Raw genomic sequence first — 62896 nt, 5'->3', positions numbered from 1 at the left:
TTGGGAGGTCTTCTACCCCACACAGCTGGTAGTCTGGGATCTTACGTGTATCTTACGATGGTTTGGGAGGTCTTCTACCCCACACAGGTGAGGGTCTGGGATCTTACGTGTATCTTACGATGGTTTGGGAGGTCTTCTACCCCACACAGCTGGTGGTCTGGGATCTTACGTCTACCTTACGATGGTTTGGGAGGTCTTCTACCCCCACACAGGTGAGGGTCTGGGATCTTACGTGTATCTTACGATGGTTTGGGAGGTCTTCTACCCCACACAGCTGGTGGTCTGGGATCTTACGTGTACCTTACGATGGTTTGGGAGGTCTTCTACCCCACACAGCTGGTGGTCTGGGATCTTACGTGTACCTTACGATGGTTTGGGAGGTCTTCTACCCCACACAGGTGGGGTCTTACCTTACCTTACCTTACCTTACGATGGTTTGGGAGGTCTTCTACCCCACACAGGTGAGGGTCTGGGACCTTACCTTACCTTACGATGGTTTGGGAGGTCTTCTACCCTGCCCACAGCTGGGGTCTTACCTTACCTTACCTTACGATGGTTTGGGAGGTCTTCTACCCTGCCCACAGCTGGGGTCTTACCTTACCTTACCTTACGATGGTTTGGGAGGTCTTCTACCCCACACAGCTGGTGGTCTGGGATCTTACGTGTATCTTACGATGGTTTGGGAGGTCTTCTACCCTGCCCACAGCTGGGGTCTTACCTTACCTTACGATGGTTTGGGAGGTCTTCTACCCTGCCCACAGCTGGGGTCTTACCTTACCTTACCTTACGATGGTTTGGGAGGTCTTCTACCCTGCCCACAGCTGGGGTCTTACCTTACCTTACCTATTACTCCCTTGATCTAGCTGGCTGTTGGGCGTGTCGTCCCGCCAAACACGACATGCCAGGTCGTGGGCGGACAACCCACCAACCTCGCTCATGGAGGACGGGGGACCAGGGGGGTTCGAACCCGTCTCTTTTTGCCCTCACCAGCGGGTTCCCTCCACCCTGTGTCACCAAGATTGACGGTGACGTCCAATTGGTTGTTAGAGAGGGGGGGGAGGGTGGTAAACAGGGGGGGGGGGGGCGAGGCTAATTGGGATGTGGTTGCCACTGATAAAAGAGAACGGGAAAGGGGGGGGTGGGTGTGTAGGGGGGGCTCATAGTTGCTGGAGATAAACAACGACAGAAAATGGGGACGACGGTTGTTTGCATATATGCACAATATATCCATCATTTTCAGACCATCAGGTAAATAGATACAATTTATCTATCATTTTCAAACCATCAGGTAAATAGATATAATTTATCTATCATTCTCAAACCATCAGGTAAATAGATATAATTTATCTATCATTCTCAAACCATCAGGTAAATAGATATAATTTATCTATCATTCTCAAACCATCAGGTAAATAGATATAATTTATCTATCATTCTCAAACCATCAGGTAAATAGATATAATTTATCTATCATTCTCAAACCATCAGGTAAATAGATATAATTTATCTATCATTCTCAAACCATCAGGTAAATAGATATAATTTATCTATCATTCCCACATAACAGCGATCAACCCACTCCCTTTCCTCTAAGCCATCCACATCCATCATCAACGAATCTCAAAAGGTAACGTTGGGAAATAGATAATGTGTATAGGAATAGATAATGTATATAGTCAATAATACACGAGCTTGTCTGTTTTAGGGAATGTGTATAGGAATAGATAATGTATATAGTCAATAATACACGAGCTTGTCTGTTTTAGGGAATGTGTATAGGAATAGATAATGTATATAGTATATAGTGTGTGTTTTTGGGGTCAAAATGAATAAGATTACCCCCGGGTCATCTGGGGGGGCGGGGGGGGGGGAGACAGGCCAAGGCCCCCCCCCCCCCCCCCCCCGGTACGCGTGAAAGCTAAAGCTTGGTCGGGTGGTCGGCCCGCCCGACCAGCTGGCTGGTCGGGTGGTCGGCCGCCCGGCCAGCTGGCTGGTCGGGTGGTTGGTCGCTTGACCACTTTGAGGGGGAGGGGGGGGGGAGGGGGGAGGGTAGGCCACTGGAACGCCCACACCACACAGGCAGTGTGTGTGTGTGTGTGTGTGTGTGTGTGTGTGTGGGCGACTCTGTGGGCGTACACTGTGGGCGTACAGTGCGCGGGGCACGGGGGGGGGGGAGGGGAGGGGGCGGCTCTGGGCACGGGGGGGGGGGAGAATTCAAAATAATACCCCCCCAAACCCCCCCCACTTCCATTCATCTTCTCTATTCCTTCTTTTGGAAAATTTGAAAAAAAAAAACGAGAGGGGAGGATTTCCAGCCCCCCTCAGCTCCCTCTCCTTTTTAGTCGCCTTCTACGACACGCAGGGAATACGTGGCAAGTGTTCTTTCTCCCCTCCCTAACCCCAGGGATATATTATGCTAATTTATATATATACATACATATATACATCCACCCATCGGCTACCACTACAACTATCAAAACCCAAAAATGTGCAGAAATGTGCTATAATATTTTGCCAAATACGACAGCGAGAGAGAGAGAGACCGGGTGTGTGTGTGTGTGTGTGTGTGTGTATGTGTGTATGTATGTGTGTGTGTGTGTGTGTGTGTGTGTTCCAAGCACACCCACCCCTCCCCCCCCCCAAAAAAAAAAAATACACATATACATTTTATCGTGTGTTGCAATATCGTGGGTTCCCCACTGGGCCTTCCATACTTGGCCAACACCACATCTGCCAACACCGAACACCTGTCCAGGGGGGGGGGGGGGGGCACACGCACGCCGTGACGTCATGGGTGGATTCGAACCCACACTCAATTCCAATCGAAACCAAAATCCATCTCTTAAAGACACCATCTTCTTCCACCCTTTACCATTCGAATTAAAATTAAACGCCATTTTTAACGACACCATCTACACCCCCCCCCCCCACACCCCAACCTTTAACCACTGAACGACATCGTTAAAGTCTGTGGTTGTTGGAAAACACGACTCAATTCACTATGTCGTTAACGACGACAATTCGATAGTAAAGCTCTTGCTGGTAACCAGCTAATGAAAATGATGATGTGGGTTGCCCCAGTTAAATATAAACGACATCAGTTGGTAACCAGCTAATGAAAATGATAATGTGGGTTGCCCAGTTAAATACACATCATTTTCGTATCGTCTTTGAACCCAATTTATATATATAAATTCCATCCAAATGAGATCAGAAAACCCAAAATCTACTTCAAAATGTAATTATTTTAACAGTTTTAAAAACCTCTTTCTCTCCTAAGATATTTTCACTTGAATCTACAATCAAATTCGTCATACATCAAACGACCATTAACCCCTCAATTGCGCACTGAGGTAGGTACGAGGGTTAGGTCATTCGACCCCACACTGTAACAAGGGGGGGGGGGTCACACAGGTTAAAAGGGGGGGGGGGTCACGCCCTTGGATCTCAGGGTCGCCCTAGCTAACTTAGAGAGAGAGAGAGAGAGAGAGAGAGAGAGAGAGAGAGAGAGAGAGAGAGAGAGAGAGAACGATCGTTAACGGAGTAACCAGATGGTTTCGCGACACAACATCAGTGTCATTGCCAGCTGGCTACATGTCGTTCACACACACACACACACACACACACACATATATGTGTGTGTGTGTGTGTGTGTGTGTGTGTTTGGACAATCGCATGTTTACCCAAAATGGCGTCGTAGCTTCGTCTCTTCGTTGTATATCAACTGACTGTTATATTTCTCTCTTGTGTCTCCCCTGATGATGTGATTATGACACGAAAGTGCACTTGGCAACTTATCGTGTTTCATTTTCCCCCTAAGTGGACTCATTGGAATATATATATATATATATATATATATATATATATATATACATCAAGCGAAACAAGGCTTGAAAAAAAAAGTATATATTAATATATACATATATAAAGTAATTAACCACAGCTCGACTGGTTCTGATCTCCTAACAGGCCAACGACACCACCAGGTCGTTAAGCCTTCGGGATGTGGGATGGGGGGGGGGGGGGTTGTACACGTCAACCAGGTGGCCAATACCAAACCTCCTTAACTATCCAATGACCACGCTAACATGGCAACCCACTCCCTCCTTCTCCTCCTCCTTCCACGGACACATTACAATGCCCCCCCCCCCACACACACGCCTGCTCGTGTCTACTGATGGCGTCCATTTAACAAAAAAATATGGTGGGTAAGGGGGTGGTGGTGTCTTTTTAAAAGTCATCTACCCTCCATGGCAGGTGGGCTAAAGAGGGAGGCGGCCCCCATCCCCCCCTTTTTTTTTTTGCTGTGGCGAGGCGACCCAACCAGGTGTGGGCGAGGCTGGGCGTTGGCCCCCCACCACAAGTTTGGACCAACCCACACGCGCATGGGGTCGCCCCGCCCTCATATGCCACGGCTCTGTGTGTGTGTGTGTGTGTGTGTGTGTGTGTGTGTGTGTGTGTGTGTCTGTGTGTGTGTGTGTCTCACACGCCTACAGTGGGTCGTGGTGGGTCAGCCGTGGGTGGAAATTAGACTCGATATTGCGAGGCACACGGTAGATATACAAGAAGGCAACCTACCTCCATCTTTAAACGCCCAGACTGTTGTACTTGAAAGGGGTCATTAAATCCATTTAAACGCCTAGACTGTTGTATTTGGATGGGGTCATTAAATCCATTTAAACGCCCAGACTGCTGTACCTGGATGGGGTCATTAAATCCATCTTTAAACGCCAGACTGTTGTACCTGGATGGGGTCATTAAATCCATTTAAACGCCCAGATTGTTGGACCTGGATGGGGTCATTAAATCCATTTAAACGCCCAGACTGTTGGACCTGGATGGGGTCATTAAATCCATTTAAACGCCCACACTGTTGTACCTGGATGGGGTCATTAAATCCATTTAAACGCCCACTGTTGTACTTGGAAGGGGTCATTAAATCCATTTAAACGCCTAGACTGTTGTACCTGGATGGGGTCATTAAATCCATCTTTAAACGCCCAGACTGTTGTACTTGGAAGGGGTCATTCAATCCATTTAAACGCCCAGACTGTTGTACATGGATGGGGTCGTTAAATCCATCCCCCTCCTCCAACCCCCCCCCCCCCCGTGCGCGTGCGCGAAAGTCATTACTGTAGGCCATTAAACCTACATCAAACTACTTCTTTTAATTCAATAAAGAGGACGTTTTCTAATCAATAAAATAATGCCTGATATTCAAACGCCTTTGTTAAATTCAAGGACAATATTGTAGGACAGAACTATGCAATTCAATGAAGAAACTATCAATACATCCAAATTGGTAGTTTAACAATGTCTAACGAGTTAAAGAGCCAAATCCAACGACATTGTAGGACACAGACTATACAATGATACAATTATAAACACATCAAATTGGTAGTTTAACACAATTATAAACATACCAAAATGGTATTGTAACAATGTCTAACGAGTTAAACACCCAAACACAACGACATTGTAGGACACAGACTATACAATGATACAATTATAAACACATCCAATTGGTAGTTTAACAATGTCTAACGAGTTTAAGACCCCAAACGCAGAAAATGCTAACAGGTAGTTGTAAGTACATTTCCAACAGTCATCTTTCGGTCAACACATCTCCAGTTTGCGTATATTTTACCCACCGAAATACGACACATTATTGGAACTGTCGATTTTAAAAAGCAAGCAACCCCCAAACCCCTTTCTTCAAAAGACGCCATCAAACCGTTTTCTTTCTTCAACGAAAGAGGAGGCATCCCAGGTCGCCTCCTTCTCCCTACTTGCTAAAACATCAAATACAACAGCAGGAACTCGTGTATAAACACAAACAAAAACACATATATACATCTACTACAGCACATATGGAAGTTGATGTAAACAAAAGAAAGTAGTGGAGGATATATGGCAAGGACAGGGCGTGTGTGGGCATATCTATCTATCTATCTATCTACCTACATAGCTTCGCTACGCCCACGGACGTCCTCATCCCAGGGACGTCTCTCGCCTACACAGGATCGAATACCACTGCTTTTATATATCTATCTATCTATCTCCCCGACACCCACCCATAGAATACCACTGCTTTTATATATCTATCTATCTATCTATCTCTCTCTCTCCGACACCCACCCATAGAATACCATCGCTTATATATCTATCTATCTATCTATCTCTCTCCGAACCCACCCATAGAATACCATCGCTTATATATCTATCTATCTCTCTCCGAACCCACCCATAGAATACCACTGCTTATATATCTATCTATCTATCCCCGAACCCATAAAAAAGTAGATATGGTTCGGTTATTATCAATTCTGGTCCAACTCGTGTGCATTTGATGAGTTTCCCCTTCAAGTTTCCCCAAGACCGGTTATGCGATAGATAGATAGATAGATGCTTCTGGACTGTCTACTAACAGTTTTAAGGGTTAGATAGATAGATACTTCTGGACTACTAACAGTTTTAAGGGTTAGATAGATAGATACTTCTGGACTATGAACAGTTTTAAGGGTTAGATAGATAGATACTTCTGGACTACTAACAGTTTTAAGGGTTAGATAGATAGATACTTCTGGACTATGAACAGTTTTAAGGGTTAGATAGATAGATGCTTCTGGACTGTCTACTAACAGTTTTAAGGGTTAGATAGATAGATAGTACTAGTAGTATCAGTAATAGTAGTAGTAGTAGTAATAATAGTAGTAGCAGTAGTAGTAATAGCAGTACTAGTAACAGAAGTAGTAGTAGTAGTAATAATAGTAGTAGTAGTAGTAATAGTAGTAGTAGTAGTAGTAATAATAGTAGTAGCAGTAGTAGTAATAGCAGTACTAGTAACAGAAGTAGTAGTAGTAGTAATAATAGTAGTAGTAGTAGTAATAGTAGTAGTAGTAGTAGTAATAATAGTAGTAGCAGTAGTAGTAATAGCAGTACTAGTAACAGAAGTAGTAGTAGTAGTAATAATAGTAGTAGTAGTAGTAATAGTAGTAGTAGTAGTAGTAATAATAGTAGTAGCAGTAGTAGTAATAGCAGTACTAGTAACAGAAGTAGTAGTAGTAGTAATAATAGTAGTAGTAGTAGTAATAGTAGTAGTAGTAGTAGTAATAATAGTAGTAGCAGTAGTAGTAATAGCAGTACTAGTAACAGAAGTAGTAGTAGTAGTAATAATAGTAGTAGTAGTAGTAATAGTAGTAGTAGTAGTAGTAATAATAGTAGTAGCAGTAGTAGTAATAGCAGTACTAGTAACAGAAGTAGTAGTAGTAGTAATAATAGTAGTAGTAGTAGTAATAGTAGTAGTAGTAGTAGTAATAATAGTAGTAGCAGTAGTAGTAATAGCAGTACTAGTAACAGAAGTAGTAGTAGTAGTAATAATAGTAGTAGTAGTAGTAATAGTAGTAGTAATAGTAGTAGTAGTAATAGTAGTAGTAATAGTAGTAGTAATAGTAGTATTAAATCGTAGTATTAACGCAAAAATAAAATAATCAACATTGGAAAACATGAATCAGAGAAACAGGTTGAATGACAACATTGCTGGCGTTCACTTCTCCCAGCGTTCGTTGTCACCCATGATGACGAAGACAACAACATTGCTGGCGTTCACTTCTCCCAGCGTTCGTTGTCACCCATGATGATGAAGACGACCACATTGCTGGCGTTCACTTCTCCCAGCGTTCGTTGTCAGCCATGATGACGAAGACGACAACATTGCTGGCGTTCACTTCTCCCAGCGTTCGCTGTCACCCATGATGACGAAGACGACCACATTGCTGGCGTTCACTTCTCCCAGCGTTCGCTGTCACCCATGATGACGAAGACGACCACCAGCGCCACCATCTGTTGGCGGCGGCGGGGGGAAACACAACCGTTGCCAAACAACCCCCCCGTTGTTGTTACCGTTAACAACGGGCGTCGTCGCAAACGGTAACACACAAAACGGGGATGATGACGTAGCCCAGATGTGACTGACTGACTCATGACACGAGACTGTGGGACGTAAACAACGCTCATGATGAGTAACGTAAACAAAAAAAAAAACATCCAGCCACCTGGGCCGCATGACGTCACGGCGTCGCGTCAGTGGGGTACCCGCGACCGCCATAAACAGCGTCGTTAGCGAGGCCCGTAGAGCAGTACACACACACACACACACTCTGGGCCAATGACGTAATGGGGTTAAGTCATAGGAAGGCGTGACGTCACAACCGCCCTTCTGGCTTCTCGAACGTTCATTTGACTGTGTGTGTGTGTGTGTGTGTACATGGGACGTTCACTTGACTGTGTGTGTGTGTGTGTGTGTACATGGGACGCTCATTTGACTGTGTGTGTGTGTGTACATGGGACGCTCATTTGACTGTGTGTGTGTGTACATGGGACGCTCATTTGACTGTGTGTGTGTGTGTACATGGGACGCTCATTTGACTGTGTGCGTGTGTGTACATGGGACGCTCATTTGACTGTGTGTGTGTGTACATGGGACGCTCATTTGACTGTGTATGTGTACATGGGACGCTCATTTGACTGTGTGTGTGTGTGTGTGTGTGTGTGTGTGTGTGTACATGGGACGTTCATTTGACTGTGTGTGTGTGTGTGTGTACATGGGACGCTCATTTGACTGTGTGTGTGTGTGTGTGTGTGTGTGTGTGTGTGTGTGTGTGTGTGTGTGTGTGTGTGTGTGTACATGGGACGCTCATTTGACTGTGTGTGTGTGTACATGGGACGTTCATTTGACTGTGTGTGTGTGTGTGTGTGTGTGTGTGTGTGTGTGTGTGTGTGTACATGGGACGTTCATTTGACTGTGTGTGTGTGTGTACATGGGACGCTCATTTGACTGTATGTGTGTGTGTGTACATGGGACGTTCATTTGACTGTGTGTGTGTGTTATTACGTCCTGCTGCTAATTAGACTTTAATTACATTTAAATTAACAACTTATGGACTGAAATTGAATTAAGTTTATGGACTGAAATTACTGAACTACTGAAGACCAGGTAAATGGTCATATTTCTTTTTTTTTTGGACTCGGGAGCAATACATGATGAACACGTAGGCGTGACTGTGGGCGTCACTACAGTGGGTGGGGGGAAACGCCCAACAGACCACTGGGTTCGAGAAGACGAGGAGGGAACTGACCAGCAGATGATAAATGGGAAGGGCGTAGTTAGAATGGAGCAGATGCCATTAACACGAAATTACCACAAACCATGACATAGAAAGCTGTTTAAAAAAATATCTCTGTGGCCTTTAAATTTATTTAAATGTTTATGTGGCCTTTAAATTTATAAAGAAAAATATCTATGTGGCCTTTAAATTTATTAAGAAAAATATCTATGTGGCCTTTAAATTTATTAAGAAAAATATCTATGTGGCCTTTAAATTTAAGAAAAATATCTCTATGGCCTGTAAATTTATTAAGAAAAATGTCTCTGTGGCCTTCACATTAAGAAAAATATCTATGTGGCCTGTAAATTTATTAAGAAAAATGTCTCTGTGGCCTTCAGATTAAGAAAAATATCTATGTGGCCTTTAAATTTATCAAGAAAAATATCTATGTGGCCTATAAATCTATTAAGAAAAATATCTCGATGTGGCCTTTAAATTTATCAAGAAAAATATCTGTGGCCTTTAAATTATTAAGAAAAATATCTGTGGCCTTTAAATTAAGAAAAATATATCTATGTGGCCTTTAAATTTAAGAAAAATATCTCTATTGGCCTTTAAATTTAAGAAAAATGTCTCTATGTGGCCTTTAAATTTAAGAAAAATGTCTATGTGGCCTTTAAATTTAAGAAAAATGTCTCTATGTGGCCTTTAAATTTAAACGGAGGAGCGTTATATGTTCCCCCCACCTAAAAAAAAAGGCCTGTTTCACCATTTCCCTCAGTAAGGAAATGGTGACACAAAACAACGCCTTGTTTGCTACAGCGGAAACCATCTGAGAACATTTTTTTTTTTGGGGTGAGGCTGTGTACGTATGTAACAAGTATAACAATGACCAATTGGTGCCTAAGTGATTAACGACCCATCTGGTAGTTTGGATACTTTAACGACCCGTTTGGTTAGTCTGGTTACTTTAACGACCCGTCTGGTAGTTTGGTTACTTTAACGACCCGTTTGGTTAGTTTGGTTACTTTAACGACCCGTCTGGTAGTTAACGACCCATCTGCTAGTTTGGTTACTTTAACGACCCGTCTGGTGGTTTGGTTACTTTGACGATCCGTCTGGTAGTTTGCTTACTTGCAACGACCCGTCTGGTAGTTTGGTTACTTTAACGACCCATCTGGTAGTTTGGTTACTTTAACGACCCGTTTGGTTAGTTTGGTTACTTGTTACGACCCGTCTGGTAGTTTGGTTACTTTGACCTGTCTGGTAGTCTGCTTACTTTAACGACCCGTCTGGTAGTTTGGTTACTTGTAACGACCTGTCTGGTAGTTTGGTTACTTTGACCTGTCTGGTAGTCTGCTTACTTTAACGACCCGTCTGGTAGTTTGGTTACTTGTAACGACCTGTCTGGTAGTTTGGTTACTTTAACGACCCGTCTGGTAGTCTGGTTACTTTAACGACCCTTTAGTAGCCGGAGGACTAACGACCCGTTTGGTAGTTTCGGGTACAAACGACCAAGGACTTTTCATACCCCTTAGGGGTCGTACCGTGGTCGTCTAGGGCACGGGGGAGGAGGGAGGGGGGGGGTCTTTCAAAAGTCGTGCTCAATGGGGGTCGTACCTTATGACTTAAATGGGGGTCGTATCTTATGACTTAAATGGGGGTCGTACCTTATGACTTAAATGGGGGTCGTACCTTGTGACTTAAAAAGGTGTGTGTGTGTGTGTGTGTGTGTGTGTGTGTGTGTGTGTGTGTGTGTGTGTGGAGAGAGAGAGAGAGAGAGAGAGAGAGAGAGAGAGAGAGAGAGAGAGAGAGAGAGAGAATGAGAGAGAGAATGAGAGAGAGAATGAGAGAGAGAGAGAGAGAGAGAGAGAGAGAGAGAGAGAGAGAGAGAGAGAGAGAGAGAGAGAGAGAGAATGAGAGAGAAAGAGAGAAAGAGAGAGAGAGACTTAAGAATATTCAAAGGAGCGAGGCTGGCCCACCCACCCACCCACCATGATGGTGGGTGGGTGGGTGGGTTGGGGTGGGAGGAGGAGGAGGGGGTATATTACGTCACTACCTGGAGCGCGCGCGCGCGGTAGGGGAGGTTAAGTCAAGCTGGACGACAGTCATTTATTTTGTCTTCGGTCGCACGTGACGCAGGCGTGGCGGCGGGCGGTCCGACGACACGTAGGCGTGGCGGCAGACGGTCCGACGTAACGCAGGCGTGGCTCAGACGCTCCAACGTAACGCAGGCGTAGCTCAGACGCTCCGACGTGACGCAGGCGTGGCGGCGGCCGGTCCGACGCGACGCAGGCGTGGCGGCGGCCGGTCCGACGTGACGCAGGCGTGGCTCAGTCGCTCCAACGTAACGCAGGCGTAGCTCAGACGGTCCGACGTGACGCAGGCGTGGCTCAGACGCTCCGACGTGACGGCAGACGGTCCGACGTGACGCAGGCGTGGCGGACGGGCTCCCTTGATCCCAGTCGTTGGCGTGCGTCGGGCGCGCGGACTGGCTCCGTGGGCGACGGCTGACGTCACACACACACGCAGTGACTCACTCACTCCAGTGTTGACAACCTCTTTTCTTTTTTATATAAACCCTATTTCCCCTCCCCCATTAACTAAACCCTTCTTTCCCCCTCACGACATAAACCATTAAAACAGAATAATAATCACCAGCTGAAGAATCCAGTCGTATTGACGTAGATAAATGAATAAAAAATCGTATATAAATTAATCGATTAAAAATCCCCGCACGATATCGTTGCCCAACACAGTAAGGCGGGGGAGAGACAAGGGCGTATCCCACACGACGCCTCGCCTCCCCCATTTTGGGTCTTACGCCCTACGCGCATCCACTGATTAACATCATATGTTAAATTCATTCAACATCAGAGGCTGATGGATGGTAGAAACTTCTCCCCTTATCGACTAATTAACTTCGTGGGGTAGAAACCTCTCCTCTAATCGACTAATTAACATCATGGGTTGAATTCAACATAAGGTAGAAACCTCCCCTTATCTACTAATTAACATCATGGGTTGATTAATTCAACATCAGAGGCTAACGGAAGGTAGAAACCTCTCCCTTTATCTATTAACATCATGGGTTGATTAATTCAACTACACAGGTTAACGGAAGGTAGAAACCTCTTCTCTTATCGACTAATTAACATCATGGGTTGATGAATTCAACATCGGAAGGTAGAAACCTCCCCTTATCTACTTATTAACATCATGGGTTGATTAATTCAACATCACAGGTTAACGGAAGGTAGAAACCTCTTCTTATCTACTAATTAACATCATGATTCAACATCACAGGTTAACGGAAGGTAGAAACCTCAATGTACCAGTTAACATCATAGGTTAATTCAACATCAAGAGGTTAACGGAAGGATAGATCATCTCATCTCATCTGCTAATTAACATCGTAGGTTAAATAATTCAACATCAGAAGCTAACGGGAAGGTAGAAACCTCAATCTACGAGTTAACATCACAGGTTAACATCAAAAGGTTAACGGAAAGTTAGATCCGTTAATGGTTAACGTAAAGATAGATCCGTTAACATCACAGGTTAATTTAACATCAGGAGGTTAACGGAAGGATAGATCACCTCATCTCATCTATTTAACATCGTAGGTTAAATAATTCAACATCAGAAGCTCACGGGAAGGTAGAAACCTCAATCTACGAGTTAACATCACAGGTTAACATCAAAAGGTTAACGGAAAGTTAGATCCGTTAATGGTTAACGTAAAGATAGATCCGTTAACATCACAGGTTAATTTAACATCAGGAGGTTAACGGAAGGATAGATCACCTCATCTCATCTATTTAACATCGTAGGTTAAATAATTCAACATCAGAAGCTCACGGGAAGGTAGAAACCTCAATCTACTAGTTAACATCACAGGTTAATTTAACATCAAGAGGTTAACGGAAGGATAGATCCTAATCTCATCTACTAATTAACATCGTAGGTTAAATAATTCAACATCAGAAGCTAACGGGAAGGTAGAAACCTCAATCTACGAGTTAACATCACAGGTTAATTTAACATTAGGAGGTTAACGGAAAGTTAAATCCGTTAATGGTTAACGTAAAGATAGATCCGTTAACATCACAGGTTAATTTAACATCAGGTGGTTAACGGAAGGATAGATCACCTCATCTCATCTATTTAACATCGTAGGTTAAATAATTCAACATCAGAAGCTAACGGGAAGGTAGAAACCTCAATCTACGAGTTAACATAACAGGTTAATTTAACATCAAGAGGTTAACGGAAAGTTAGATCCGTTAATGGTTAACGTAAAGATAGATCCGTTAACATCACAGGTTAATTTAACATCAGGAGGTTAACGGAAGGATAGATCACCTTATCTCATCTATTTAACATCGTAGGTTAAATAATTCAACATCAGAAGCTAACGGGAAGGTAGAAACCTCAATCTACGAGTTAACATAACAGGTTAATTTAACATCAAGAGGTTAACGGAAAGTTAGATCCGTTAATGGTTAACGTAAAGATAGATCCGTTAACATCACAGGTTAATTTAACATCAAGAGGTTAACGGAAAGATAGATCCGTTAATGGTTAACGTAAAGATAGATCCGTTAACATCACAGGTTAATTTAACATCAGGAGGTTAACGGAAGGATAGATCACCTCATCTATTTAACATCGTAGATTAAATAATTCAACATCAGAAGCTAACGGGAAGGTAGAAACCTCAATCTACGAGTTAACATCACAGGTTAATCTAACATCAGGAGGTTAACGGAAGGATAGATCACCTCATCTCATCTATTTAACATCGTAGGTTAAATAATTCAACATCAGAAGCTAACGGGGGAGGTAGATGAGCCGCATTCCACGTTTCAAAATGCCTCGCGCGTTATTTTAAATTACGTCATCACGAAATTAAGAAATAGCGCGTTTAAATGCGATATAAACTTATAGATAAATATATATAAATAGTTACATGTAGATAACATAGATAACAGAAGTTATCGTCAGTAGAGAGTTTATATAAAGATATATATAGAAAATAACGAGAATTTAAATGGCTCAGCGAACATGAAGTGAAGATCAACACAGCGAGAAATTTACCCCCAGACTGGCAACCGCTCCTACCGGTTTCAGCGCGCCACCGTTCTCTAAGTTGAACGAACGGGGGTTTTCTAACTTCGAAACCATGTGGTTTCGACACCCTGGAATGTGAGGAAAATTGGCTATAACAGATGGACAATGCAAAATGGGTTTCGAAAACCCATATATGATGGTTTCTCAAAAACACATGACCTTACTCCTACAAAACTGGTCTCTAATCCTCCAGAAGTAACGAATAGACGGTTTTTATCTATCGTTAACTTAATCTAACGACATTAAAAAGTGCTGGCGTCTAACCTAACCAATGGTTTCTCATTCTACAACTGGGAGGTTCTGATACCAAGAGGAGATTTCTAACGTCCCACATCTGATGGTTTCTAACGCCACAAATAACATCAGATGGTTTCTAACGCCACAAATAACATCAGATGGTTTCTAACGCCACAAATAACATCTGATGGTTTCAAACGCCACAAATAACATCAGATGGTTTCTAACGCCACAAATAACATCAGATGGTTTCTAACGCCACAAATAGATGGTTTCTAACACCACAAATAAGATGGTTTCTAACGCCACAAACAGCGTCAGATGGTTTCTAACATCATAATTAACAGATGGTTTCTAACGCCACCAATAACAGCATCAGATGGTTTCTAACGCCACAAATAACATCTGGTTTCTAACGCCAACAATAACATCAGATGGTTTCTAACGCCACAAATAACATCAGATGGTTTCTAACGCCACAAATAACATCAGATGGTTTCTAACGCCACAAATAACATCTGGTATCTAACGCCACGGTTTCTAAAACGACAAATAACATCTGATGATTGTTAAATCCCCTAAAACTGGTTTCTGGACTGGAGTGGTTTCAAGACAGTAATTAGTGGGTCACCCGTAATAATGATGGTTTTATATAAACCAAGTAACTGATTACTTTTTACCATCATTACTGTATTCACTTCACGACCTCCTGAGCCTTTTCACTAATGGCCTAGTTAAATGCCAGGGTATTCTAAGACTTTAAACGCCAGGCTGCTATTTTACTACTTTAAACGCCAGGGTAAATTTCTTTAAACGCCGGGCTGCTATATTACGACTTTAAATGTCAGGCTATTTCAAGACTTTAAACGCCATCCTATTTTACTACTTTAAACGTCAGGCTATTTTACTTTAAACGCTGGGCTGCTATATTACGAACTTTCAATGTCAGGCTATTTCAAGACTTTAAACGCCATCCTAGTTTACTAATTTAAACGCCAGGCTGTTTTACTTTAAACGTCGGGCTGCCGTGTCACTACTTTAAATGTCAGGATATTTAGACTTTAAACGCTAGCTGGGCTGCTATATCCAAGACTTTAATCGCCAGGTTGCTATTCCAAGACTTTAAACGCTAGGTCATTTTGATAGCTTGTTTCCTTTCTTCCATATATATATATATATATATATATATATATATATATATATATATATATATATATATATATATATATATGTTTTTTAATTTTCCAAAAGAAGGAACAGAGAAGGGGGCCAGGTGAGGATATTCCCTCAGAGGCCCAGTCCTCTTATCTTCACAGGATACAATATACATTCCTCATCTCAATATACATTCCTCTTTATCTTCATAGGATACAATATACATTCCTCTTTATCTTCATATAATAACTTCGGGTTCATCACCATTACCCTAATATAAACACTTCAACTCCCTATACCTTTCCTCATCATCCAATAACTGACAATGTAAACAATCAAGTTTGTTTATATTTACCTGGATGACATATATAAACAAACAAAATTCCCTCTCCCTTCATCTACATCGAAAAAAGGCACACATACACCCAGAATTGATGGCGAAATTCCTTTCGTTCACCTCTCATACAAACACATATAAACCAGAGATGAGGCCCACATATAAATTATAAATTCCTCGTCATACAAACTATGCAAATTATGTCACAGAGAGCATGAGAATTACGTCACAGTGGAAGTTATGACACACAGAATGCCACTCCTTGCTGTAAACACACATAGTCCCTTCTTGCTTGCAACACACACACCAGCCACTCACGATGTCGACTGCCAAAAATTATATATGTTCTTATATTTATCTTCACTACACATGCTTAAACTACTAAGAAATGGGTGGTAGATCTACGCCCATCTGGTAGAAATGTACATCTACCACACCCCGCACGACATCCGGCCTTTAAAAAAAAAGGGAGGGGAAATCTATTTTAATCGCCACGGCATTTAAAATAATGGCATCTCTGCCTCTCAGTACGCACGAACACACACACACACACACGTCCAATATGGCGCCATTGTTATGAGTCCACAGAGACACCTGTTGCGGGAACACTCCTCTTCTCGTTTTCTTTATCGATAAATGACACATTATTAACGCCCAGCGCAAGCTGCCGACACCATGAACAACCCTGGGGTAATTTAGGAAACCTCGAAATTACTTGCCCGTTTTCTGTCGGTAATTGGATGAGTGACGTCATGCCAAATCAGGTCCGAGGGAAAAAAAAAATGGGGTTTGTAATGTACCCCTAAAAATAATTAATGGCCATAATTACCTTCTAAATTAACAGTAGCAAAAAAAAAAAGGACATATAGAATGTAGCTAACACTGACGGAGCTGACGTACGCGAGAAATTGGCGTGGGTGTTCGGCGTTGTTAAATTGGTAATTTAAACGCGTACGTTGAATACGATTCCCCAGTGGCCATGTTAACGTGTATTGGACCAAACACCAAATGCGCTCTCGGGATCTCACAAATTCCCCCCAGCGTTAATTAATACCAGGTAAATTCCCCCCCAGCGTTAATTAATACCAGTCAAATTCCCCCAGCGTTAATTAATACCAAGTAAATTCCCCCCAGCGTTAATTAATACCAGGTAATACCAGTCAAAGTCCCCCAGCGTTAATTAATACCAGTCAAATTCCCCCCCAAGCGTTAGTTAATACCAGTCAAATTCCCCCAGCGTTAATTAATACCAGTCAAATTCCCCCCAAGCGTTAATTAATACCAGTCAAATTCCCACCCAGCGTTAATTAATACCAGTCAAATTCCCCCAGCGTTAATTAATACCAAGTAAATTCCCCCCAGCGTTAATTAATACCAGGTAAATTCCCAAGCGTTAATTAATACCAGGTAAATTCCCCCCAAGCGTTAATTAATACCAAGCAAATTCCCCCAGCGTTAATTAATACCAGTCAAAGTCCCCCAGCGTTAATTAATACCAGTCAAATTCCCCCCCAAGCGTTAGTTAATACCAGTCAAATTCCCCCAGCGTTAATTAATACCAGTCAAATTCCCCCCAAGCGTTAATTAATACCAGTCAAATTCCCACCCAGCGTTAATTAATACCAGTCAAATTCCCCCAGCGTTAATTAATACCAAGTAAATTCCCCCCAAGCGTTAATTAATACCAGTCAAATTCCCCCCAAGCGTTAATTAATACCAGGTAAATTCCCAAGCGTTAATTAATACCAGGTAAATTCCCCCCAAGCGTTAATTAATACCAAGCAAATTCCCCCAGCGTTAATTAATACCAGGCAAATTCCCCCAGCGTTAATTAATACTAGTCAAATTCCCCCCAAGCGTTAATTAATACCAAGCAAATTCCCCCCAGCGTTAATTAATACTAATCAAATTCCCCCGAAGCGTTAATCAATACCAGGCAAGTTCCCCCAGCGTTAATTAATACCAAACAAATCATCAACTAATTCTCATTAAACATCTTTTTTAAAACCGCAATCAAAAAATTCCGACCCCAGAAGTAGCAGAGCCAAGACTGACGGCGCCAACTTCATTAAGCAGGAGATGGGAGACGCAATTAACATTTTTTATTATTCAATTAAATGAAGATACGATGGTAAACAGATCATCTTGTCAATATGCGCAAGTGTACAGGATCTGTTGGTGAGCAAGGCACTCGAATAGCGAGCCAGGATATACCTAAATCCTAAATGTTTCTTTGCTAGGCCTCGCCCGTTTAAATCAACGCGTGCAAGGCTTCGCTCGTTTAAATCAACGCGTGCAAGGCTTCGTCCGTTTAAATAAACGTGTGCTAGGCTTCGTCCGTTTAAATAAACGTGTGCTAGGCTTCGTCCGTTTAAATAAACGCGTGCTAGGCTTCGTCCGTTTAAATAAACGGGCGCTAGGCTTCGTCCGTTTAAATAAACGCGTGCAAGGCTTCGCTCGTTTAAATCAACGCGTGCAAGGCTTCGCTCGTTTAAATCAAAGTGTGCAAGGCTTCGCTTGTTTAAATCAATGCGTGCTAGGCTTCGTTCGTTTAAATAAACGCGTGCTAGGCTTCGTTCGTTTAAATAAACGTGTGCTAGGCTTCGTCCGTTTAAATAAGCGCGCTAGGCTTCGTCCGTTTAAATCAACGCGTGCAAGGCTTCGCTCCTTTAAATCAACGCGTGCTAGGCTTCAAATAAACGCTCGCTAGGTTCGTTCGTTTAAACAAACGCGCGCTAGGCTTCGTTCGTTTAAATCAAACGCCCAAAGTACTCTTTAACCTATAATCCGATGTTTTTTTTTTAATTTAACGAGTCGCTGTGGCTGGGCGATAACGAGCTTGTTGGAGTGGGAGCTGGTCGTTAGCCAAGTCCAAACCCAACCGTAAACCATTCGTTCCTTGCGCGTCTTTCGGTGGGCCATATTGACCCTACTAAACTGCTGTATATGTCTCATGCCACAATCAATTAACGCTCTGGTGTGTCAGGTCACCTACACACCCCTTGAATACACCCACCTACTGTTACCCACACACACACACTCTTAATACACCCACTTGAACCCCCCACGTAAATTCAAATGTACCCGCACACCTCTAAGTCCTGTACCCATCTTAATACACACACAACAACTGCAATACACTGAGTACAGTACACTAACTACACCCATACCACAACTACCATGCAGTGCCATTTCACACACTCACCTGTATGTACATCCATAAATGTACACATTACATAATCTATCAATTTCATAATCTAATTCAGTTACAGTGCGACTACATAACTTGTACCCTGGCTGTACTAAGAGAAACGTATGTGTGTGTGTGTAAGGATTCGCCAACGTCCAAAAATGGCACTAGTTCATGTCAGCCACAGCTTTTGTATGACATTAATGCCATAAACAGTGTCCTTGTTTCTAAGTGTCTATGTTTCTTTGTCCGCGAGCCATTTTTTTGCTTTTTTGTGTGCTTGTGGGGATACTAAGTGTGTGTGTGTGTGTGGGATCATATTGCACGGGGGCCGAACCATGTACTTGGGTCGCTGGTCAGGTCGTCTCCATCTGTACAAATTAATCAAAGATCTATTTGCATTTACTCTAATATTTTTATAACTAAATCAAGACGACACAGCTTACACAATCTCCTTTCTTTAACAACCCCAGACTTTCGTAACACATCTTGTGAAATATGAGGATAAGTATTTTATATATATATATATATATATATATATATATATATATATATATATATATATATATTAGTATCTTCCTGGACCATTCAAGCCAGATACCGAGTCATAAGAACGAACTTTATTACTAAATTAGCTGTCTCAGTTCTAAACTATTTCAGATAAATACATAAACTGGGCATTTTTTTTTTTTAACTCGTTTTCTATGTCATAAGTGTCATTGCTCCAAGGTGGCGTCCATAACAGGAAATTGTTGTCTCTGTCCACAGTGGCAACATGCCGTCAACCTACACCACACCCTCCCGCATTGTGTATTCCAGCTGGATATACAGATGGTACTACTTCCCACAGGTCCTTGGGAAAGTCCTACCCTCGGAATTCCTCCTCACTCTCTCTCTCTCTTTGGCAGTTAGGCAAAACTGTACTCAGTCAGTCAGGCAAAACTGTACTCAGTCAGTCAGGGCAAAACTGTACTCAGTCAGTCAGGCAAAACTGTACTCAAGGTGGTCGGGCCACAGCAACGATGAAGGAGTCCATTGAGCATGAATGTGGGTGTGTTAATGTCAACAACCTCGCCTTCTGAATCTTGTAACCTGGTATTTGACCGTTCTCCAGGCGCACCCCCCCAACCCCCTTAAATATCTATGGATACAACTCAAGTACTTTGATTATTCAAGAATTCCATAACTCATCTGGTTATTCTTGAACACTCCCTGGCTGGTGCAATAGCCTAGGGGTACTAAATATTAGTCTCCCTCCATAACCCTTTTGACCCAACCCTTTCTTCCCTAACTTCCTCTCTCTTTCTCATACCAATGACTCAACTTTTTGGTCTCACAAAAGGTAGGTGGGTATCATTTCCTTGGTGCTTTAAACATCACTTGTCATACGGTACGGATAACGCCACCAGGATATTCTTCCGTAAGCTAACAATACCAAACCTAACGGTAACCAACAACTAGTTTCACCAAAATGGTACAACATAAACACATCCCACCCACCTGTTTCTTTAGCACACTTTTTCTTTCCAGACTAGACAATTTCTAGGCCTGTTTTAACACCCTCCTGGGTATCTCTCTCTCTCTCTAGCATGATACAAAATTTCATTTCAGAAAAGAAGTCTACAGATTTTACAGAACTAGTACTACATCTATCAACCTACCTTTAATGCTGTTGTCATATATGTATATATATACTTACTCGACAAAAAAAAGTGTAGATCTAAGGTTTACTACCACCTTGAAAATGCCCTTTTACCAACTTGCAATGACCATTTGGAGATTTCTAGGAATGGAATACAACAAAAGTCAGTTTCTAATTTGCAAGTGAGAACATTAAAATCTAGCGTACGATTAGTGTTAAGTTGTCAAAATCTGAATATCTCAGATTCAATCTCTCCTACATCTCGTCAAATACTACTCACTGAACTCTTTGAATTTTACCTTTAAGTTCGTCTCAAATTTATACCCAGTCACAATACTTGTTACAGTACTAATGGTGATCACTGCTGCTGAACTTCATAACCTGGGTAAAGAGAAAACAAAGAATAATGACTTATGAAATATGCAGTCACAGAAAGTCAATGTCGACAAACTATAGGTGGTAACATCACATGAGAGGACGAGAATGAGAATTAGGATGCAAAGAAAACTAGTGTAAGAAAAGTAGAATACATCAGCACGAAGGGACAGCAAAATGTTAAAAACAAAACAATGGGGAAGAAGAAAGAACATAAAGAAGATATAAAGGATGCACCTAATTTCTTATTTTACCTGATCTAACCACAACAGCACACCATTAAATACCTTCAAACGAGAAACATAACGCACTACAACCCACCAAACTGTCTAACCAACCAAACTAAATGGCCATCAGCAACTCAGGGTGGACCTTTTTGACAACTGCTTTTTTCCCCTACACGTCAAGGCTTAGGAACACTACCTTTCCAAATAAGTATGACCTGGCACATTTCAAAGGACAGATTTTTCACTTTCTCAAAAATTCATAAATACTTTCCCGTCTTTTCTTTTTTCCATTTAATCATGCTCTATTTCAATTTGGGCCCTGCCTTAATGTAGACTTTTGATTGACTGGAGCCTTAAAAAAAAAAAAATCAGCACTCCATTTCCTTCCAAGCTACTATTAGCAGAGTCCCTCAAAAGCTCATCCTCAATAAATCAATCCATGCTGCTCCACTACCACGTCTACCACAGTTCTCACAAAATTCAAGAGACAATAACAGCTTCAACTTTCCTAAACTTCATCCCAGTTCATACTGACTACCTCAACCAAATACTAACAGCCGTGAATTCACGCTCACGCAGTAAATCTTATTTCAATCTGGGATGGAAAAAAATATATAAAACACTCTGCACTGAAAGTGTTAAAACATGACAAACCCATCTTCACTGATACCCGTAAACTCTCCTCCATTCCTCCTGACACACATCCATAAGTATCATTCTATTTACAGTACCCCATACTTTCATTACACCTTCAACAAGGATTCCCTGTAACCCTACCGTACAGTTTCTCAAAATACATGCCACACATAATTCTCTCTGCAACTTTTCCTCACACGTCTTCAATGCAAGCAAGTCCACATTTCCTTTATATCTCCCAGAGCCACGCTGCTTCTTCCCAATGAAATGATCTGTGCATGTCACCATTAACAAAATACACCAAAAGAAAGAACACGATGGCGGTAAACGAAAGGTATGAAATGAATGCCATATTCAAAAGAACTCAAAGCCAATCTGTTATTTCAGTGTTACCAGTCCAGATTGTGAACAATCACATACATGATTAAATCATTTCCCAATTAAACACCTGTGAACAGTATTCATGTAATAACATAAATAATCATGATTTATCACCTCACCTCTAATCCTTATCTGCCAGTATCGATATATCCACCATAAGGTATACCATCATTTCCACCATCCCCATTTCATTTTAAAAATAATTCAAGGATAATCAATCTCACATAAACATCACCGTTTATTTAAACAGATGACAGTGACATAAATATATTATTTACAATGAGAAACTCTCTCTCTCCCTGACTGGATGGGTTATACATCGATAGTTGTAAGACGCTCGGTCTAATCCCGGACCATTCCTTATTCTTAACCTGTGCCTCATCAATGATGTTCTAAGGACTGCTTCTGCCAAATGTGCCAAGTCAGGGAGATAGAATGAGGATCAGCTGGGATGATAAGGCTTGGCATGCAATCTTTCTGATGTTTCTGAGGCAGCCAGTGCGAGAAAGGACAAAGTAACAGAACGGATATCACTCCTTCAGTATCTTGGATGGGTCTGGGGGATGATGAATTATGTTGCGCTGATTGCATAATGGGACTGTTTTGGTAATGAACAACTAGGTTCATTTAAAATATAAAGAGCTTGTATGAAAAAAGGAAAGATTGATTTTGAACATGGTCATCTGCATAACTATAAGTAAATAAATAATCCAGTCGATACTACTCAGCGCTGACCTAAAGTATTTATTTCCAATCACCCTTGGTATAATCCCACTGTGATCCGATGCCTTCAATAGGGTTAATACGCAAGTCAATCATCCTCTTAAGCTGGGCCTCTTGTCTTTCTGGTTTCATGCTTTCAGGCATTGGAGAATATACTGAAAGAGAATTAGGAACATAATGTATTCATGAGCAGTTTTCATATTATGATAACATTCTCCTAACATTCCACCATCAACCTACAAAACCTCTACCACATTACTTTTCTGGTGTTATCTACCATAAGCAACTACACATAAATCCTTGTAATTCAAGTACAATAATTCATTCATACTTGTTTGCCACTTCCTGCGTTAGTTAGGTACCGCCAGGAACCAGTGGAGGCCACATCTGCTCACATCCATTCTCTGGCTGTCATAGGCAATGCACCAATATCACAGCCCCCTTTCCACAACCAGGCCCCACAGAACTTTCCATCGTTTCTGCTGGCCACATCACACACCCGGTTCAGTCCACTGACAGAATAGCACCACGTGTCCATATACAACATTGCTCCAGTTCATTCCATCCCATGCACACCTTTCACCTCCTTACATGTTCGTGCCCCTTTCGCTCAAAATCTCTTCCACTTCATCCTCTTAACAGTATCAGGCAAAATTCTTAAGTCATGTTTTGCAAATTACACACACAAAACAGCCCATACTCTAACAATTATGGCCTTATTTCCATTTCTTCATTATTTGCTATGTTTAGGTACAAGAATCATACTTTTGGGCTCATTTCCATGTTACTGACTGTTTTTGGTATGGATGCATCTCCAACTCTTAAGTGCAAGATACAACATACACAACACAAAATACATATATAAGCTAACTCTACACTTCAAGCCTATGAAAGATACAATAACTGCAAGTCATCATAATGCCTACAATTACTCTACAAATCAAAATCATTCCTCATTTAATTTCAGGTTTTAATACATGTGTTTGCTCTGTGAAAGAAATCACACACTTGCAATTCACTGCTTCACGTAAAATTCAATCCACATGAAATTTCCTTGTTTTTTTCATTCTATTCGCCATTTCCCGCATTAGCGAGGTAGCGTTAACAACAGAGGATTGAGCCTTTAAGGGAATATCCTCACTTGGCTCCCTTCTCTGTTCCTTCTTTTGGAAAATTAAAAACAAGAGGAGAGGATTTCCACTCCCCGCTCCCTCCCCTTTTAGTCGCCTTCTACGACACACAGGGAATAAATGGGAAGTATTCTTTTTCCCCTATCCCAGCGATAATTTCCTTTATACAATACTATATACAGTTTAATTAAGATTTCCTTTATACAATACTATGTACAGTTTTCTCAATTTCCTTTATGCAATACTATATACAGTTTTCTTAAAGTCTTAACATTGCTTAATCCAGTCATTAAGTGTAAACACAGTTATTCCTACATCCAATTACAATGCTTAAATTTAAGGAGACTAGTACTTAAAATTCTGAACTCCATCCTATATCTAATCCCCTTCTTTGTTTACCATCAAACTGTCAAAACCCCACCCACAACCCCCAACATGAAATGTCAATTCCCATATTGAGAATAACTTTTTAACATGTTCACTACTATTTTACCTTACTTTCAAATATACTTTCCTTAGTATATACAATTAAACTTTTATGCATTATAAAAACTTTTACAAGATAAAACAGAGGTCCAGCAAGTTTCTCTTAATCACCAGGATATTATAATGCAAACTAATAAAGAATAATTTTTCCCGCTAGGTTAAGCTCTAAGAACAATGTCTTCTTGAGCTAAATCCAGAATCTATAGCATCGCATTAGATCACATTTAATCACATTTAATAGTGTATTCGTCCCTAAATAAAAATTTTATTCAAAAGAGAAACATCTCATGTATATTAAGGGTGAAAGGAAATCGCCTTATTGCATGAAACTCTAGAATGAGAACTATGTAGTCTTCATTGGATTAACACCAAGAAAACTCTAAAGACAACTCATCTGCTTTTAAATGCAGTGCCTGCCAAGCTAATTCCAGTACGCATTTCTAAAGTGGCCACACTAAAATTTTAACATGCTAACAAAAATAAGAGGCTGTTTTCAACAATTTGATCCCCTGGACAAATATTACAACACGCCATAAACTGGACTGACCTTCCTCTTTTACAAGTTTAATAAAAAAAAAAAAAATCATCAAAACTCATATCAAAATAGTAGCATTCGATCAGATTATGAACTATCAAAAGCCCAACGTGCTGAGCTAGTCACTTATTCTACAATAACCAAAGTGTATCACCTCATTCTGAATATACAAGTGATGAAAGCCATCTGATACACAAGATATTATGGGGATGGAAGTGCCAAAAAGTATGCTAAAAAGATTTGGGATGGAGCATCTGTACAGAGATCAACCCTATGTGACTCATGACAGCAGAAATTTGATGCATGACGTTTTATCAATTGTACATCCCCATCTCAGTGAAAGCACTCATGTTAGGTATCATCTTTCTATCGCCACATCATCCAATTCTCAACTGTAAACTTCTAGGTATTTTCATACCTGTATCATTATGTTCCACTACTTGTGTCTGTTGTTTTTCTACTTATTTCTCATTTCTTAGTCATTAGTCCACATCCATTCTGTCATGCACAATGCACCAAAACCAGAGAGACCTATCCACAGCCAAGCCCCACAGACCTCTCAATGATTTCCCCAGAGCAATTCACATACTGTGCCACAGTTCAACCCAGGTATAGCACATCCCCCCCACTCACAGTATACCACACTGCTCCAATTTTATCTACTTTGTGCATACTTCACACCCTCTTCTATGTTCAGGCCCTGAACACTCAAGAACTTTTTCACTCCATCCTCCCAATTCCAGTTTGGTTTCCTACTTCTCAGTGTTCACTCCACTTCTGACACATATACCTCATTATTCATCCGCTTCATATGTCCAAACCATTTCAGCAAACACACTTCCACTCTCAAATTCTCATTATCACACATTTCACCTATCATTTCTTACACGACCAACCCTCGTCACACCTCAATGTCCTTGAACACTTGAATGCCATCACATAAACCCTCTTCTGTACCTTTTCACCTATGGTCTAAATCTTGGAACCATACAGTACTTTCTGGATGACTAGACTTCCAGGCATATCCATCTTTGCCTTCACTGACAGCTACCTCTCTTTCCATACATTCCATAATGCATCCAACCTTAGCCTCCTCATGCACAAAATGACTTACTTGAGCTTTTGCAATTCCATCTGCTACCATGACCACTCCTACATATCAAAAACACTCCACTTCTTCCATGTTCTTTCCAATCACTCATACTCCAACCAACCTCTCTCTCTACCCAGCTTAACTTTATAGCATTACTCATATTCACCTTTATTTTCATTTTTCTTTTTTCACACTCTCCCAAACTCCTGCAACAGCTCCTGCAGTTTCTCACTCATCTGCCACCAGTCTCATTAGCAGACAGCCATTCAGCTCTCCACTCCCATGAGAATGAAAACACATCAAACTCTCCACTACCCTTTAAATTTCCCTATGATCACCCCTTCCAAAAGCAGATTTAACAGCCATGGTGAAATCACAAACCAGACTCGCCTGAAACCACTTTTCTTTCTACCACCTCTTAAACAAGCGTTACTTGCATTTTCATACATATATACAAAATGTATCACTACAATGGGAAAGAAAAGGAAAAGAAAATGAGCTTACGAAGAGCCTCCCAGATTCTCCACTCCCCACTTGAGCAACAGCTAATTACACCAAATCACAATTTTTCTTAAGAGATGCATGATCAGAAAGCAGCTAAAAAAGTGTAATAAATATATTCTTTCATACTTAATCCCTCTTCCCACACGAGTGATACAAGTCCACAATAGATCACTGAGCCCTTGACAAGAAGAGATCCTATCTGGCTCTTTCCTCTGTTTTCCAGGCCCCCACTCTCGCTGCGGTACATCACCTTCTACAACAAACCTTGGCAATATTTTTTCTCCCCTATCTATAACTCGCATACCTGTTCCCTTCAGGAATTCCCTTAAGATGATGGCCACGGCAATAGTGTCTCCACAACTTGTGAGCTCTAGTGGCACTTTCAAGCCAATTTTCAAAAAAAATCTAAAATGGTGACTAACATCAATATACTAAATATGGTTTACACAACACAAATTTACTTACCAAACACCTTCATCCACATGTAAATCCAAAGAGATAAGGAGACAGCAATAAGTGAAATCCCAAGTACAGATTTCCATTCCCCAGTTGGTGCATTTATCTCTGCAAAAGTTTGGCAAAAGGAAGCACGGTAGAGTGCCTTCTTCTCTTCTAAAGTTAGCTTCTTCCAATCTCCCTTCTCCTTCTCACGAAGAGCCTGGAAATTTGCATTTTTCATCACTTGGAAATATGAACTGGATGTTATGTTGTGCTGTAAACAAGTTATCGAACAAAACCATAAAGAAATGTCACCTGGATACCAAAGTGTGAAGGATGTAATACAGATGTACAGCAAGTACACATGAAAAGTAGATAACCAATTTAAAGGAAAAAAGGTAAAATGACAAATGAAGATCATTGGGAAACACTCATGGAAGCAACTAAAAATGTCTACAGGTGATGTACGAGTAGGAAGAGAGGAAACTGAGTGGTTCCCAATGAATGTCAGTTTGCAGCAGGGGTGTGATGATGTCTCCACAGTAGTTTAATTTGTTTATGGATGGGGTTGTTAGGGAGGTGAATGCAAGAGTTTTGGAAGGGGCAAGTATGCAGTCTGTTGTGGATGAGAGGGTTTGGGAAGTGAGTCAGTTGTTGTTCACTGATGATACAAGCGCTGGTGGCTGATTTGGGTGAGAAACTGCAAAAGTTGGTGACTGAGTTTGATAAAGTGTGTGAAAGAGGAAAACTGAGAGTAAATGTGAATAAGAGTAAGGTTATTAGGTTCAGTGGGGTTGAGGGACAAGTAAATTGGGAGGTAAGTTTGAATGGAGAAAAACTGAAGGAAGTGAAGTGTTTTAAACATCCAGTGGATTTGGCAGCAGATGGAATCATGGAAGCGGAAGGGAGTCACAGGGTGGGGGAGGGGGCAAAGGTTCTGGAAGCTTTAAAAAATGTGTGGAAGGAGAGAACGTTATCTCGGAAAGTAAAAGTGGGTATGTTTGAAGGAATGGTGGTTCCAAGAATGTTATATGGTTGTGAGGCATGGGCGATAGATAGGGTTGTGCGGAGGAGGGTGAATATGTTGGAAATGAGATGTTTGAGGACATTATGTGGTGTGAGGTCGTTTGATCGAGTAAGTAATGAAAGGGTAAGAGGTATGTGTGGTAATAAAAAGGGTGGAGTTGAGAGCACAGGAGGATGTATTAAAATGGTTTGGTCACATGGAGAGAATGAGCGAGGAAAGATTGACCAAGAGGATATATGTGTCAGAGGTGGAAGGAACAAGAAGTGGGAGACCAAATTGGAGGTGGAAAGATGGAGTATATATATATATATATACATTGAGATTGGATTTGTATGTAATGAAAGGGTAAGAGATGTGTGGTAATAAAAAGGGTGTGTCTGAGAGAGCAGAAGAGGGTGTTTTGAAATGGTTTGGTCACATGGAGAGAATGAGTGAGGAAAGATTGACAGAGGACATATGTGTCCGAGTGAGAGGGAACGAGGAGAAGTGGGAGACCAAATTGGAGGCGGAAAGATAAAGTGAAAAAGATTTTGAGTGATCGGGGACTGAACATGCAGGAGGGTGAAAAGCGTGCAAGGAATAGAGTGAATTGGAACGATGTGGTATACCGGGGTCGACATGCTGTCAATGGATTGAACCAGGGCATGTGAAGCGTCTGGGGTAAACCATGGAAAGTCTTGTGGGGCCAGGATGTGCAAAGGAAGCTGTGGTTTCAGTGAATTATACACAACAGCTAGAGACTGAGTGTGAATGAAGGTGGCCTTTGTGGTCTTTTCCTAGCGCTACCTCGCACATGTGGGGGGAGGGGATTGTCATTTCATGTGTGACAGGGTGGCGATGGGAATGAATAAAGGCAGCAAGTATGAACTGAGTATATGTGTATATGTCTGTGTGTGCATATATATGAATACGTTGAAATGTATAGGTATGTATATGTGCGTGTGTGGACGTGTATGTGGGTGGGTTGGGCCATTCTTTTGTCTATTTCCTTGCACTACCTCGCTGACACGGGAGACAGCGTATGATATACAAATATAAAAATACCAATCTTCTTTCATAATTCATTGTCCATGAGAGGCTGGCACATACTTCACACCACCATACATACCTAAAAATCTAAGAATGGACTTTCAATTAATTTTTTGAAGATGTGAACATGTAACCACAATGCACCACTAGCATTCTGAAGGTCACATACTCAATAATCAATGCGAGTGTCTTCATACACCTGAAGAACTCATCAAATAATTCCATGTACTTTTTCTCATACTCTTCATTTATCCTGTCATCCGAAATGGTCACAAGTGGGCCATACATTTGCAAATATTACAAGTTACAATAACAACATAAAAAGAGAGTAAAACTAGTCTAATTCCACTTTAATTCAGGCTCTTAACAGTGGTGCTCCAACAATGTATACATACATAACAGTCCAAATTTACTTCTTGCTAAATCCATGAAGCTTAGTGTGTCAACCTAAAAATTAGGCTTGCTTTTTGATTATGAATACTGAAACATTCCCCCAATCCATTTTGCATTAACTAGTGTGCCACATGAAAGAATAAATATTAATCAAAAACAGTGCAACAAGATAATATATATATCCAAAATCAGCAGGTACTGAGCTTTACAGAATACATATGTACATCTAATAGAATAAATATGTTCATGACCATAGTTCATAGTTTTTCTCATCACAAGTCATAAAGTAAGAGTACATCGTTCTTAAAAAAACAGATAACAGGTAACATCTATTGCACATTTCTCAATCTCAGTACCAAAAGAAGCTGATTAACGCCATGAAAATGAAACAAAACTTAAAACACAACGGAACTAACCTGAATGTCAGGAGTGTCCTCCTTGAAACGGATAGCAGGCATAGGGATATCAACAGAATCTATATATGATGGGGTGCCATTTATGCCAAAGCCTACAATTTCCCGGTTACCAATTTTAGATAATGACGATGATGAGCAAGCAACAGTCTGCTGACGGGTGACCTGCTGCAGGGTCAGTGTCACGACCCTGCGAGCTAATGGGTTGAATGCCATCTGTGGGTAGCAAGGACAAATTACTGTGGTTGGTTATCTTCTATTCAGACAAGCTACCCTAAGTAGCCTTTACCAAAACTACATACTGAAAATCAAACACCTGGACACTAAAAAATATACATCAATGGACCCCAGTATACCAATTCACTCTATTCCTTGCATGCCTCTCACCCTCCTGTATGTTCAGGCCCCAATCGCTCAAAATCTTTTTACCCATCCTTCCACCTCCAATTTGGTCTCCTGCTTCTCCTTGTTCCCTCTGACTCCAACACATATATCCTCTAAGTCAATCTTTCCTCACTCATTCTCTGCATGAGTCCAAACCATTCAACACACCTGCTCTCTCAACCACACACTATTCATTTCCACAAATCTCTCTTGCTTTCATTACTTAATCAAACCACCCCACACCAGATATCCTCAAACATTTCATTTCCAACACATTCATCCTCCTCCATACAACCCTAACTATAGCCCATGCCTCGCAACCATCTGATATTGATGGAACTACTATTTCTTCAAACATATCCATTTTTTGCTCTCCAAGATAATGTTCTCTCCAACAAATTCTTCGGTGCTCCCAGAACCTTCGACCCCTCCCCAACCCTATGACTCACTTTTCCTTCCATGGTTCCATTCATTGCTAAGTCCACTCCCAGATATCTAAAACACTTCACTTCCTTCATTTAAAGTTACATCCCAATTACCTTGTCCCTCGACCCTACTGAACTTAATAACCTTGCTCTTATTCACATTTACTCTAAACTTCCTCTTCACACACTTTTCCAAACTCAGTCACCAACTTTGTAGTTTCTCATTTGAATCAGCCACTAGAACTGCATCATCAGCAAATAAGAAGTGACTCACTTCCCCAAGCCCTCTCATCCCCAACAGACTTGATATTCACCCCTCTCTCCAAAACTATTGCACTTACCTCCCAAACTAACCTCATCCATGGACAAATCAAACAACCACGGTGACATCACACACCCCTGCCGCAAACCAACATTCATTAGGAACCAATCACTCTCCTCTCTTCCTACTCATACCATGCCTTACATCCTTGATAAAAACTTTTCACTGCTTCTAGCAACTTACATCCCGCTCCGTATACTCTTAATACCTTCCGCAAAGCATGTCTATCAACTCTATCATATGCCTTCTCCAGGTCCATAAATGCTACATACAAACCCATTTGCTTTTCTAAGTATTTCTCACATACATTCTTCAAAGCAAACACCTGATCCACACATCCTCTACCACTTCAGAAACCACACTGTTCTTCCCCAATCTGATGCTCTGTACATGCCTTCACCCTCTCAATCAATAACCTCCCATATAATTTCCCAGGAATACTCAACAAACTTATACCTCTGTAATTTGACCACTCACTCTTATCCCCTTTGCCTTTGTACAATGGCACTATGCAAGCATTCCGCCAATCCTCAGGCACTTCACCATGATCCATACATACACTGAATATCATTACCAACCAGTCAACAACACAGTCACCCCCTTTCTTAATAAATACCACTGCAATACCATCCAAAGCCACCACCTTTCCAGATTTCATTTTCTGCAAATTTTTCACTACCTCTTCTCTCTCAATCAAACCATTCTCCCTGACCCCTCTCACTTTGTACACCATCCCAACCAAAACACACTATATCTACCACTCTATCATCAAACACGTTCAAACCTTCAAAATATTCACTCCATCTCCTCACACACATTCAAACCTTCAAATTACTCACTCCAGCTCCTCACTTCATCAATACCTGTTATCATTTCCCTCCTTGTCCCCTTGACTGATGTTCCCAATTGCTCCCTTGTCTTATGCATGTTATTTACCTCCTTCCACAATTATTTTATTCTCCCTAAAATTTAATGATACTCTTTCATCCCAACTCTCATTTGCCCTCTTTTTCAACCAACGCACCTTCCTCTTCACCTCCTGCCACTTTCTTTTATACATCTCCCAGTCATTTGTATTCCTTCCTTGTAAGCATCGTCCAAACTCCTTTCTCTCTTTCACAAACAGCTTTACTTCTTCATTCTACCACTCACTACCCCTTCTAATCTGCCCACCTCCTACCTTTCTCATGCCACATACATCTTTTGCACTGCTTCCCCAAATACATCCCATTCCTCATCTGCTCCCCTCACGTCATTTGCTCTTGCATTTTTCCATTCTGCACTCAAACTCTCCTGGTACCTCCTCACACAAAAGTCTTTCCAAGCTCACTTACTCTCATCACTCTCTTCTCCCCAACATTCTCCCTTCGTTTTTGAAAACCTCTATAAATCTTCACCCTCGCCTCCAGAAGATATTGGTTCAGAATTGTACAATACGCAGTTCCTTACAATCACACAATAGCCAATTTCATTCTGATAATTCGCAATGAGTTAAAACCACTCAGAACATTCTCAAGTAATAGATAGGGATGAAATAAAAACTACACGATATTCTTTACACTCTTTGCTCTCTCCTACACTATGCCTCATATGATCATCAACCAGTCAAAAAACTATGTAATAAAGCCACATACCACACAATACAGAGCAATGAGAACAATCACCAGGTGCCTAGTGCCTACGAACACTCAACATGCACTGAACGGAACACACATTCTTCCAATTTCAATATGCTTGAAACTCAGTTCTTCGCAAAAGCAATGCACCTCTCCCTTCCATGAATGACCCATAACCTTTCGAGTACTTGATGGAGTTTTAGTATACAACATATTTTTCATCATCAAAGCCCACATTCTTCCCCCCATCCACATCATAACCCAAAGCACTATCGGGTTACAATATAGACACACGAGTGCAGCTGAATAAACCCATATCACACATAAAGAAGAAAAAGGAATTCATATGAGTACAATGGAGACCTCAAAAAACGAGGAAAATAAAGCACATCCTCTGAAAAAAAAAATATTATGATCTCGTGTCTTAAATTCAAACATAGATGAAATGCAAAAAAGAAAAAAAAAAATACAGACACATCATGAACCTGGTGGTAGATCAATAACATACATCATGGTGGGCCAAGATCGATGGAATCAATCAAATGATTTTTTTGTTCTAGTTTAGGCCCCATTGAACTTACGAAATTTGTTGTGAGGAATCAATTGACCTATATTAGAAGCCACTGGCTAGAGAAACACTTCATGAGTTATATATGTAGTATATATATATATATATATATATATATATATATATATATATATATATATATATATATGATCGTTGACATAGAAAATGTGTGGCGGAAACGGTACAAATTCCACAGTGACATGGCATCAATACTACCCCCCCCCCTTCCCCCCATACTCAATGGCCTTAAAAATCGATACCAACCACAAAATTGGCAGTTAGGCAATTAAGAGAGCTACGGGTGTGGATCACAGTCTCAAAAAAAAGGCCGTCAACCTAACCATTAATAATGAACCATTTTCTTTTTTTCACTTTTACATTTGAAAGTGAGTTTTCCTCCTGTGCTCCTATTTATATTAGTCAAACCCACCCTTCCTTTATCAGAGCGTTAGGCTAATCTCGACCCTGTGGATGGAATGATATAAAGGAGATAAAAAAGGGAGGTTAAATAATGACATCATGCAACGGAAATTGTAATGACGGTGGTTGTTGTTATCACCCACCAGCTGACTACCCCCATCCCAGGATTGCGTAGTCCCAACACACCGGCCACACCACCATCAACCAACCCATTTCCACCCATCACCGGACGGTACAAACCCCTTGAATTATGTCCCTCTGATCATCCACACAAAGAGGAGTTGATCTTACCCTGGAATGAGGCCGCTGGATGACGACTAACGGCCAAAAAGCGACGAAATTATTTGTCTTACCTTGTGGAGGTGCTGGTGGTGTCGTCACTGCTGGCACGTCACGGTCAGCACACACACGGCAAGACGATCCACCAGAATCATTCTTACCTTATAAATTAAAAATATAAATGATAATTAATGTTATTACATATAATTATCATTCATAAAAATTTGTATATTTGATTTATATCGTTATTGAGAGGTTTACGAGGATAGTTGTTCTTAAAATGAGTAAAAACGTTTTGTTACAAGATGAACATGGAAGTTACCAATGACTTTAATATATATTTATGATTTATTCCTTAAAGAAACACAAAATTCAAATTGATATCGAAAGCATGTGATGTATCATTGAATATATTGATGTATTACCTGCATGTTTACTAAATTCATATCCTACTTTAGGATATAAAATATCAATGCTTTTTGGCAAGATATGAGCGCCAAATTTAAAATAAATATAGTCGATTCAAAACCTATTTACTGATCTTAATTAATTCATTACGACCTAAGGAACCAAAATTTCTCATGAGAAGAATTACAAGAACATTTTCCCCCTGACAATAGATTACAGAATGCACCTTAATACACTAATTTCGCCATAAATTCAACAGTCTTCCCTTTATCATCACTTATACAATTAATAATATCTGCTTCATTCAAAATTCAAAACCTGCAATTAATAATATCTGCTTAATTCAAAATTCAAAACCTGTTTATTAATTCACTGTATATGACGAAGACTTAGACATGGTTCCATCCTCGCTCACTTTCAAATGTAGCTGTTTCCTTCTATTTCAAATGTAGCTGTTTCCTTCTATTTCAAATGTAGCTGTTTCCTTCTATTTCAAATGTAGCGGTTTCCTTCTATTTCAAATGTAGCTGTTTCCTTCTATTTCAAATGTAGCTGTTTCCTTCTATTTCAAATGTAGCGGTTTCCTTCTATTTCAAATGTAGCTGTTTCCTTCTATTTCAAATGTAGCTTGTTTCCTTCTATTTCAAATGTAGCGGTTTCCTTCTATTTCAAATGTAGCTGTTTCCTTCTATTTCAAATGTAGCTGTTTCCTTCTATTTCAAATGTAGCTGTTTCCTTCTATTTCAAATGTAGCGGTTTCCTTCTATTTCAAATGTAGCGGTTTCCTTCTATTTCAAATGTAGCTGTTTCCTTCTATTTCAAATGTAGCGGTTTCCTTCTATTTCAAATGTAGCTGTTTCCTTCTATTTCAAATGTAGCTTGTTTCCTTCTATTTCAAATGTAGCGGTTTCCTTCTATTTCAAATGTAGCTGTTTCCTTCTATTTCAAATGTAGCTGTTTCCTTCTATTTCAAATGTAGCTGTTTCCTTCTATTTCAAATGTAGCGGTTTCCTTCTATTTCAAATGTAGCTGTTTCCTTCTATTTCAAATGTAGCTGTTTTCTTCCATTTCAAATGTATCTGTTTCCTTCTATTTCAAATGTAGTTGTTTCCTTCTATTTCAAATGTAGCTTGTTTCCTTCTATTTCAAATGTAGCTGTTTCCTTCTATTTCAAATCATGCCAGTTCTAGGACTAAACCCTCTAAGATGTTTTCAAAAATAACAAGATAACAGACGAAAGAAATTCGTGACAGATTCGTAAACAATTTCACGTTGGCAAGTTTTATTCTCTTATGTAAATACTGCATCACTAACTGGGTAGTTTATGTCTTTTGTTTTACTTTGTCTTTTGTTTTACTTTATGTCTTGTTTTACTTTGTCTTTTGTTTTACTTTATGTCTTTTGTTTTACTTGTCTTTTGACTTACGTTATGTCTTTTGTTTTACTTTATGTCTTTTGTTTTACTTTATGTCTTTTGTTTTACTTGTCTTTTGACTTACGTTGTCTTTTGTCTTACTTTATGTCTTTTGTTTTACTTTGTCTTTTGTTTTACGTTATGTCTTTTGTTTTACTTTATGTCTTTTGTTTTACTTTATGTCTTTTGTCTTTATGTCTCTTGTCTTGATGATGATAATTCTATAATATAATTTAACAATGGTGTTGATATTTCTATCAAGTAATTTAACAATGTTAAATATATTTCATTAAGGGGATGGCGCGGACGCAGTCGCCCTTGCTAACAGATATTACGCACTCGAGTTGACCAGTTTCGGGTCAATCGCAGGGGTCAACACACACCACCGGGGCCTCACCCCGGGCGAACCACCTTCCTGATCATAATATCTCCTGTGCCAGGTAAGTATGACGATCTCTAACGACCCTTACACTACACGACCCAATACTGAAGACTCGAAATGTCTTAAGGTAAATCTATGTAATTTCTTGCTTATTAAAGGTTAATTGTTACTTGGAGTTTATTGACGTCCATTAAAATTAAGTTTCTAATTTAAATGTTTCTATATAACGTATATAAGGGTCATATATAAAGCCATATTAGTAGAAATTTACAAATGAGGACACAGACACACACACACACACACACACTCTTCCTCGACACACACATATATCTATCTATCTATCAATCTATCTATCTATTTTTCCCAAAAGAAGGAACAGAGAAGGGGGCCAAGTGAGGATATTCCCTCAAAGGCCCAGTCCTCTGTTCTTAACGCTACCTTGCTAACGCGGAAAATGGCGAATAGTATGAAAGAAAGAAAATAAATTGGATTATTTTCCTCTTTAAAATATACTTCAATATTCTAGTCTTCCATCTCTTGACCCAGGCCCGAATCCACCGTCGGATTTTGACCAATTTAAGGTCAGATAAGGTCAAATTTGCTGTCATGTTAAATGCTGAGAGCCAAGCAGGAGATGGCAGCCAAGGACTAGCAAATTAACGTCTGTTTCTAAATAATGATAAATGAAATAATAATAAAACAATGACATACAATAATCAAAACTTCGTGTTTGTCTAAGTTTTAAAAATACTACATCAAAATCGATACAAAAACAACAACAACAATAATTAAGATCATTAAATTTAATACATTAATTATAATTTAGGTATTTGATGAGTTAATAGATAGTAATTTAGTTAATTTAGGTATCTGATGAGTTAATAGATAGTAATTTAGTTAATTTAGGTATTTGATGAGTTAATAGATAGTAATTTAGTTAATTTAGGTATTTGATGAGTTAATAGATAGTAATTTAGTTAATTTAGGTACTTGATGAGTTAATAGATAGTAATTTAGTTAATTTAGGTATTTGATGAGTTAATAGATAGTAATCTAGTTAATTTAGGTATTTGATGAGTTAATAGATAGCAATTATATAGTTTGTAGTCGTGATATAGAGCCATTACTTCCGTCCGACTACAAGACTGGGGCAAGAAAGTGTTAAACATTGCCAGCGTAAACTAAAGCGTTTGATTCTGCCATGTTTATACAAGTGATAATAACCTTTATATACAACGGTAAGACATAACTCAAGAGTCTGGTTATAGTTTTAGGTTCATTCTGGGTTATATCACAACCCTGGTATGGTTGTGAGATCGGGAAATGACTTAAATATTAGCTTAAGTAGATAGGTTTAAGTAGATGACGGTAGAATAAACCAGTCATATACCAGTCAAAATGGACAGTATTGCATTTCAATTTCAACTTCAGTCATGAAATTTCAGGACTGAAGTTGTGATTTAGATATATCATATAGAAATCTATACTGAAAGGTGACATTATATATATATATATGTGTGAGGTTGAGGGAACTGTTTCTCTTAGAGAAGTCCACCATATCACTTAACAGAAAACGGAGTAGCGAGCACACACTAGCATAACCTTCGTTATTTTGGGAAAATAATTGATATTATCACAACAACACCATATTACTTTCTTCAAATTATATATTAATAATTGTAATAATTCCCTGCTATAAAAACACTGTATTTGAATTAACAAAAATTACGGTGGAAAAGTGGGGAGTCATTTTTCTATAGTTTGACCTCCCTCAAGAGCCACAAAGCCACAGGATGTAAATATATACTTTTCTCTCTCACGAACTTGAAATGAACATTAACAACACTTCAGAGTTAATGTACATGTTGTTACTGAGCTGTTGTGGTCATCTGTAACGTGTAAAAAGTCGACCTTCGTGTGATTTTTGGATGTAGTTACGTCTTCCTCTGCCTTTCTAGACTGGAAAGTTATTCCCTGTTAACTACACAGTCTTTGTGGCTTAGGCCCTTGGAATGGCGACTACCCATTAACTCTGGTTTCCCTTCATATCGCATAAATCTTTCGCCTTTTACTAAAGATTTCCGTGGAGGGGAACAACTCAATGAGTCTAAACTAATTTTTTATTGGCCCATTCATTTGGGCCACATGAAACTTAACATCAATTAAATAAATAAAAAGAAAATGGAGAACCTGGTCACACATACACAATGAGTCTTAAATAATTCTTCATTGGCCCATTCATTTGGGCCACATGAAACTTAGCATCAAGTAAATAAAAAAAAAGAAAACGGAGAACCTGGTCACAACACACACGCACCTTATATTCCACGTACGTACATGGAAACATCTTTTCAAAATCCTTATGAGCCACTTCAAATTTCCCTTCTACCATAACAAAGATATATCTAACATCCAAAAAAAAACTCTCAAAAACCTTATCCACCACAAAGTCAAACTACGTCAATTTTACCTAGACGCAAACGACCCAACCATCGTTACTGGGCATACAAACTATACACATTGTGAAAACCACAAAGTCAAACTACGTCAATTTTACCTAGACGCAAACGACCCAACCACCATTACTGGGCATACAAACTATACACATTGTGAAAGCTACAAAGTCAAACTACGTCAATTTAACCTAGACACAAACGACCCAACCACCATTACTGGGCATACAAACTATACACATTGTGAACGCTACAAAGTCAAACTACGTCAATTTTACCTAGACACAAACGACCCAACCACCGTTACTGGGCATACAAACTATACACATTGTGAAAGCTACAAAGTCAAACTACGTCAATTTAACCTAGACGCAAACGACCCAACCATCGTTACTGGGCATACAAACTATACACATTGTGAACGCTACAAAGTCAAACCACCTCAATTTTACCTAGAGACAAACGACCCAACCATCGTTACTATGCTGGGCATACAAACTATACACATTGTGAATGGCTTAAGCCAATCACAACCCACAATGAACTGGTAGCAATGGATAACCACCAAATCAGTTGACCTCGTTCCAATTAGCCTTAAATGGGAGATATATAAAGACATAATTAGCTTTAATGATCAGCTAAAGGGTCGTCAATCGTAAGAGCCATTGGTGGAAAAGCTAAAGCTAACATTCCTATAATATATAAATGGATCCCGAGCCATATAAATGGCTCGTGTGAAATTATATACTGATATATAAATCCCCTATATCACATGAGGGTTTTTTTTATATATTTTTTCTCTATATTTGATCCAACTTAGACTTTTGATATATGATTATATGATTATGATTATATATTATATGATTATGATAATATGATATGATTATATGATTATGATTATATGATTATGATTATATGATATGATTATATGATTATGATTATATATTATATGATTATGATAATATGATATGATTATTGATTATGATTATATGATTATGATTATATGATATGATTATATGATTATGATATGATTATATGATATGATTATATGATTATGATTATATATGATTATGATTATATATGATTATATGATATGATTATACCAACGTATAATGGGTCATTAAGTCATCAAGTATACATTATAAGTATACATTTCGATCAAGTATACATTGTAAACAACTTGCCATTGGAAGGTCTACAAACTACACCATATTATTAATAATATTTTAAAAATCATAAAAAGGTAATTGCCAAATGGAATTCAGGTGAGTTTCCAATAAACATTTTTTATCATTAACTGTTTACTTTAGAATCAATAAGCTGTGTTTATTATTATTATTATTATCATTAACTGTTTACCTTAAAATCTGTAGTTTATGTAACTGTAATACATATTTTGATGAATTACCCTGCGTTTTCTTTGAAGGCAATTGTAATGTCTATGATCACTTATTAATATGTTAAATTTGCTTTATTTAATGCTGATGGTCAATTAGTCCTTCATAGGACTCGCAAAAACTTGTATTTTCTTACTTTTGAATGCAATCTATCATTGATATCAAAATTTTGCATCTTAGATCTATTACTAATATTTACCGTATAGGATTCTATCAAAAATAAATAAGTAAATAAGATGATGATCTAAAATAAAACACAAATCAAAATAAACTTTCAATGTCATCTACAGAAATTCAAATAAATGTTAAAGTAAAAATGTTATTCTAATTCCTGATAACAAAATTAATGAATGTTTTGTATATATTGGAGGAATACAAAATAGTTACCCCCCCCACACCACCATTTCATCCCTGTAATTGGTCATTTGATATAGTCTTCTATGAAATGGCTATCTTGACTACAATTGCTTAATTGGCTTTAAAATTATATAGACTGGTAGGGTCAATGGCCTTTAGTATATGTCACTATGGTAAATCAACATGTTTGATATGTCACAGAAATTCAAGCTCCGTTTTCTGAGTTGGCTGAACATAGGAAGAAGATGGAGAAGGTGTGGGATTTGGGGGGCAACTGAAGTAATAATAAAAGAAAAGGATGGATAGACAGGGCGGCGACATGATAAAGACACAAACGAGTTGATAAAGCGATAATTATATATATATATATATATATATATATATATATATATATATATATATATATATATATATAACCACAGCCGTTTCTGATATTTCATGTATTTACTACGTTACCCCAAAACAACAAATATATTGCAAGTGATCTATACATCAAAATTATCTTCTATCAATTGCTATTCATTCTACTCTAACAACCATTTAATGATATGTGATAATTTGGCATGACGTTCAATACATAGGCATATTAGAGAATTGGTTTCTTATATAAAATGGCTAAACACAAAATTGGTAAATAGAATAGGGGCAATTACACTTTAAACTAACCATTTCCATCACGTGGTAATAGCTTGTTTGTTTCACACACATTGTAATGGCCTTGTTATTATACTAAACACAGGTGTGGTAGACCACTGATCGATTTAACATTCTATTTTTTGTTTTTCTTTATGTTTGTAAGCTGGATTGAACAACAAGTCAACATTCCTTGAAAACACAACACAATTTAAAAAAAAAAAAAACGCTACAGAACCATATTTTAAACGCGGATATATTTATTATCCGTCAATTTCCTAGACTCGTTCATTTGTATGACGTACTTCGAAGAATAGCGAATTCTAATGTGTTAAATTCAACATTAACTTTTTTTTTTCTTAATTTCTAAAATCATAAGAAAAAAAATAAATAAATTATAGCGTAAATTAGGTTAGTTTACGTCAATATAAACATTGGAACAGAAAATGAGATGATTAGAGAAATTGTGACATATCCTACGGGGTTTACCCAGTGAATAATAATAAACATTAACAATAAAAGTTTGCCTTCATCCATTCCTGGAGATACTCCGTTCCACAAGAAACAGCATCGCTAACTCCCGCTTCAACGAGGTAGCGCCAGGAAAATAGAAAAAAAAAGGTCACATTCGTTCACAGTCTATTTATACACAGACATACATATATAATATATACATGTACATATTCATACTTGCTGGCTTCATCCATTCCCGTCGAAACCCAGCCACACATGAAATGGCATCCGCCTCCCCTAGCATGCGCGCGAGGTAGCGCTAAGAAAAGACAACAAAGGCCACATTCGTTCACACTCAGTCTCTAGCTGTCATGTGTAAAGCACCGAAACCACAGCTCCTTTTCCACATCCAGGCCCAAACCTCCCATTGACACCAAGTATCTTTTAGTCCTCCCTTTTAAAAATAATTTTACTTTACTACCCATGTTGCTTAAATCCCTGAATGTAAATGTTTCCTTCAGCAACAATAATACTATAAAGAAAATGTTAATCAGGAATTCACAGGTAAATTCTCCAGGGTGCATCTATAAAGTGCCATGTAGAAATTGTGATGTTTTCTGTTGGTCAGACTGGTATGGACCTTTCGGTTAGACTTAAGCAACATAAATATAGTATAAGAACGGGACAAGATTCAAATGCCTTGTTTAATCACGTTAAAAACTATGATCATTGTATTGACTGGAGTAAAGCCATCTCAGTTTTTAAGTCTAACCCTATTACCACGAGAAATATCATTGAATCTTCTATTATTAAATACACCAAAGAATTATAATCTTAATATTAGTGATGGTCTATACAAATTAGATAACTGTATTGTATCTATGAACGCTCGTTGTCTGATTTGGACAATCACATGTTTACCCAAATGGCGTCGTAGCTTCGTCTCTTCGATGTATATCAACTGACTGTTATATTTCTCTCTTGTGTCTCCCCTGATGATGATGTGATTATGACACGAAAGTGCACTTGGCAACTTCGCTATGTTGTATGGACATCAGCTAGTCTAATAGCTCCGCTATGTTGCACAAACATCAGCTAGTCTAATGTCACAGAATTCTCCCCCATAAAAAAAAAATTATATTAAATTGATATCCATATTTACAGTCGAATCAGCCGCCATGACTATCTTTTGTTTATTTTTGTGGCCCACCAACAATTACGTCTGTAATAATCTGTTTTGATTCTGATGACCCGCATTCATTCGTCCGTGAAATACACTTGTCAAATAACTACAACATCGGTGATGTATAAAGCAAGTAAAAACAACTCCCTATTTAGCCCGGTATAGATAAAAGTAAAATATGCAAAGTGGTTACCCTGCTGATCAAAGTGGTTACCCTGCTGATCAAAGTGGTTACCCTGCTGATCAAAGTGGTTACCCTGCTGATCAAAGTGGTTACCCTACTGATCAAAGTGGTTACCCTGCTGATCAAAGTGGTTACCCTGCTGATCAAAGTGGTTACCCTGCTGATCAGAACACTGTATATGAAAGCTGACGTAATACACTGCCTTTTAGGACGTGACCTTACCACGATAAGCTGACCTAATACACACACACACAGGAAAGCTGGCTTACGGAAGCTTGAGTTAAGCTTGTCCACAAATGGCAACCAATCAGCTCACACCCCCAGCAAGATATCGACATACGTCATCACTCACGGGGGTTTGTGACGCCATGACGTCATTTTTTTTTCGAAGGATCTGGAACTAACCTAGCCTAGCCTAGCCTAACCTAACCTAACCTGGCCTGGCCTAGACTAACCTAACCTAGCCTAACCTAACCTGGCCTGGCCTAGACTAACCTAGCCTAGCCTAACCTAACCCGGCCTGGCCTAGACTAACCTAACCTAGCCTACCCTACCCTAACCTAACCTGGCCTGGCCTAGACTAACCTAGCCTAGCCTAGCCTAACCTAACCTGGCCTGGCCTAGACTAACCTTGCCTAGTCTAGCTAACCTACCTGGCCTAGCCTAACCTAACCTAGGCCTCTTAACATGACATGGATGTGACGCCATTTTTTCGAAAGGTTCTGGAACAAAGCTAACTTAACCTAGCCTGGCCTAACCTAACCTAACCTAGCCCCTCTGAACATGACACACATGTAACGCAATGACGCCATTTTTCGAAGGATCTGGAACATACCTAACCTAGCCTAGGTAATTTAACCTAGCCTGGCCTAGCCCCTCTTAACATGACACATGTGACGCCATTTTTCGAAGGATCTGGAACAAATCCAACCTAACCTAACCTAACCTAGCCTCTCTTTAACACGACCCATCCTAAGCTAGCTCAAAGAAAGTTTGGGGGACACATGTTCTTCATCTAACAAAGCTATTACTACAATGCCGTTCACTGATTAACTTGTCATATATATTTTCTAATCAAAAAAACATCACTGAAGTTGAGGAACAACGTTTCGCACTGAAGTGGTGGTTTCACAACTTACCTCACGTTTTAGCAGTCCATCTTCTTAGTTTCCATAAGGTCAAATCCTTCACGAGGCTCAAACAACTTTTAGATGACACTTAATTACCTCTTGGAAGCAGTTACGACTCAAATCACATATTGTGAGCTAAAGTTTTTCCAAAACCAGGTTTCCAAAACATCTTGTTGACATTTGGCCGATATTACGTCACTCATAAAACACAAATTTCATGTTTCCAGAAGGCACTTCACATGTCAGTCATAAAGGAAAGGACCTCACATATCAATCACAAAAATAAAAGTACAATTGTTAAGAGAAATTTTTTTTTAAATGTTTACCTTACAAGGACCCGATAGTAACTGAGGTGAGGGTCACTCCTGCCATAACATTCGAAGTGGCTCGAATTTTTTTTTAAAATCAAAATGGAATATATATATTTCTTTCCTTCTCTCGTTTGATTAATTGACCTTTGATGCCTTACAATAAAGAGGTTTATAAAGGTAGATGCTTCTTCATTCCGTTTACCTTTAATATTGTTTTATTTTTCACTTTAGAATTTCCGCTTTCATCGCCCCACCCCCTTCAAAAAAAAAACTTTGTAATATGATACACATGAACCTCCGTGTATTTTTCCTTTGACTCATGTCTTTCACATGATACATTCAACTTCTGATACATTCAGCTCCTAATAAGCGAGTTAAAGTCGGGTATATAAGTTCCATTTAAGCCCCAGTTTACCTTTAAGAAGAAATACAGGTAATTCATCACAACACCACTACAGTATATAAGGCCTAACATGCCTCAGATACAGATGACATGAAAGATTTATTTAAGAATAACTTCCTTGTGAAATAAAGACACACATTACACTGGATGATGCAAAAGAATACAACTTTAAAATCAAACACAGTCATGAACATTCCATTTATTAGTTTTTACAAAGACTCCCATTTTCGTGTGTAAAGTACATAATATCTGGCCAGCCAGACACTTTTGGAGTTTGGCACTTTATAAGGTATTGCCATGTAGTTTTATGTAGCACATGTGGAGCCGGTTAGCAACAGTGTTGCTGGGAATTCAAATGGAAGAAGACAATTCCTGTGCAAACACCAATGGTGCTGCCACGTGTTAAAAAAAAGCAGATACCTTAAGAATGGGCGAGTGTGCAAACCACTGAAGATGATCCTTAAAATTCATCGCCTGAACAGTTCCATAACCATTCCTGAGCAAGATCTTTATTTATACAGGGTCTTGACAAGAGATGATGCTGCTAACTAGAATTGGGGTCCGGATAATACAGTAATAAGTCCTGATAATACAATAATACATCCTGATAATACAGTAACCAAGCCAGGGGTCAGGCTTTGACTACTATTGGAGCCTAAAATTTCAATGACCACACCTGAACATGATGTTTACAAAGCCTTGACAACGGAGGAACATTTTAAGTGGTACTGGGCTCCAGTAATGCAGTAACCAAGCCACAGAAAGGTGTTAACTAGTAAAGAGCCTTAATAATACGGAAACATGCTCTAATAAAGGCGATTACTAATACAAAACTGAGATAACATTAACAAATCCTGAGTGAAGAGGGGAGATGGCTACTCGCGAGGGGCTGTCACAATATACTGAAAACCCGGAACAAGATGTTTACCAGCACAGGGCTTTAACAATGTCCTGAAAAACCCTGAGATTAGTTGTGCTGGACCTTGATCATACAGTAACTTAACCACGGCATAGTACCGCTAACAACCTCAATTCTAAAGCAACTAATTCTAAAAGAGTCCTCCTTGAATGCCATGATGTCCCTGTTTACTTGTACAATTAGATGCCTTCTAGCAATATACTGTGTACATTCATAACTACATTGCCCCTGTATAATATATGCCATATTAGAGAAACAGTGGAGAGTACTTAGTAAGGAAAGCTAACCTCAAATTAAGTGGTGATATAATTTCCTCATAAACTCACATTATCTTACAGTTAACCATTCAAACACAGCCACTCTAACAATATTTTGATGAAATTTCATTATCCCTTGAAATCATCGATAATCAACTGTAGTGCTTGCGCAGGATCAAACGTATCCTTTTCCCACTTCCAGAATGCCTGAAATACACTTACTGTACTGAATGTGATGCTGTCCATATGATGTTATATGTAGTCAATGAAACATAAAGATCTGCGCAGTATTTGATTTCTCAGTGACATCATTCATTTCATATTTTTTTTTTCTTTTTTTTTAGCTCTCAAAGAAATGGCAAACATTGATCTAAGACAAAGTAAGTACAGTTTTGAACATAACAAAGAACTGTAAACACAATAATCTGTCTGTAATTTCTTTTGCAAACCAATCCTAATCAGACCCTACGATTCCAGAAACTGTAATATCTATCTATAAACTGAGCCGAACAGGTTTTGCCTGTGCCTCATTTCAGTACAGCGATAGGTTAGGACACTGTGGATTCAAACTTTGCAATCAGATAACTCATGCTACAGAATTTCAAAAATGTGAGAGGCTAATGTCTAAGTGGCATGTATTGTATGCATTGCTTCACGGAAAATTTAAACTCGGTACAAATAAAATGTACAATATAGGCTCACATTTTGACATGAAATTATACTGTAATCCTCAACTTGCCAATACAGTACCATTTCATTGAAGATCTAACGACCCCATAACTGACATCAAAAGCAGATTACCAAGCACTTGACTGGGTACATCTGCAAAAGTTTAAGTATTATAACTTGATACACTACGTATCTCCTGCCTTGAAAACAGATACTAATAAAAGCAAACCTGATGTAAGGCATGGCAAAAAAATTTTGAAGAAGAAAGCTCAGCCCCATAATCACACTGGTCTTTGAAGAAGCAATAGAGTTAATATCATACACGAGTAATGAAGGAAAATACCATAGACAGCAGTGCATTATGGACCAGTGCACTGCATCAACTCAATGAATGGAAAATTCTCAACCGAAAGACATATGACTGAGTGAATTTCTGTAAGAACAAAAAAAATATCTGAAAACAATTCTTATGAAGTCATGTTCTACTTATAACAGTGAAAATGAAGTGAAAGAAATTGTGCAACACATCTACTATAAAGCATTTTTAGATTTCTCTCAGTCTTCTGCTAACAAGTCTGTAATGATATTGAACATACTATGCAATTAATGAATAAAATCATGATAAAATTCAATGACTTTATTCATTAACCTTTTCTTTTTGTCACTAACTTTTATACAATATTTAAAAGAATCTATCATTACTTTCTCCTCAATTTCTCTTAAAAATGTATAATACTTTTCCTTTAGAATTTATAATACTTTTCTCTCAGTCTTCTGCTAACAAGTCTGTAATGATATCCAACATACTATGCAATTAATGAATAAAATCATGATAAAATTCAATGACTTAATTCATTAACCTTTTCTTTTTGTCAGTAACTTTTATACAATATCTAAAAGAATCTATTATTACTTTCTCCTCAATTTCTCTTAAAAATGTATAATACTTTTCCTTTAGAATTTATAATACTTTTCCATTACTAATCTTACGGAAAGTTTTATACTAAGAGCCTAAATCAACTCATCTATATTACAATATTTGGTTAGTCTCCTATAAAAACTAATCTATTTGTGCAAAATAGTCTATCATTTACAAACATAAAAAATAATCTTCGGGAAATGTGCAACATTTCCAGGCAGACACCTATGTAAAGACATTTAAACTGTGATATATATACTACACATGCAACATATAATAGTATAAATAGTTGCAAAGTACAGGAATTTCATCTTGATAAAAATCATAAAAAATATCTATGTATACAAGACTGGCACAAAATCAAAATAATTTCTTAAAGACTTCCACAATTAGCCACACATTATTTACTAGTATATTGTGATTTAACACAAGCTCCAATTTAAGAATTTACAATTAATTTGATGGACATAGTAAATGACCTTTGACTATAGTTTCACAACTGCATTTTAAGTCCTAATCTTGGCCTAGTCAGTTCTTACTATGATCAAGGCTTGCTTTCTCTTAAGAATCTACGCAAATTTACTTTGGTCACATTGCATGATAGAAAATGCAAATCTTAGATGAAAAGATATACCAATCTCACAAAACTTCAGAGAAGTAAACTGAGCTCTACATTTATCAACATATAACAGTTAACGAACTAATGAGGGCAGAGTTTTTAGTCACAGCCTAAGGAAAGTCAGCAAAAGTTGCAGGTGTGATGCAGAACATCACTGTTCACAAAAATACAATCTTTCCTTCATCCTTTCCACAACCATAAATCATCTACATAGAATATGATCACAACAGAAGCTACCTACAACCATTGGTGATAATCACATAAACCAACTTCAACATGTAAAGACATGAATAAAACCTGCATCACTAGATCAGGTACTTTTACTTTTTCCCTCCAAAAGACCTGTTTCCCTTCAACAATGAACCATGACAGAGCCACTCGCTGATTGTAATTAACTTTACGATTTGACTGACCTCCTGTTCAAACATAACCCTGTCAAAGTAAATTCTTTTACTTCCCCTCATCAAACAATAATAAAATAGCAACATTTGAAGTGGTATCATAAACTGAGGGCTGCTACTCCATAAAATATAACAGTAGTCTGCTACCTAATTTTTTTGAATGATTAAACAATTATACACTATATTTACCAACAGTTATTCTTCAGTCCCTTTCCTAAACAGCATTTCTGATTCCAAGCATATAAACAATGTACAGCAAAGACACAACCTTCCACTATATCACCATATGGCACTTGCATGTATATCTTAATGTTACAGGACTCATTGTTCACATTGCCATAAAGAGGGTTATTTCAAAGGTCAGAGCCGAGATAAGTTTGTTTGTATTTTATAAATCGGGTTGATGCACATTTATTGATGGGATTCATTTGCACGACGTTGGATTACCATAAATATCAAGAGAAAAAATCAAGCTGTCATTTCTCATTGATCTCAAATAAGAGAGAGGAAACCAGCGGTCCACAAGTGAAGTCTGATATACTTGACAATGAACATCCTGTCAAAATATCAAGACTTAATGACTATAATAAATTCTTAATGTAAACATGTTAAGAATATGGATGAATTGATGTACATCTTCCTGATAGACAGTAGCAGGACCGTAAAAGCAAAACTAAAAGCAAAGCAAATGAGTTCTTTAAATACGTAGCTACCATGATAATTGGTAATTTATAAATAAAATGAATTTTTTTCTACAAAGAAACCCCATAACAGGCCTTTCTTGTAAAATATTCTTCATTGTCCAACTTGGCCAAAAATCTATTCTTTAGTTAGGCTTCAATGTACTTAAGTGAACAGAGCAGCTTCAACACATTACAATATATTTTAATTTTTGTCTATATAACCCATTTTATACATTCACTTTGTAATCTTTATTCAAATCAATGCCACACTTTAACCACTACAAATATATATACAGGACCTTGTGCTCGCAGAGTAAAGAAATACTCTAGCGAAAAACTACAAGACTACTGGATGACAAAACAAATAAAAACTACAGAGGTTTTGAAGTGCAAATTGGTGAAATGATTTCCACATTAATGGATTCTTGCTGCCTTTTCTTCTCTTTATTTTGACAAAGCTGGTTAGTTTCAAAATCTGTCCACTGGTGTTGGGAGTGGAGTAAGTCACCACCATCAAAAAAGGGTTTGTAAAAGTAGATATAAATTCTGAGATAAATGAAGTGGATTGTTAAAACATTTGCTTTATCATCTATGAATTTAAAACAACATAAAAATAATATCCATTATTTCAAACTCTGTTTCCATTTACATAAGGCAGATCACAAGCATGTAGGAATGTACCTTTTATAGTTATCAATTTTGCCCGTATTGAGGTCCCCTCGGACTGAGCTCCTACCCTGCCACCCAAAACAGGGAGTTGATACATCAAAACAGTTGTACTCTTCTAAATAACATAACCCCCAAAATGGTGATGTAAACAAAACTCGCATTACATGCAAAAGCCCAAGAGGTTTCAGTCACTGATATGATAGGCAATCTGTAATTACATAAAAATACACATTTCATATCAAAAGAAAATAAAATCTGTGTCCTAATGATACCAAGAGAATTATTATCATTATCATTATTATCAGTAGTATTCATCTTTTTATTATACTTTGTCGCTGTCTCCCGTGTTAGCAAGGTAACGCAAGGAAACTGATGAAAGAATGGCCTAACCCACCCACATCCACATGTATATACATACACGCCCATACACGCACATATACATACCTATACATTTCAACATATACATCTTTCTTTCATACTATTTGCCATTTCCCGCGTTAGCGAGGTAGCGCTAAGAACATAATTCATACTTGCTGCCTTTATTCATTCCCATCGCCACCCTACCACACATGAAATGACACCCCCCTCCCCCAGCACGCACGTGAGGTAGTGCTAGGAAAAGACAACAAAGGCACATTTGCTCACACTCAGTCTCTAGCTGTCATGTATAATGCACCGAAACCACCACTTCCTTTCCACATCCAGGCCTCACAAAACTTTCCATGATTTACCCTAGACGCTTCACATGCCCTGGTTCAATCCACTGACAGCACATCGACCCAGATATATCACATCGTTCCAATTAACTCCATTCCTTGTACGCCTTTCATCCTCCTGCATGTTCAGGCCCTGATCGCTCAAAATCTTTTTCACTCCATCCTTCCACCTCCAATTTGGTCTCCCACTTCTCCTCATTCACATACATCCTCTTTGTCACTTTCCTCACTCATTCTCTCCGTGACCAAACCATTTCAATACACCCTCTTCTGCTCTCTCAACCACACTCTTTTTATTACCACACATCCCTCTTACTCTTTCATTACTTACACAATCAAACCACCTCACACCACACATTGTCCTCAAACATCTCATTTCCAACACATCCACCCTCCTCCCCACAGCCCTATCTATAGCCCATGCCTTGCAACCATACAACATTGTTGGAACCACTATTCCTTCAAACATACCCATATTTGCTTTCCAAGACAATGTTCTCACCTTTCACACATTCTTCAACACTCCCTGAACCTTCGCCCCCTTCCCCACCCTGTGACTCAATTCCACTTCCATGGTTCCATCTACTGCCAAATCCACTCCCAGACATCTAAAACACTTCACTTCCTCCAGTTTTTCTCCATTCAAACTTGGCAGTCTTATCATTACTAGTATATAATCCCACAAAGCCTTTCTCCAGAATCCCCTGCAGCTTCAAGGATATGCTAAACTCAGTAGCTAGGAAAGGATGGATTCCTCTGGACTTAAAAGTTTTCCAATGGGCCTGTACTCTGATGATACAACATAGCCAAAGATGACTTTTCCCTCAGGGTGTAACCACAGGGAGGTGGAGCCAGAAATGCCTTACCAAGAGTATCATTTGAATAATACTTAATGAATAAGGCAGACTATTATGAAAAAAATGTACCTGAGTTATTGAAATTACTTATATTCTCACTTGGCATTTTAAGAACACAAATTTGTACAAAATGAAACCATTTTGTTTAGTTATGACACACACAAGACTTTCATATGGATATAGAAATTAACATCGTATAGACAGGTAGCACAAGCAGGTGCAATACACTCCTAAAATAACTCGTCTCCAGAAACTGGAGCTTAGAGAAAACTAAAACATGTTTAGAAGAGGAGTAACTAGTAAAATCTCTGAAACAACATGAAACAGATGGACTGCGAGTTTGAAACAATAGCAAAGCTAACTGGTTTCTTATTGGGGAAACCACCCCTTAATCATATTCAATTTTCACCCAGCAATCATGCTTGTGTCTGAAGTATTTCAATTTCTTCCTCCAGGAACTGAATTTACATAGGATGTAATAATTCATTATATTCTACACAACACACACACACGCACACACCCACCTAAAATCCCATCACCCTACTGTTACACATGGGCCAACCTGTGTCAGCTAAGGTAGCCCCGAGAAAGGGCTGTAATTGATAGGAGCCCATACTAAGCTCAGTCTTGGCAAATCTTTGCCCATTCACTCTTCCTCCACCAGCACAGCACTGATTTATAGAATTAATAGCTCTCTGCACTGACTAACTTTGAGGAATTCTGATTGTTCTTCCAAGGTACTTAACATAAAAGAGAATTTTCATAAGAACAGCTGTTTTCTCTTTAATCAAATACCAGTATGATCATCTGAATATATTAATGACCTCTTCAACAAATCTGTTGAAACAGATGCTAAATATATGCTGAATATCATTTGTTCTGTGTAGAAGTAACTGCATACAAACTGCCAGAGAGTCGAGCCCTTTTAGGACAACTCGAATCCATATATATATCTTAAACAGAATAAAATAACAAGCATTTTTTACAGTTGTGTCTTGACTTCCTACAGTAAAGCATTTTGATATTACATCCTTTAAAACTTTTGTTCTCTTTGTGGGATGGCAACTTCCCAAGTGAAAAGGATAATCCTAGTCTGGGGTACACAGTTTTGCAATGTGAGCTGACCTGTACAATACAGCTGATAATGCCCAACCAACCCTGCCGAGCCATGTGATTATTGTCTTTATTGAGCCAAGAGTGCATACTGATCATTTTGACAGTTTTCTAAATTGGAAATAAAAACAGGATTTAAGAATGGATTAATATCTGCATTCACTGCTAACAATAACAAGGTACTTTTGCAGTGGTGAGGGCAATGAAAGGGAGGATGAAAACATGTACTTGAGAGTTGCAGTACATTTTCAAACTTGTATAGAACTGAAAATGAACAGATGTACGACACAGTATTTTTTTCACTTCTCTGCGGTGTCCTTATTTTGTAGTGTACAAAAAAAAATGTGATTCTGTACAATCATGAAGCAAGAATTCCGTTACACTATCATAAATGGTGTAAAAAATTACTGTTTTCGTGATCATAGTTACAGGTGAATCTGCAAATCTTTTAAAGCTGTGTAAGGCTGTATGCACTTGCTCTCCCGATGTAAAAAGGAACGTTTTCAAGTGGGACTATGGAATGTCTTAACAGTGACTGATGTGGGAAGAAATCTTACAACAGCAAAATTCTATACAGAAGTAAGACAAATATTCTTGTTTTCATTCTAAATTGGAGAATAAAGGATGCACCATGTTGCCATGTTCAAAGCACTGAATGATGGATAAATAGAGATAATGGCTTGTAATGACCAGGGCGGTGAAGATTTAGAACATGGTTAAGAGGATTTTCATGATATTTGGCAATGGGAAGGCAGATACTAAAAGTAAAGGGTAGAAAAGCATGTGAGGTGCTTATAGAAGAATGTAGCACATGGTGAAATGTAGATTGCATAAAAATCCTTTATTATGGAGTACTTGATTCAAATATTTTTGTGTAGATATGAAAGCTTAATTTTTCTCAAAATAGACAGGCCAAAATTATGAGCAACTGAGAAGCATAAACTGCAAAGTACAGATGAGATTATAATAATAAATAGTAAAAAGAGTGGAGAAATGAAAAAGATATGTAGGGTTAAAAAATCAGTTAAAAATATATGGATGAGAACTTGTTACAGTATGGTCATAGGAAATACACAGTATATAAGAGGCAAGTGAATAACATCTCTGATTATCTTTTGGCTTAAGGTAATAATGGGAGGAGGTAGACTCCAAAAGAGATGGACGGATTTGGTGAGAGAGAACTCAAAGTCTAGGGGTATTTCATATGATCTTGGATAATGATGTACATCATGTGCTGTGTAAGCCTTTTGTATGCAAAGGAGAAAGGAGGTATGACTCAAATGACAACTCGACCTCAGTTAAGAAGCAAATGATTAAGAAATAGTGAGGATAACTATTCACAATAAAATTGCTTGTACAGGCATACTGTACATGTTTGGGCTGTAAGCATTCAATCCTCATGTACAAAGGACAGGAGTTGCAGACAACAGAAAGGCTTTTGCAACACTACATGTGGATGATACAGTAACAGGAGTGTGATTATCAGAAAGTCAGAAATTGTTATAAGGAAGATTCTCAATGTGTTCAGGAAAATGAAATAACATAATAAATGCAAGCAGATACATACGACACAACCTAACAGCAATTTCTTAAAGAAAATATATTCTTCACTGTGTCTGTGCTTGTTCTGATTAGAAAACCATGCTAATGAGTGACAAACAGGAGGTAAATGATAGGATAGCAGGCAACTAAAAGTCAAAATGTATTGCAAGAAAAAATTAGAGCTACTTTTTCCATAAAAGGAAATAGAATATAAAATATAAAGTATCTGAGCATAAATCAAAAGCAGATGGCAAAGATGGATACTCCAGGGAAAGGAAGTGTTAGCATCGAGTGTGAAAAGCAAAAGGTCTGAGGATGTTTTGGGTGAGGGGCAGTATCTTGAGACTTAAAATGATAAAAAAGAAAAAAATGGAGTACTTAGGACAAATAAAGACCATACATGTTAGAGATTGACTGCACCTCAATCTAGGTGAAGTGAGTTGCATGTGATACAGGTGATGAAATGGAAAGACAGGTATAAGAACATACATAAGCAGTATGATGGCATCTCCTATGTAGCAAATTGCAAATATGTGCAGAGGCTATATTTGTAAGTCAATTAACCATATGGAAAGAGAAGTTTAACAAAGATACCTTCAATGAAAGATATGGAACAACAACAGCTGCCATAGGAATGGGGATTGGTGGTAAAGAAATGGGTGCCAAGGAAAAAAGGAGACTTACTAATGAAAGGGATGTTCAGAATTCTGAAAGGATTAATGGCATGAATAGAATACAAGTATAGGTGGAGTATTCAGGGGTCAATGTGCTGCCAATAGACTGAACCAGTGTATATGAAGCTCTTGGGGTAAACCACAGAATGGGGTGTGTGACCTGGTTGTGGATAGGGAGCTGTGGTTTCAGTACATTACACACGATAGATAGAGAACGGACATGAGTGGAGCCTTTCTTCATCTGTTCCCTGTGCTACCTCACCAAAGCGGGAAATTGCGATCAAGTATAAGAAAAAAATAATATATATACATGACAGCTAGAGACTGAGTGCGAACAACTGTGGCCTTTGTTGTCTTTTCCTAGCGCTACCTTGCGCACATACGGGGGGAGGGTTTTTTTTATTTCATGTGTGGCAGGGTGGCGACAGGAATGAATAAGGGCAGACAGTATGAATTACGTACATGTGTATATATGTATATGTCTGTGTGTGTATATATATATGTATATGTTGAGATGTATAGGTATGTATATGTAGGTCTGTGGACATGTATGTATATACATGTGTATGTGGGAGGGTTAGGCCATTCTTGTGTCTGTTTCCTTGCGCTTCCTTGCTAACGTGGGAAAAAGTGACAAAATATAATAAATAAATAAAGATTTATTTATTTTCTATACTTTGTTAATGTCTCCCGCATTAGCGAGGTAGCACAAGGAAACAGATGAAAGAATGGCCCAACCCATCCACATACATATGTATATACATACATGTCCACACACGCACATATACATACCTATACAACATATACATATACAAATATATAAATACACAGACATATACACAGATACACATGGACATAATTCATACACACACACACACACACACAAACATACACACACACACATACACACACACACACACACACACACACACACACACACACACACATGCCCAGATATGCACAATATATATAATATATATCAATGTATGTACAAATATAATACTTACACTAAATAGTGCATTACACTTGTACCCACCAGTACCATTTCCATTTCTTGTTTGATATGCAGCATTGCACAAGAACCAAATGCATTAAGGCTTATATATATATATATATATATATATATATATATATATATTTTTTTTTTTTTTTCTTTTTTTTTTCATACTATTCGCCATTTCCCGCGACAGCGAGGTAGCAATATATATATATATATATATATATATATATATATATATATATATATATATATATATATATATCCCTGGGGACAGGGGAGAAAGAATACTTCCCACGCATTCCTCACGTGTCGTAGAAGGCGACTAAATGGGATGGGAGCAGGGTGGCTAGAAACCCTCCCCTCCTTGTATTTTAACTTTCTAAAAGGGGGAAACAGAAGGGGATATATATATATATATATATATATATATATATATATATATATATATATATATATATATATATATATATATATAAGACATAATTTCTTATCCTGATCACATCTCTCATAAAGAGGAACAGGCCTAAATTTTTCTAGGGCTGGCTGGTAACATGTTGCTGAAACTCTAAGGGGCAAAATGGAAAGTAAATTTGTTCTTAATATGCCAGGTTAAATACTTGGACCAGCCACCAACCTGGAACATTATTCAACAACCATTTCTAAAAAGTGTGTTGTGGGCGGACTATTACACAACAAAACTGACTTACAGAGTAACAAATTGTTGGTGTCCTACCCTACCACTTAGGTGATGCTCTGCACCATCCATCTTCAAACAAAATTGTTGCACTTATGATTAATTGCTAGGAATTTACTGATTTTTTTCTGGGGAGGGAAGGGATCTAACAAATTAGCCTCAATCATGTGTTGATAAACTTCTCATATCCAAAAAAGGTACATCTTATAACTCATGTATAAGAATTCTAGCTTTGATCAAACCATGTATCAACCATGTATAACATCAATCTTTGAAATTCTGTCCTGATTGTCCAGGACACTGATTTTCATATTCATGCTCATCTAATTATTATGCAATTAAAAATAATCAAATGAAAACAACTATATCAAAATCTGATCTTCATGATCTATCTATTCTATCTATATCTCTGATTATCTTCCTGACAATCTACAATCTTCACTAATCAGATTTCTAACACTAATTTTATTCACACATAAAAATTAATGCTTAACATCAAACCATAACAATGAACTCCCACCATGAACTTCTATGTACATTATATAATCTTAAGTGTAAGTTACCGTACTGTAATCCTGTTGCCTTTCAAAACACTGAAGAGGCAGCAAATTTGGACAAAAGGTTACTGATGGCTCAGAAACCCAATATGGTAATTCAATTTAAAAATCATAAGAAAAAACTAGCTTGTGGGGCTGAAGAGAGAATACTGCGATGTAGGAGTGGGGGGTGAAGATGCTGGCAAGATGGAATTAAACAGCAGAAGGTGCTGCAAATTACTGTCTAAGCCAGTCTTAGAACTGCTCATATCACTCCCCTGAAAAAATATTACATATATTAAATAAAATTGTAGTTAAGTATATTCTTACTAACTTTTCACAAATACAATGAATTTCAAAGTAAATTCTACATACTTGTTCACTGTTTTCAGTATTAGCGAGGTAGCGAGAGCCAGGAACAGATGAAGAACGGCCTCACTGGATTTCATCCACTCTCCAGTTGTCATGTATAATGCACTGAAACTGGAGTACCTATCTATGGTAAAGCCTCACAAACCATTCCATGCTTTCTCCTAACTCCTTCAACAGCTACCACATTTAACAGCCCTTCAAATATGCTCTTAATGTCCTCTTTACCTCTTCTTTGCCTATTAGGACTTCCCAGTCTGGTCCCCTCAATGATGCTCCCATTTGTCCTCTTACTGTTCTCATCCCATCACTTCCAAAACATTTTCACATTCTCTCTGAAGTTTGCTGATACTGTCTTACTCCCTCTCCCATTTTCAGTTCGTGCAACTTCATCTTGGCCTCTCGCTGGTTTCTCTTGTACATCAACCCGTAACTTGCATTCCTTCCCTACATATGTTGCCATACACCTCTTATTTATTTCTCTTTCACTGTCAATTCAACATCCTTAACCCATCACTCACTATTTCAACGTACTAAAGTATATGAAATATAAATAATAACAAAAAATAGGAAAGAATTAAAGCATAAAATGACAACATTTGCCACTGATGAATACTGTCCTATATACAAATAAACAGACATATGCTGCAATATCCTTCATGAGCAAACCTCTATTTGATGACAGAAAGAGTATACTGAATATTAAGTTATGTTCAGCAGGAACATGTAAAATGATGCTGCACCATAAGTGAGAAAAAAAAAAGCTAAGTAGTAGCGTATTCATTCTTTTAATATCTATTTTTCTACAAAAATGATTAGGCATTCTACTCTCTAGCAAAATATCAGTGAGGATAGAATTCAATTAATCTTAATGGAAAAAATAAAGTTAACATGATCAACATTACATCACATTACCTGAGAGACTGCAAAGGAGAAATTCTACCTTGAAAAATCAGAAATTTTCTGATCTTTGACGGAGCATTCTTGCTTAAAATGTTGATGCAACTATAAACTAGCTTATCTAAACTGAGAGCTTATGATGGTAAAAGAGCACAGTTTCTGAGTAATTCTGCACATAAATGATTTATGCTTTTTCAATGGACTATCAAAAACCCAATAAAACTTGCACATTATCAAGCAGCAAGACTAAACTGAGCACTGAGACAAACACAATCCTCTATGTGATCCAGAGATGCCATAAGACCTAAAAAAATAGGTGTGGAAGCAAAGCAAAAAATTCCACATCTTGTTAGCATGAATGCCCTATCAAAGAGAAAATTTTCTTTTCCTCCCAGAAAAGGCTTTCACCTTGCTTTCACATTCATGCTGTATAGCTAATGTCCCATAACAGAATGAAAGTCAAATGAAAAGAAGGAGGTGTACAGAGCTCTGCCAGTTGAAAAACTCATCTTTCTTATAAAAAAGGGAAGACACTAACCTCATACAAGATATCGCCTATTTGTCAGTTCCGAAGATGCTGCAAAAAAAGGGATTAATACAAGAATATTATAGTTGAATTAAAAGAAGTTTGGATCTATTGTGTATACAACAGCTGCCTGTCTATACAGATCATCAAAGGAAATCATGTAAGTACTGAAAACGAAAGAAAAACTTTTCTTTACTATTACATAACCAGCAGAAAAAATCAAGTAATTTCTTTATACCACTAAGTGGTTAAGTATGAAAATCCTTTTGGGAGAAAATAAGGATTAAAGTAACAGGCAAAAATAAAAATCAGCTTAAATACTTGGATATATGAGAGCATTTTACAAAACGCTTTGATAATCAGGTGCAAGGAAAAACTACAAATTACTGTATATTCTCATTATATACTTGTGTATAGTTCATTTTTTAAACCAAACCTTAAGGCAAAAAATTTAGGGGTTGACCTATACGTGGGTAATACTTCCGTAAGGCTGAAATCCGTGCATGATGGGAAGGGCTAGGAGGTGGATTATGAACCTATGAAATTCAGTAACCTTGTCATCAAGTTCCTGTGAAAGATGCCGTGATATTTTTGTTCTCCATCTCGATAGAAAATTATTTTTTTTTCATAAAGCTTGTGCAGCAACTATGGCTCACCATAAAATCTGTGATGCCAAATTTCCTTGCTAGTTTCAAGGCAAAGATTCAAACTGATCCTTGGGAAACACAATATCCATTCTGTCAGATTTCAATGACATACTTTGCCACTTCAAATTCCAGCAGTGGCCACTCATTACACATTCCACTCATTACACATTATGCAGAGAGATTCCTTCGGTCTCTGACTTTTTTTTTTCGGATACTTTAGATTCCCTTAATGCTGCACAGTTGTTAGTATGTTCTGCATATTCAATTACTCAGAGCTTGAACTTTGGTATGAACTTGTTTCTTCCTGAATCCTTGCTGAAGAGAATATGGGTCAAGCACATCTACACTATAACAAGACACAATATGAAAGTCATTACACATAGGTCACTCATGATGATGTGAGTCAGGTTGTTATATTATAACGATGTTCTATTCATACTGTTCTTGATAAAAAACAATCACAGAAATGTAATATTTTTGCTGAAATGACGTAAGTATTACAATGGACAGTGGGATAAAATCATGATGAAAATAATTGACTTTTGCTTTCTTTTGTTGTCCAAAAGATGTTATCGTAATTGCTTTTCAAATGATTTTCAATTCAAAAAATGTTGTATTACAATAATATTCTATCCTAACTGACTTAAATAAATACTTGAACGGAAATGTACAATATATTTGCTAAAACTAACCACACTTCAGTGTAAAGAGCAACAATAGTAAATGGTAAATAATTTGCCTTTGGCACTTGGTGTTTCAGGCTCAGTGAACCAGAGTTTATAGGGTGCAGAGTGTTTTTTAGTTAGGTTTTCTGAAATGAGCTTAATATGCCATAAAATATGGTGCTTTAGTACCCTAATTGTTCCATTACCCTAAAAATCTTGGGTCGACCTATACAAAAGGTAAACACATAGACAAATATATGTGGTACTTCAAATGGTGAATGGAGCACTAATAGAATATTGAAAGGTACCTGATTTGGCCAATACATCAAACTCACTCTAAAGTGATGACAAATCAACCCCATTTAACAAAAAATGATGAAATAATGCTTAACAATCTAATTCAATCAATTAATCATTCTGTCTATTCAGGACACTCTAGAGCTCTTGCCGGACATGACATTTTTTCTTCCAATACCCTAACTTTTGGAAATTTTACAATTTACCGAGGGATGGAGGAAAAGCTTAAAATCACAGCCTATATAAACACACACATCCATATTTGCAATGTGATGAAGTGAATGATACTTTACAAACTATCTAGAAGATTTTGTAATTATTTTTCTGAGAAAAAAATAATATTACTGTCCTCAGATACATATTTGAAAGGGAAGGGATGTCCTTGCCTAATGAGGTACAAAACATATAGATCCAAACTAACAACAAATTTCACTACAAGAAGATCCATGGAAGCCAGAATAGAGTACAGACCTAACAACTTCACTAAGTATTATATATGATACTCCATTATACATGACAGCTAGAGACTGAGAGTGAACGAATGGGGCCTTTGTTGTCTTTTCCTAGCGCTACCTTGCACACATGTGGGGGGAGGGGGTTGTCATTTCATGTGTGGAGGGGTGGCAATGGGAATGAATAAGTATGAATTATGTACATGTGTATATATGTATATGTCTGTGTGTGTATATATATGTATATGTTGAGATGTATAGGTATGTATATGTGCATGTGTGGACGTGTATGTATATACATGTGTATGTGGGTGGGTTGGGCCATTCTTTCGTCTGTTTCCTTGCGCTACCTTGCTAATGCAGGAGACAGCGACAAAGTATAATAAAAAAAATAAAATACTGCAAGTTTTAGAGTGAACACCAAAAATTAAGCCAGTATACCATCTAAAATGACTGCACAAGTCTAAAATTCAAAAGCAAATGATGGTACCATTAAAAGGGGAGGAAAAAAGGAACATCCACTCAATGAAAAAAAAATTGCTGCAAAGCACATCAGGTAAAGCCTCTATGAAAATATTGCATTTACTTCCACCATGAACTTATCACTAAGTGAAAAAATGAAAAAGTGTGAAAGGACTCCATCATAAAACCTAGCATGTGGCTTGATGGAAACAATGCAGTTGACATGAAAAGCCCAAATGCCTGAATAAAATACCTACCTTTCCTGAGAAGTCTTACAAGGACAAACCAATCATGATCATCAAAAGCATTAGAATGTTATCAGGGTTTATCCCTACACTCTTGTCCTACTTCACACCTAACAAAGACCAAATATAGAAAGAAAAATAATGATCACAAAAGCACTAAGTTCATGAGCATATAAACCAGGGTAGGTTGGTGGCAAGTACATGTATCCTTCACATGACATTCGTCACTGTAGAGATAAGTACATTTACACGAAGCCAACTTTCTGCATGGTACGGTACTTGGACACCTGATAATTATGAGATGGCAGGTGAGTCCATGGAGAGGTGAATCCTAGCTCTTGCTCTTTGGATGCAACCTTGCATCTCTCTTCTTGACACAAGTATAGCATTTCCAGGTCAGGAAAATAAAATATGTATCATCTTTCTGGTTGACAATGATTTATGGATTAACCAGAACAAAATTCAGCTCTTAAGGGAGTAATAATTTACATTCAGCAAGAAGCTGGAAAAAGGCAATTCTTAACAGGTAAGTGTAGTAAAAGAAATTGAAACCTATTCTCTGAATAACTTAACACTTTTAAGTGACTTCAGTCATGGAAAAAATTACAAACTGATATTTGGTTTTAAACAAAACCTGAAGAAGGGAAACAGATATAAAAAAGAGAAAAGAGAAATGGGGCAGAACAATTTTAGTCAATTGAGTATCTGAAGTTGTATAAAACCTGCCTTTTAAAACTAAGTAGGTCATAGTTGCTACAAAAAACATGATGAAGAGATTTCCAAAGCCTAACTGCATTTAAAAGTAAAAAGACATCACAACAACCTAACCCTGGTGTGCTAACAGCCACACAGTACAGCAATCACATCTTGCAGTAGCTACTAAGTACTGCATGCATAGCAAGCGGCCAGTTCTCATGAGCAGAACCTGAGGCATAGATCATGTCTACAAAAAAAAAAGAAAAAAAAAAGAAAAAAAAGAGTTGCATTAAGGTAGTGGGTTAGTTTGGAAAATACATGACACCAATTTTTACGTAAATAATATATATACCAAAATAAGTGGTAAAAACTAAAGTCTGGTATGTAAAAATATACGTTCATATGCAGGAATAACAGTGTCTTTCTACTGGCATCCATCCACATATATAAGTAACA

General features: G+C 38.3%; 2 protein-coding genes and 2 non-coding genes across 10 annotated transcripts in view; 1 reads left to right on the top strand and 3 right to left on the bottom strand.

The window, feature by feature from the left end:
• Window positions 1–22645: 22645 nt before the first annotated feature.
• Window positions 22646–34366, bottom strand: LOC139748725 (cytochrome c oxidase subunit 4 isoform 1, mitochondrial-like). 2 transcript variants are annotated; one of them, XM_071662093.1, is made up of 4 exons: window positions 34280–34366; window positions 30195–30407; window positions 27357–27549; window positions 22646–23298 (listed from the first exon to the last, which is right to left on the bottom strand). In XM_071662093.1, the coding sequence occupies exons 2-4, from the start codon at window positions 30405–30407 to the stop codon at window positions 23165–23167; spliced, it is 540 nt and encodes a 179-aa protein (XP_071518194.1). In that variant the 5' UTR covers window positions 34280–34366; the 3' UTR covers window positions 22646–23164. The 2 variants fall into 2 exon arrangements, with proteins under 2 accessions (XP_071518194.1, XP_071518195.1); XM_071662094.1 differs by having other exon boundaries at window positions 34218–34311.
• Window positions 34367–36318: 1952 nt separating this feature from the next.
• Window positions 36319–36475, bottom strand: LOC139748826 (U1 spliceosomal RNA). Its single transcript, XR_011712834.1, has one exon. It is a non-coding gene; the product is annotated as a U1 spliceosomal RNA (small nuclear RNA).
• A 1961-nt stretch (window positions 36476–38436) lies between these two features.
• Window positions 38437–38553, top strand: LOC139748831 (U5 spliceosomal RNA). The gene has a single exon (XR_011712839.1). It is a non-coding gene; the product is annotated as a U5 spliceosomal RNA (small nuclear RNA).
• Window positions 38554–45100: 6547 nt separating this feature from the next.
• LOC139748723 (uncharacterized) overlaps window positions 45101–62896 on the bottom strand; it is a 46674-nt gene continuing 28878 nt past the window's right edge. For 4 of the 6 annotated variants that reach the window (XR_011712810.1, XM_071662085.1, XM_071662084.1 and 1 more), the window contains exon 10: window positions 45101–57459. Coding sequence is in view for 4 of the 6 variants with exons in the window: in XM_071662085.1 (XP_071518186.1) it covers window positions 57325–57459 (135 nt within the window). In the remaining 2 variants the exon portion in view is untranslated. Of the gene's footprint in view, window positions 57460–58988; window positions 59028–62896 lie in introns of all 6 variants that reach the window. The other 2 variants (XM_071662087.1, XR_011712809.1) reach the window with 2 other exon arrangements.

Source organism: Panulirus ornatus, chromosome 5 (genome assembly GCF_036320965.1).
Source record: "Panulirus ornatus isolate Po-2019 chromosome 5, ASM3632096v1, whole genome shotgun sequence".
Lineage (NCBI taxonomy): Eukaryota > Metazoa > Arthropoda > Malacostraca > Decapoda > Palinuridae > Panulirus > Panulirus ornatus.
Note: the sequence above shows the minus strand (reverse complement) of the source record. Positions and strands in the feature narration are given on the sequence as shown.

Excerpts from the sequence above, each read along its gene's own strand:
- LOC139748725 (XM_071662093.1), bottom strand. The coding sequence starts at position 30,407 with ATGGCATTCAACCCATTAGCTCGCAGGGTCGTGACACTGACCCTGCAG. Across the intron at positions 27,550-30,194 it reads AGGACACTCCTGACATTCAG|GCTCTTCGTGAGAAGGAGAA; the intron begins GTTAGTTCCGTT and ends GCAAATTTCCAG. Across the intron at positions 23,299-27,356 it reads CATGTGGATGAAGGTGTTTG|TATATTCTCCAATGCCTGAA; the intron begins GTAAGTAAATTT and ends ATTCTCTTTCAG.